At 37.8% G+C, this 72,089-nt stretch overlaps 3 protein-coding genes across 3 annotated transcripts in view; all 3 read right to left on the bottom strand.

Annotated features, from left to right (window-relative positions):
- LOC110875613 (UDP-glycosyltransferase 85A8) overlaps positions 1 to 1,203 on the bottom strand; it is a 17,843-nt gene extending 16,640 nt beyond the window's left edge. Inside the window, exon 1 of the mRNA XM_022123814.2 lies at positions 702 to 1,203. Within this exon, the coding sequence (XP_021979506.2) occupies positions 702 to 1,194 (493 nt within the window). The 5' untranslated portion in view covers positions 1,195 to 1,203. The remainder of the gene's footprint in view (positions 1 to 701) is intronic.
- Positions 1,204 to 25,193: 23,990 nt separating this feature from the next.
- On the bottom strand, positions 25,194 to 29,729 carry LOC110875614. Its single transcript, XM_022123815.2, has 6 exons — positions 29,601 to 29,729; positions 27,149 to 27,702; positions 26,898 to 27,008; positions 26,510 to 26,690; positions 25,677 to 25,955; positions 25,194 to 25,595 (listed from the first exon to the last, which is right to left on the bottom strand). Exons 2-6 carry the CDS (start codon positions 27,694 to 27,696, stop codon positions 25,194 to 25,196), a joined length of 1,521 nt encoding a protein of 506 aa, XP_021979507.2. The 5' UTR covers positions 27,697 to 27,702; positions 29,601 to 29,729.
- Positions 29,730 to 35,722: 5,993 nt separating this feature from the next.
- Positions 35,723 to 44,148, bottom strand: LOC110877521 (protein translation factor SUI1 homolog 1). Its single transcript, XM_022125676.2, has 5 exons — positions 43,991 to 44,148; positions 36,670 to 36,769; positions 36,378 to 36,583; positions 36,243 to 36,296; positions 35,723 to 35,986 (listed from the first exon to the last, which is right to left on the bottom strand). The coding sequence occupies exons 2-5, from the start codon at positions 36,704 to 36,706 to the stop codon at positions 35,942 to 35,944; spliced, it is 342 nt and encodes a 113-aa protein (XP_021981368.1). The 5' UTR covers positions 36,707 to 36,769; positions 43,991 to 44,148; the 3' UTR covers positions 35,723 to 35,941.
- Between the last annotated feature and the right edge of the window lie 27,941 nt (positions 44,149 to 72,089).

The following is a 72,089-nucleotide window of genomic DNA, read 5'->3' as shown; positions in this document are numbered from 1 at the left end:
GACATGTTTTATTTAAGTATTTACTATTGGTTCAATGTGATTGGTGGCTCAGACTCTGATGTGTACCACGCCTCGCGGGGTTTCCGCAGGTGGTATTTTGGGGGTGTTACAGAGATTATGTGAAGTTCAAATCAACCCTTTTTTACTTTTCTTCTTCTTTGTTAACACGTCACTCAACCTCTGCAAAGAGATAATACTTTTTTTTTTAAGGTTCTTTCACCTTCTTCTACACAATAAACCCTAAATGACCTGCAACTCCTATTTTTCTTCTCTCAAACTACATAACCCCACATCCCCACATCTCATCTTTTCTCTGATTCTCCTTTTTTTATTTTACAAACGGTCATCATCGAATGTGGGGATTTTTTGTCTTGACATGGCCCGTCTCCAGCGTCTTCCTCTCGACGTTGAGGACGAGGACGATCCGGGGCGGCGTGGTGTTGTGAACGGCGACGGGGCTGGACGGGTGGGGACAGTCCCCATACCCACCAGCCTAAGAATTTGCATTTACATCTAGTAAAAACTAATCAAGTCTTTAATTTGAAATGTATTTAAATTTCAGAAATATTTGTATTCAATCTTTAATGACCTGAGATAAAAACTTTCCAAAACATGGTTTTCTATTTTTCCAAAAAGATTGAAAAGAGATCTGCCAAAAGAACATGCATGCATGACACGAGAACAAAAACAGTATGTTGTACCTTTGAGAGGAATATAGCCCTTTTGAATAAGATCACGATAGTGAGCGTAAGCCAAAAGCCCACAAGCACTCGAGGTCCAAAAGAGTACATCTGGCAACCCAAACTTCTCAGCAGCTTTGAGAGTAAAACTCATTGCCCCATCGGAAACAATACATGTCACTTGTGGCACATCAGATGCATCATTAAGCCTTGTAATAAGCTCACAGAAAGGTTCCAAGCAGTGCTTTGGAATGGATACACAGAGGTCTGGGCTTGACTGGGTGGAATCGGCATCAGATGGTGGAAGACCATCAGGAATGGAGTAGAAACGGAAGTCTGGCAGGCCATCGAGGGCGGAGGGACCTCGGGATCTAAGAAATCGCTTATGGTTGTAATGGGTGTTTACAAAGGAGATGTGGAATCCCTTTAAGTGAAGGAGCTTAGCAAGTTTCATCATGGGGTTGATGTGGCCTTGTGCTGGGTAGGGGATGAATATGGCATGTGGCTTTTCCATTTCTACTAGGAAACCCCTTTGAGGAAATACTACAGTGTTTGTGCAAGTGTGTGTTTAGGTGATATCACTGCTGTGAATAAATAGATGAGTTGCTTGACAATTATATTGGAGGAAAAGTTTGGCAAAATATATAAATGGTTGCTTGATAGTTGATATCCATAGACGTGTTTGCTAACTTAACACGTGTAATATATATACACACCAATAATACTAAAATAGTACGATACGATGCGATACAATATGATATGATACGATACGATAAGATAAGATGTCATACGATATCATACAATAGGATATGAAACGATATAATATGATACAATGTCATACAATCCGATATAATATCTATAAATACCTAATAAATATGTAAGTTGTTGCATCACATGTCACAAATTTATAACAAAAAGATTTTTTTTCAGCTTCTTTTGTTTCACCTCTTTTCTTATTTCTCTTCTCTTATTGCTTTATTGAATTGGAGTACTTAGTTATACATAAATTCAACCATATCATGTCTCAAACTATTAACTATTGTTTTATTAGTTTTAGATCTTATCTATCTAACAATTTAGCATTATATATACATTGTTTTTTAGGATGAAGAATAGTAACTTTATTTTTATAATAATTTTTTGTTTTTTTTATTATTTTGTTATTTAATATATTATAATAGTATATTTTTATATTTACTTTTAATAACATATATTTTTTTTAAAAAACATATATTTCCTTTACTTTTTTCTAATAATTGTTTTTTTCTTTTTTTAACAGATATTAATTTATCGATTAATTTGATATTTTTTTAATAAGTTACGTTTATAACTTTTTTTCTAAAAACTTGAGTACGTAGTTTTGCTTCATTTCTTTCCCTAACATTTTATTATAAGTTTTGTTAAAAACGAGGTTATACTCAAAATAATGTATTTATTTGATATCATAAAACGGTACGATTATAAACTAAATCCTTCTAATGGTTTAACTTTCTAAACATCTTTATTTTCAAATCACGTTTATTTTACATTATTATTTGCTCGGTTTTAACGCAACACACGATATAAAAAACTAGTATACATTAAAATTGAAATTGAAAGTTATTAAGATAATAAGGATAAGAGTTAATTGCCATTTTCGCCCCTGAGGTTTGGGCACATTTGCTATTTTTGTCCAAAATGATAGTTTGGTATTATTTAGCCCCCCACGTTTGTCACTTTTTGGCATTTTCATCCAAATGCCTAACCTAGTTACTCAAATACCTAACCAGGTTACTTTTTACCCAATTTAGGGTATTTTTGAAATTTGAAAATGATAAGGGGCTAAATTGTAAAGTGGCCAATGCATACATACCCTTATATACACTCGTTCACAGATCATTCACCTCCCCCACCACCACCCCCACCCCCACTGCACCACTACCGCCACCACATCACTACCGCCACCATCCCCACCACCGCACCTCCACCGCACCTCCACTGCCCCCACTACACCGCCACCACCCCCACGCCCACTAATTATAAATCCTCTCTCTCTCTCTAAACCTCTTCACACTCTCTCTGTGTGAGAGTTCAGCGCCACCGGCCACACCCCTTTCTTCTCCGGCGAAGGACAATGGACGCACACCCAAACTACACCCGCTTTCTTCACCGGTGGAGGGTTTTGCGGCATCGATTTCAAGCAAGACCGGGTTGATTTCAGGCAAGATCTGAAACGATCGCAGAAGAGAGAGAGAAGAGAGAGAGATGGGCCGGAGTTGCAGGTTGTGCTGTCGTTGTTCAGATCTAGAGTGAGAGATGGGGCCACCGCATACAGATTTGAAGCCATTTCCGTCGTTGTCGGAGTTGCAGGTTGTGCAGGTTGTGCCGTCGTTGCCGGAGATGGTGCAGAGGAGGAGGTTGTCGGATTTGCAGATGATGAAGATGGTCCAGATTATGAAGGGATTTTCTGGTGTTTCGGAATTTGTTCTTGATTTGGGATTTTCTGGGTTTTAGATGTTCTTGAAGATGATGTTCTTGATTTTCTAGGTTTTGATGATGATGTTTGAAGATGAACGATCTCTGGGTTTTAATGATGATGTTCTTGAAGATGATCTTGATTTCTGGGTTTTGATGAACATCATAGCAAATAATCTATAATACTTCTTACAAATGAAAATATTTATATTTCATTTGTTACAGATTATTTGAAAATATTTATATTTCATTTGTTACATAACCTTTACAGATCATTTGTTACGGTATAATCTGTAATACTTCTTGAAGATGATCTTGATTTATGGGTTTTGATGATCATATTTAAATTTCATTTGTTACATATTATTTACAAGTTACCTCCTTACCATTAACAAATTTCAAAAAATACCCCATCTGACGGTATAAATTGACTAGGTTAGGCATTTGGATGAAAATGACAAAAAGTGACAAACGTGAGGGGCTAAATAATACCAAACTGTCATTTTGGACGAAAATGGCAAATGTGCTCAAACCTCAGAGGCGAAAATGGCAATTAACTCTAAGGATAATGTAAAATAACGTTTTGTTCGTTTGCATTACACGTCACCGGTCACTCTTATCCATGTTTATCTTCTTATTATACAAAAGAGGTTTAGAAAATGCAAAAATAAAAATAAATATTCATCTGAACGTGGGGGCTCCTAGCTGGGCATGCATCTTATCTTTGAACATTGCAAAGTCGGTAGTTTGTCTTCTAGATTTCTTTAAAACCTGTGTAATATGCTATATAATATAATATAATATAATAATACCAAATATTTCTAGAACATGCAAAATAAAATAAATCATTCACCTAGACATTTAAACATTCTATACGGACAAACTAAGTGGATTTCCTACCGGATTTTTCTTCTTGCCACCTATTTTTATAATATTGTAATTTTAGCTCCTTTAATCTTTTAAGTTTCATAAAATGACAAATTTAATCCTGAACCTTCTACTTTGAATTTTTAAAACCATAACCTCATCTTTCAAACTTTGCCAGCATCAACCCTCTACTTTGGTTTTCCACCAACACCCTCTTAGCTCATACATAGTTACGTACCAACTATCTTCTTTTACCTTTCCACCAACACCCCCTCATTTTTTACACATTTCCGCCACCACCCCTATACTTTTACACTTTGTCTTTTTTAGATTTTGCCTCTTTACCCCTTGTACTATTACTCCATTTTTACACCCGCCCAACTTTTAAAAAAATTACAATTGTAACCCCTAGACTACAACTCCTACTTTTGCAAATGCCAATGCATTGTGTTTTACTATATGTCTTAGGCATAGTGTTTTACACTTTGTGTCTACCTTTGTGTTTTACACTTTTTTGTAATTGTCTTTTACGCACTGCGTTTTACGAATCGTGTTTTGTCTTACTGTATGTTTCCACCCGTCAAAAGACAAAGTCGGTGGAAACCTACCAGCTTTGCCTCCTCATCCCCCATACTTTCACGATGTTGTAATTTTAGCCCCTTGACTTTGGTACCTTCAAAGTTTCATAAAATGGCAAATTTAGTCCCTAAACTACTACTCTATTTTACAAATAGTTTCCTTTTCAGCTCCAACTTTGTTATAGTTTCCTTCTTACCCCCAAACTTTATCAAATTTTATCTTTACCTTTTCTTAGCCCTTAAGTTTAGAAAATGCAATTTTTAACCACTTCACTTTTTATGAACTTTGTAAATGCCACTTTGACCCCTCGAGAGTTTTTGGCTTGATACGTTATGATTGTACGATATAAATTCGATTTACGTTACGCTTTAATCCAATTGCAATGCAACTATAGGATACATTGACTTCAATCGGATACGTCAAAACATACGTTTTCATATGGTTAACACATCACATAACGCTTGGACTAATCTGTTCGATATTTGCAAAGTACCCGCGCCGCAACGCGGGCGGGTCTTATTACTGGTTATAAATAAACAATAAGTTTTAGCTTAGTTGGTTGTACTCTTAGCTTTGGGTTATTTTAAAAAAAATTGAATTATGTGGTTTTAAATGTTTATAAATTAGAAAATAAAGTGCATTATTAAATAAATTAAATATATATAATCTATTATTTCTCTAATATTTGTTAGATCTAGATATGTAATTAATAATAAATAAAATGTAAAACAAAGAATTATAAAATTCAACATATAACTTTATGTTTTAGAAAATATTTATGTAATTATAATTAAATAAAATATGTCTACTTAATTGTAATTACCCAATAAATATTGCCAATGGGTGGAGTGGTTGGAGAAAGAATTAGTGTTCTTTTTTACTCAGGCTCGATTCTCACTCTCCTCATTATTTTCTACGGCACCCAAATGAAGAGCAAATACGAGTGGCGCCGGTTCGACTTGGATGGGAGGCGAGATTTTACCGATTATTCCACTGTCGTGCCTTCGGGCGGGTGGAGGTCGGGTTTCCGCGCATCTGGGGAGAGCCAAGGGGCTGGTGGCATTCAAGTAGTCCACTTTGGCCACAACGCCCGGTGTCACGGAAGAAATACAAGATGAGAGGAGCATGACATTGTCACGTGCAGCTGTGAGCTGTGTGTGTCCGCCACTCTGCTTGCCTCCGCATCATTGTCTGATCTTGATAATGGGATCAAGACAGGACGCTGGTCGTTCTACAATGGGAGCTCACACTATGACACGGCCCAGTACAACGAAGACTTGATCAAATTCAGAAAAATGGCTTTGGGCACACAATTGGTGGTATATTGGGTTTATTTTGTTGTATTCACATTGGTTCTCGCGGTTCTCGCATGAACCCTACCCTATATATAGGGGAGAGTTTTGAGAACACTAAATCACGAGAACTGTGAGAACGAATGAAGAAACCACGAGAACTTGGTAAAAAATAATTCAAATTCAAAATTTCTTTTTACACTTATCATTATTGTTCGAATACAATGTTAAATTTACACGTTTAAATTTACGTGAATTTGTAAATAAAGAGAATTTACACATGTGTAAGTTTGTCATTTACACATCTGTAAATTTGTTATATTTACACACGCGTAAAAAATCTAGTTGTCACACCCCAACCGATGGCGGAATCATCGGGGCATGGCATTGAGCGAAACAGATTGTTCAAAGAAATTCCATAACAACTATTATTACCGAATAGTTTAAATATCACGTCCCATACCATGACCCATAAGATAAATTTAGTTATTACAGACATAGATATCCTCCAAACAAAACATGTTTTGACAACTCAGATTTAAATACATAAATATAAATTGTCTTGGTTTCTAGACTCTTTCCTAGCCTCGATTTCACAGCAGGAGGAGCAAGTAAGCATTCTAAACACCTGTCACATACGTTAAAATAAAGTCAATACATATAATGTAAAGGTGAGCATACAAGTTTGATAATAGCATATAGAGTTTGAATAGTTTACGCATAACCAGCACGTACACAGAGGAAAACGAAGCATGTTAATTATCGACATGGACCTATCGATACCAATGACTGCGGGTTGACCGTCCGAGACGGTTCGCAATACATGATTACCACCGTAATCCATGCAAGTAATTGTCCTTAACAACCCCCGTGTAAACGGGTGCTGAGTCCAAACTATAGTACTACGTCGTTAAGGCAGACAGACAGCATTCCACGTGTAAACACAATCAACAGGCATTCATTAAGTCACGTAATACATGCATATTGGTTAGCGTTCAAATAGTTTGAGTAGTGTGGTCGATTGTATTTTGATATAAGCAACGTATGTAACACCCAAAAGTGCTAAAAGCAAAAAGGGGTCGAGTATACTCACAGTGATTGATTATGGATTGAAGGGAGCGCTGAGAGTAGGGTTAGCCTGAATAGTTCGATAGCACAACAATAAGTAACGTGGAAATGTAGACAAAAGTGGATGGATCGAATAGACTGGTCGATCGAACGGCAGGTTCGATCGGACGGGCTGTTCGATCGGCTAGTAGGTCCGTTTGGACAGTCCTGTTCGATCGGCCGGTAGGCTCGATCGGCTGGGCCATTCGAGTGGATTGTTTCTTCCTCTGGTGTGTTTGTGTTTGAGGATTTGAACTTTTGAAGTTTTCGTTGTAGTATATGAGAACACTAAAATGTCCTTACCTTTCAGGTCGATCGATCGAACGGTCCGTTCGATCGGCCGGTTTAACCGATCGGCTTGAAACTTTAGAAGTGGTTCTCAACAGGATGTCACTCGATCGAACAGACTGTTCGATCGGCTGGCATTCCCTACTACGAACGAGTTGTAAAATCAATTGAGTATTGAAGCATAGTATCTCATGATCCGAAGAGTAATGTTTACCAATCGAGTAGCATACCCGATCGAACATCACTTCGTCAATAGCATACTTCGTAAAGTTTGAAAAGTGTGAGACCATGTGCCAGCCGATCGGCTGGCCCGGTCGATCGGTTGGCATGTCCGATCGGCTGGGCTGTTTGAACAGCCTAGCCGTTCGGCCAGCATTTCTGACCTGGTCGGCCTTTCGTCTAACACTTGGCTGTTTGATTATTTGTCGTCATATCGAGGTAGGTTGATAACGATTTGAACTATGATATCCTTCGTTCCTACTCGCTTCTTCGGCTTGGACAGGAATCACCCAAGTCCGGCCGGTGAACGGTTCGGAACGTCGGTTTAGAGTTTAACCCATCGTCGGTGAACCTTGTATATAGAATCCGAATCTTGAACCTCTTAACTGTTAGAATGATTAGTTAGCCGGTTCAAGCTCCGTTTCTATCGGTTTTAAGGTTTCGAGTGTAAATGATTGAAGAAAGTTAGAAATTATTCATAAAAATGTTAAGATTCCTACAAATCTTAGTTTGTTTATGTGGAAACCGATCAGATCTAAGCTATTCATGGTTGAATGAGGCCAAAGTTTGGTGTTCTTCAAGAACACCATGATGACATCACCCAAGAACACTTAGATCTTGGTGATTTCATGGTTAGAAATCAAGTTTTGAAAGATAAAAAGGTGTAGAATCATGCAATGATAAAAAACGTACAAGAATTAGAGTGAAAACTTACCGGAGTTGAGAGAAATCTGAGAAAAGGTGAAGAAGAAGGCTGGTTCGGTCAGAGCTTTCCAAAAATAGAAAGTGTGACAATGACAGCCCTATTTATAGGCTCCAAAAGAGGAAAGTGGCAGCCGATCGGCCAGGAGCTCCGATCGAATGGGCTGCCCGATCGGCTAGGAAGATGCTAGCCGATTGGCTGGCCTGTTCGACCAGGATGCCTCATGTTCGATCCGCGACCCACTTTGAGCATTTCGCGACGATTTTCGATGTTTCGATTTCGATGGGCGACGATATGAATACGATAGAGTTCCTAGTCAAATTACTTTCAGTCCCAATCACTATATCTACATACAAGCATCTACATTTCACGTTTCGATGTCGGTTTCGATTGAGTATTATTGCTTTTCGAGTTTCGATTTGATTTTCGATTGATTCACTTGAATACCACACCAAACATATAAGTAAACACGCACAAGTAACACATAAGGCACACACACACGTATAACAATACCGGAGTTCACATAATTCGAGTCTCGAGCTTGATTGATGAATCGATTAGCTTGATTATTGATTGATTAACTTTATCACATTGTTACTTCCTATTATTCACAGTCGCAAATCGGTCGCATTGATTAAACATTCGATCATTTCATTTAGACAACACTTACTCCACATAATACAAAAAGTAAAAAGAAACATTAACAGTCAAAGAAGTCAAAGTTGACTTGGACTTTGACTTTGACTTTGACATTCGAAATCACGGGGTGTTACACTAGTAGGTGTGATTTTGAGAGGATAAATGAATTATTTGATATTATAACTTCTTTTTTGATGTTGTATTTTAATTAAAATGAGGTTTTTATTAAAACAATTCGGTTTTGATTGGTTTTTTCATTCGTTCTCACGGTTCTCGCAATATTTAGCGTTCTCAAGATAACCCTCCCCTATATATATATATAGCGTTAGGTTAACGTCCAATGGCTCTTATCGTACAATATGTACGCGATCATCTCAACCGTACGATCTGGTGCGAATTCACTCTTGAACATGCAATTTGTGCTAAAAAACCAACATGCGAAATTGCTTTATATACCAACATGTGATTTTATCAAAAATACCAACATGCGATTTTCAATATGCTTTTTTATAACATACGATTTCACAATATCGTACGAGCGTATGATAACCCTAATTGTAAGTTACACTTTATATATATATATATATATATATATATATATATATATATATGGAGCCGCTAGAATGAAAACCACCTCGAGTTGTAAGAACCGCGAGAACTACACCCCACGGAGCGCCGTTCGCCATGATTTTTTTTTACAAGTAGATGTGTATATATATATAGGGAGAAGATTATGCGAGAACCACCTCTTATTGTGAGAACCGCGAGAACCAAGTGTGAACGCAACAATACTCAAACTACAAGGACTGAAATATAAAAATAAGGTATTTTCAATAAATCAGTTATCATATCCATTCACAATTTGTGCTATTCACTCATGTCTGACGCCGATTATCACCTCCGTCTCCGCCACCACGATTCCGACCACCGATCGAATATTCCGACAATGTATCTTTAATTCCGGTCACATTCTCAACACCTCAACGAATTATCAACGAATCAGTTCATGTATTACGACAATTCATACAATTTCTGCAAACCCTAACATTCTTAGAGCATATTTGTCATTTCTCCTCCACCACGATTCCGACCACCGATCGAAGCTTCCTTATAGTGTATCTTTAATTTCGGTCACAATCGCAATTATGACAATTCATCAAATTCCTGCAAACCCTAACGTTCTTACATCATATTCGTACTTTCTCATCTTACAAGGTAATGTATATGACTTTTTGTTCAATAATATCTGTATACATATTAACGAATTAAATGTTTTTAGTTTATGTTAATACATACATTACATTTACACTTGTGTCATAAACATTAAACTGATTTGTTAACATTTAACTAGTACTTTCTTTTATCTACTACATATGCACATATGCATATACATCACTTTTTTGCATATATGTTACTTCTAATACGATCACATATGTTTACACACATTATAAATGTTACACTGTTTGTCATTTTACCTATTGTTACATCATACACAACATTTGATCAATATAATAACAACAAATGTTACTCATATTAATTTCAGAAATCATGGCATCATCTGATTCGTCTTCAGTAAACGCCCCAATCAATATTATTAGAAATGATCAACATTGTCCAACAACAATGCAATCTGAAAAAGGGTTAATTCCTATAACTGATTCATCTTGTGCTGTTGCATCTATCGACCCCATCTATGACATTGTGACAGCTGATAATTTTGAAATCTCGTATAACACACAGTCATATTCTGATTCTGGATCGTCTTCTTATGTGTCAACTTCATCAACTATACCACAACAACTACAATTTCTACATAAAGAACAGAAAGGTATTACATTACTACATCATCATTTGTTTAAAAACAATTTACATATTGACTATTCATGCATTAGGTTACAACATAATTCTATCATTCTTTTATAATATTCATTATAAACCTTATATTCATTTACTCATTCAACAGGTATATTTATAAGTTCAGTTTATTCGTCCCCCGATGGTACCAAATTTTGGACTCCCGACGTTGACATTCAATACATGCCATCCATTGGAAGTGTATTCCAACACTAGGATGATGCTATCATGATGTATAAACAATACGCTTCAAAGGCTGGATTTTCTGTCCGTATTAGCACTTTGAAATCAAAGCCAGACCCATCCAATCCTAGCATAAGAATTCCTACACATCGGTACCTTTTATGTTCAAAAAATGGCAAGCCAAAACATAACACTTTCGATTCATCAATACCACCTACAAACAACAGACGACGTAGCCGATACACCGTCTCTAATTGTGGTGCATGTGCCCGTTTTCGATATTTGGAAACAACACAACAATTTCAATTATATAGTATTGTTGAGCAACATAACCATTGCATGATCAGTAATGAAAATGCTGATCTTCTCAGACAAAATAGACAAGTAACTTTCGAAGATCAACAACTTATACATCGGGTCAGGCTAAACAAAATTGGGCCGAGCATTGCCCATAATATTCAAGTTTCCTTAAAAGGTGGACCACAAAATGTGCAGGGTACTACAGTGGATTTTAAAAATGTAAGTAGAGACTTTCGATTATTCATTGGTGCCCGTGATGCAAACTTTTTTGTTGACACCTTACAATCAAGAAGCCAAAATCGTCAAGATTTCATCTTTGAATATGTTGTTACAAACAATGAGCTTCGTTCCGCTTTTTGGGCTGACTTTGTATCCTTACGTAATTACGAAGCTTTCCGAGATGTGTGTGGATTTGATGCTACATATGATACAAACAAGTATGTCAAATTTCATTATTACTAAATAACAACATATTTTATAATCATATGTTTAGGTGTAACTCATGCACATATGCATATGTGCATATTCATTTTCTGTATATTAATATGTATACATATATACATAACATACTTATTTCAAATTTATTATAATTTGCATGTTAGGCACTCATGCATACACCATATATTTATTTATTATTTGCCTCATATCAACTTATGCATAATTGCATATAATCATATTATGCTATTTAAAATATACATATATAATATTAACCACATGCATATATGCATACAATATCATCTGCATACATTTTTTTGTATTCATATCATTACTCATACATTACATCATATACATATGTGCATATGTTAATATAACACTATATTCTATTTTATAATCATACACATAAATTCTGATTATTCACGCCTACATACCACAACATACATTTTTTTACATATATGTCGTAACTTTATTTTATGAGTTGTATTATTAATACATATTACAATACATATGCTATAGATACAAGATGATTTTTGTTCCATTTACTGGTGTTGATCACCACAAACGTTGTGAAATTTTCGGTGCTGGATTACTATACGATGAAACAATTGAATCATACACTTGGCTGCTCCAAATGTTCCTTAAAGCCCACAAAAAACAACCTTCACTTATACTTACTGACCAGGATGCTTCTATGAAACAAGCTGTGTTAAATGTATTCACCGAATCCACCCATCGTTTATGTATGTGGCACATAACGGATAAACTGCCCGCTAAGGTAACGATATTATTAACTTTATCTTATTCAATATTCCAATGTACGTATATATCATCATTCTTTTACCAATATTATAATTTAACATTCTTTATTTATGAATTATCAACCGATTACAGATATCTGGTGATATACTTGCAAATGGGACTCTGAGGAAATCAATACACAAACTTGTTTGGAACTTGTTCATAACAGTTGAAACATTTGAATCACAATGGCAACTTTTAATGAAGGAATATAAACTTGAAAATCACAAATGGTTGACCGATATGTATAACATTCGCACACGTTGGGCACCATGCTATTTCAGAGATATTCCATTATGTTGTTTGATGAAAACGACATCCAGGTGCGAAAGTTCTAATGCACGTTTCAAAACTAACTCTAGAGAAACAAATTCCCTTGTCCAATTCTTAATGTGCTATGATACTGCTGTTGATTCCAATCGTAATAAACAACGTAAGAATGAGTTTGATAGTGACACACGCACACCAAAATTTTTAACAACCCTTCCCATTGAAATTCAAGCATCTGAGATATACACATGGAATATATTTTTGGATGTTCAAAAAGAGATTCATCAAGGAATGTTGCACTGTATCATTTCTGAACGTCCTACCACGTCTGTCGACTCTATTTATAGTGTCAGACATCTTAACAAACACAGAGTTATTGTCAACACGTTCGAGGTACATATCTTGTTAACTATTAATTATTATTTTTTTTCATTTTTTTATTAATTTAAATGTATGTATATATGCATATGTACATAACATATGTGATGCAACTTTATCATAAATTACAATTTTTATTCATATATGCATACATCATCTGATTACTCATTAATTACTTCATCCAAACTTATGCATACTTGCATACTCATATTTTATTATGCATACATGTAACTAACAATACAATATGCATATATGCATATAATACCATATGCATACTGTGACACTCGAGGTTTTTCTGAACGAACACGTTGTAATTTTTGCGTATATATGTTTGTTATTAAATGGAAACGTGACTTTTACATGATATGTGTGCTGAATGTACGTATTATATATATAAATATATGTGAGTCGAGACCATGACTCGCAACCGGGCGGTTGCGAGTGGGCCTTTGGGCCGTAACCGGCTTGGGCCGAAACCCCAAGCCCAACCCGAAAACCCCCTTGTATATATATCCCACCTTTCCCCCACTTCTTCCATTTTACACCCACAAACACTCCTCAAACTCTCTCACTAGAAACCCTCAACAACACACCCCAATCCCTTCCTATTTTCGGTTCAAGCAAAGATCCCGGACAAGAACTCGGTCAAGACCATCACTCGGACATTCCATCTTCTCGGTTCTCTTTTCTTTGTTTTCGGCTCCTCCTTTCATAACCGGTTAGTGCCATCTTTTGTGTCATCTTTTGTGTATGAGATTTATGTGGGTTAAATGAACTAAGAAATGTTTGGTTAGTAGTTTATGCATGATTATTAGGTTGTTTTGTAAAGTTTGTGAATATGTGTTAACATGACTAAAATGACTTGATATTGGTAGTTTACAAGTGTTCATAGCCAACAAACTATACTTCTTTGTTTCTTGCAAAATGATGATTGTTAAACATAAGTTTCGGCTATATATTGTATGTTCGTTGCCATGATAATCTTGTTGAAAATATGTAATTTTTAGGTTCATAAATGTGTGATTTGTTATGGTGAAAACCCTAGAAAAATATGAATATAGGATGAACTTGTTGAATGTGGGTTTGAAGATTCAAAATAAGGCAAAGTTTGATCTATTTTTACTACTAGTCAAATGAGGAAAAGTGTTAGTGAAATATTATTGGTTGTTTCCTAATATGGGCCTGAATTCTTGGTACAATTTGGACTGTCATATCTGCATCATCACGTGTGTATGAAAGTGACAGATTACGACTCGCAACGACGGCATTACGACTCGAAACCACATAGTTGCGACTCGCAACCATAGCAGGACAAGTCGAAACCTCGAGATTGCGACTCGAGACCATGCCGTTGCGACTCGCAACCAAAACGTAACAACTCGAGACTACGGTTGCGACTCGCAACCATAGCGTGACAAGCCGCAACCGCCTGGTTGCGACTCGAGACCAGCTGGTTGCGAGTGGGCTGTCCATTTTAGTTATTGGGCCATTCTGTGTTAACTTGGGCTATCTGTTAAATGGACTATGTGTTGCTGTGTTCTGTTTGACTGTGTTACTGTTAGGGCCGGCCCAATAACCCCATAACTATTTACTTGTATGAATGTTACGTGCCTGTATATGTTCTTACGTGATTACTTGTACACCGAACCTGACCTATACCGGTAACCATGTTAGGACGTGGTGACCAACGTGATTGACAAGTAACCTAAACCTACCGAGCAACCCAAGGTGAGTTCACAACTTAAAAGCATGCGTCCCGGTGGTTTGGGACACGAGACTAACAACCCTATCCCCTGGTAAAAGGGGATACCATTTACATACCTTCCCTAGTTATTGGGAACACAACTTACTTTTACTTCCCGGGTATTGGGAAACCTTTTGGTTAATTACTGTTTATACGGATTGCAACTAACGGCACTAAACGAAACTCTATCACTCAAGTCCCTACTACAAATACCGATTAGTCGCCGGGTTAGGCGAACGGGTTATTAGTTGATAGCGCTATTTAGGTGTTTACCAGCCTCACACCGTGCCCTGGTTTGGGACGGTCGTGAACTAATGTACTCAGATATTCGTCAATGATGATAGAACATTGACATCGGGGCATCCTGCGGATACGCAACGGTTACCTAGTGTTCGGTATTGGAAAACAGTTTAGTCGCTAACTTTTGGGGTAGCTCCCCAGGGCATGTATAAACGGATAAATTAACCGGTGAAACAAAGTTTTTGGTAATTAAAACTGGACATCTAGTGGACTCACTCAGCATTATTGTTGACCCCTTACTGCATGCTTTGCAGGTAACCAGTGACGAAGGAGCTTGCAGCTTGGGGACGTGTAGTGTCTGTTCACCCTTGTGTTGGGTGTTACCTTATTTTGAATCATGAACTTTGTTTTAAACTACCGTACTTATGCTTCCGCTACTTGTTGCTATTTTGGAACTTAAAACTTTAAACTCTGAACTTAATATTTACTAAGCTTATGAATAGTAAGTATTACTTTTGTTATTAACTTAAGTATTCGGTATAATTGGTGGCTGGATCCTGGTCGGTCACGCCCTCGAAGCGGGTGTTATCCGCAGGTGGATTTTGGGGGTGTGACAGATTGGTATCAGAGCCATTGGTTATAGTGAACTTGGTTTTAAAAAAAAAAAAAAGGGGAAAAATCTTTTTGGAGAAAACCAGACTATAACCCGTGACTCGTAACGACACTACACTCCAAGTGCAAGGCTCGACACATTTGACCTCATAGCTCGGACCAGTGTTTACTTGTTTGCTTTATGTTTCCTGACTTGCTATACGTATTAGTATGCCTAATTAGATAGATACACCTCTCTCTTCTATCTCATTCTCGCTACACTACGACATCGCACTCATACTGTGTTTTCTGGTTATGAAGACAATGAGTGGACGCGGAAGAGGAAACATCAACATGACGCAGGCTCAGTTCACTAACCTGCTCAACACAGTGGCTGCGGCTTTTGCAGCTCACCCTATAGGTAAGCTCGTTGCTTTAGGATGTTTAGATCCTACCGCCACATCGACTTTTCGCCTCTAAACCTATACGCTTCGCTTCTCACGAACAGGTCAGCATGCACCTGCGCAACCACCAGTGTGTACTTTCAAAACTTTCATGGATTGCAAGCCTCTCCCTTTCAACGGCACTGAGGGTGCCATAGGTCTTCTGCACTGGATTGAGAAAATTGAAGCTGTCTTTGCTGTTTGCGAGTGTCCTCCTGCAAATTGGGTGAAATTTGCTACTGCTACGCTTGAAGGGAGCGCGCTTTCTTGGTGGAAGGCGCAGATTCAGATGTTTGGATTGGAAACTGCAAATGCTACGGCATGGGAGGATTTCAAGGATATGATTAAGGATGAATACTGTCATCGGGATGACATCCACAAGCTTGAGAATGAGTACTACGAGCTCAAGATGGTTGGGTCGGAAATTGAGACTTACACCAAGCTGTCTAACGACTATGCTGCTCTTTGCCCGAACATGTCACGACCAATGTACCGAAGGATTGAACTGTACATCAAGGGTTTGGCTCCAGAAATTCGAAGCCACGTCACTTCAGCCAACCACACTACCATTCAGCCGATCGTTCGACTTGCTCACAAACTTACTGATCAGGCCGTAGAGGAGGGCAGGTTGCCCAAAAGGATCAGTGCTACTGTCGGAACTTCTAGTGACAGCAAGCGTAAGTGGGAAGGAAGTCAAAGCAAGGATGCTAACCCCACTCAGGCCCCAGCACAACAAAGGAAAACTGAAAACAACAAAGGCACTCAGCAACAGGGTGGCTACCGGGGAAGCTACCCTAAGTGCAACAAGTGTAACAAGCACCACAATGGGGCATGTAACAAGGGCCAGTGTCAGCGATGCCACAAGATGGGGCACGAAGCCAAGGATTGTAGAAGCCAGTTCCCAGCAAGACAGAATCAGCAACAACCCCAACAACAACAGCAGCAAGGAAACAACCGGGCATGTTTTAAGTGTGGAGCTGAGGGGCACTTTAAGAAGGATTGCCCTGAACTGAATCAGAATCGCAACAATAATCAGGGAGCTGGGAACAACAATCAAAACAACAATGCTGGGAATGGTGCTAGAGGAAGAGCTTTTGTGATTGGAGCTGGTGAAGCAAGGAATGACCCCAATGTCGTGGCGGGTAAGTTCCTACTCGATGATCGTTATGTTTCTGTGTTATTTGATTCCGGTGCCGATGCTAGTTATGTATCCCTACGTATTAGTAAGAAGCTTAAGCGTCCGCTTTCGTTACTAAGTTCTCCTCATATCGTCGAGTTAGCTAATGGTAGAAACATCGAGGCCTCACATGTTGTCAAAGGCTGCAAACTAGAGTTGTCTGGTCAGACATTTAGTATCGACCTTTTCCCTGTTACTCTTGGAAGCTTCGACGTCGTTATCGGTATGGATTGGTTATCCAAGCATCACGCTGAGATCCTCTGTCAAGAGAAAGCAGTTCGTATTCCTCGCCGTTCTGGCAAACCCCTCATTGTACAGGGTGGCAAAAGTGGAGAAATCTCCGGCGTTATCTCGTTCTTGAAGGCCCAGAAGTGTTTACGAAAAGGGCACACCGCTATCTTAGCACTTGTTACCAACACACAGGAAAAGGAGAAGAGGATTGAAGATTTTCCAGTAGTGCGTGACTACCCCGAGGTATTTCCTGAGGAACTACCTGGACTCCCTCCCCATCGACAGGTCGAATTCCAAATCGAGCTAGCTCCTGGAGCAGCGCCTATAGCTCGTGCGCCTTATCGACTAGCCCCCGCAGAATTGAAGGAACTCTCGACGCAACTACAAGAACTTTTGGATAAAGGATTTATCCGTCCTAGTTCATCACCCTGGGGAGCACCGGTACTCTTTGTTAAGAAGAAGGATGGCACGTTCCGAATGTGTATAGACTATCGTGAGTTGAACAAGGTTACCATCAAGAATCGTTACCCCCTCCCGCGAATCGACGATTTGTTTGATCAACTGCAAGGATCGAGCTACTATTCCAAGATTGACCTGCGATCAGGCTACCATCAGTTAAGGGTCCGTAATGAAGACGTTTCCAAGACTGCATTCAGAACTCGTTATGGTCATTATGAATTCCTCGTTATGCCCTTTGGAATGACCAACGCCCCTGCAGTGTTCATGGATCTTATGAACCGTGTGTGCAAGCCCTACCTCGACAAGTTCGTGATCGTGTTTATAGATGACATTTTGATCTACTCGAAAAGTCAAGAGGAACATGAACAGCACCTACGCCTTATTCTCGAACTCCTTCGCAGTGAGCAACTGTACGCCAAGTTCTCGAAATGCGACTTCTGGCTTCGAGAAGTCCATTTCCTTGGGCACGTGGTTAACAAGGATGGAATCCACGTCGACCCGGCTAAGATCGACTCTATAAAGAATTGGCCTACCCCTAAGACTCCCACTGAAGTTCGCCAATTCTTGGGATTAGCAGGTTACTACCGCAGATTTATTCAGGGATTCTCGAAGATTGCACAACCCCTCACTACGCTCACTCAGAAAGGCGTCACCTACAAGTGGAATGAAGCACAGGAATCTGCTTTTCAGAGGCTTAAGGATAACCTCTGCAGTGCTCCTATTCTCTCGTTACCTGAAGGCACTGACGACTTTGTGGTCTACTGCGATGCGTCTATTCATGGGCTCGGTTGCGTGTTGATGCAACGCGAGAAAGTTATTGCTTACGCCTCTCGACAACTTAAGACACATGAAAGGAACTACACAACACACGACTTGGAACTGGGAGCGGTGATATTTGCGCTTAAGATATGGAGACATTACCTGTACGGTACCAAATGCACCATCTACACCGATCACAGGAGTCTCGAGCATATTTTCAAGCAGAAGGAGTTAAACATGCGACAACGTCGATGGGTTGAACTTCTGAATGATTATGAATGCGCCATCAAGTATCATCCGGGCAAGGCCAATGTTGTGGCAGACGCCCTCAGCCGGAAAGACACTATACCCAAGCGCGTGCGAGCATTACAACTTACCATCCAGTCTAGTCTTCCTACCCAGATCCGAAATGCTCAGATTGAAGCTCTGAAACCGGAAAACATCAGGGCTGAGTCCCTGCGAGGATCGAGGCAGCAACTAGAACAGAAAGAAGACGGTGCCTACTATGTGGCAGGGCGCATTTGGGTCCCACTTTACGGAGATCTACGAGAGCTTGTGATGGACGAAGCCCATAAGTCCCGTTATTCAGTACATCCTGGTGCAGATAAGATGTACCACGACTTGAAAACCACTTACTGGTGGCCTGGCATGAAAGCCCACATAGCAGCCTACGTTGGCAAATGTTTGACCTGCGCAAGAGTCAAGATCGAGTATCAGAAACCAGCAGGCCTACTACAGCAACCCGAAATCCCAAAATGGAAATGGGAGCAAATTTCCATGGATTTTGTTACAGGGTTACCTAGATCTCAACGCGGGAATGATACTATTTGGGTGATAGTAGATCGATTGACTAAGTCTGCACACTTTCTGGCCATTAAGGAAACTGACAAGTTTTCTACCTTGGCAGAAATCTATTTAAAGGAAGTAGTCTCCAGGCACGGGGTGCCAACTTCTATTATCTCCGACCGAGACGCTCGTTTTACTTCCGAGTTGTGGCAAGCTATGCACAAATGCTTTGGCTCACGTTTGGACATGAGCACCGCTTATCACCCGCAAACGGATGGGCAGTCTGAACGCACCATCCAAACCCTGGAAGACATGCTTAGAGCATGTGTGATCGACTTTGGCAAAAACTGGGAGAAGCATCTACCGCTGGTGGAATTCTCCTACAACAACAGCTATCACACTAGCATTCAGGCGGCACCTTTTGAGGCATTGTACGGTCGTAAATGCCGATCACCTCTCTGCTGGGCGGAAGTCGGTGATAGTCAACTCACAGGCCCAGAACTAGTGGTAGACACAACGGAAAAGATTTCCCAGATCAGGCAACGCATGGCGGCAGCTCGTGACCGTCAGAAAAGCTACGCTGACAAGCGTAAGAGACCGTTAGAATTCCAGGTCGGGGACCGGGTTCTACTTAAAGTCTCACTCTGGAAGGGTGTGGTTCGTTTCGGTAAACGAGGCAAACTGAATCCAAGATATGTTGGACCATTCGAAATTACCGAGAAAATCGGTAAGGTTGCTTATAGATTAAACCTGCCTGTAGAGCTGAGTGCAGTGCACAACGTTTTTCACGTATCTAACCTGAAGAAGTGTTTGTCGGATGAAACACTTGTGATTCCTTTTAAGGAACTGACGATTGATGAACAGCTACACTTTACTGAGGAACCGATTGAGATCATGGATCGAGAGATCAAAACCCTCAAACGTAGCCAGATACCCCTTGTGCGAGTTCGTTGGAACTCACGGCGCGGCCCAGAGTTTACCTGGGAGCGGGAGGACCAGATGAAGTCCAAGTATCCCCAGTTATTCCCAAACGAAAACCCCAGCACTGAAGCTACAACCGAATTTCGGGACGAAATTCCAAACTAACGGGGGGATGATGTGACACCCCGTTAAAACACACTAGCTTGGCAGTGGCTGCTTCAACTTTCGGGACGAAAGTTCTTAAAACTTGGGGATAATGTGACACTCGAGGTTTTTCTGAACGAACACGTTGTAATTTTTGCGTATATATGTTTGTTATTAAATGGAAACGTGACTTTTACATGATATGTGTGCTGAATGTACGTATTATATATATAAATATATGTGAGTCGAGACCATGACTCGCAACCGGGCGGTTGCGAGTGGGCCTTTGGGCCGTAACCGGCTTGGGCCGAAACCCCAAGCCCAACCCGAAAACCCCCTTGTATATATATCCCACCTTTCCCCCACTTCTTCCATTTTACACCCACAAACACTCCTCAAACTCTCTCACTAGAAACCCTCAACAACACACCCCAATCCCTTCCTATTTTCGGTTCAAGCAAAGATCCCGGACAAGAACTCGGTCAAGACCATCACTCGGACATTCCATCTTCTCGGTTCTCTTTTCTTTGTTTTCGGCTCCTCCTTTCATAACCGGTTAGTGCCATCTTTTGTGTCATCTTTTGTGTATGAGATTTATGTGGGTTAAATGAACTAAGAAATGTTTGGTTAGTAGTTTATGCATGATTATTAGGTTGTTTTGTAAAGTTTGTGAATATGTGTTAACATGACTAAAATGACTTGATATTGGTAGTTTACAAGTGTTCATAGCCAACAAACTATACTTCTTTGTTTCTTGCAAAATGATGATTGTTAAACATAAGTTTCGGCTATATATTGTATGTTCGTTGCCATGATAATCTTGTTGAAAATATGTAATTTTTAGGTTCATAAATGTGTGATTTGTTATGGTGAAAACCCTAGAAAAATATGAATATAGGATGAACTTGTTGAATGTGGGTTTGAAGATTCAAAATAAGGCAAAGTTTGATCTATTTTTACTACTAGTCAAATGAGGAAAAGTGTTAGTGAAATATTATTGGTTGTTTCCTAATATGGGCCTGAATTCTTGGTACAATTTGGACTGTCATATCTGCATCATCACGTGTGTATGAAAGTGACAGATTACGACTCGCAACGACGGCATTACGACTCGAAACCACATAGTTGCGACTCGCAACCATAGCAGGACAAGTCGAAACCTCGAGATTGCGACTCGAGACCATGCCGTTGCGACTCGCAACCAAAACGTAACAACTCGAGACTACGGTTGCGACTCGCAACCATAGCGTGACAAGCCGCAACCGCCTGGTTGCGACTCGAGACCAGCTGGTTGCGAGTGGGCTGTCCATTTTAGTTATTGGGCCATTCTGTGTTAACTTGGGCTATCTGTTAAATGGACTATGTGTTGCTGTGTTCTGTTTGACTGTGTTACTGTTAGGGCCGGCCCAATAACCCCATAACTATTTACTTGTATGAATGTTACGTGCCTGTATATGTTCTTACGTGATTACTTGTACACCGAACCTGACCTATACCGGTAACCATGTTAGGACGTGGTGACCAACGTGATTGACAAGTAACCTAAACCTACCGAGCAACCCAAGGTGAGTTCACAACTTAAAAGCATGCGTCCCGGTGGTTTGGGACACGAGACTAACAACCCTATCCCCTGGTAAAAGGGGATACCATTTACATACCTTCCCTAGTTATTGGGAACACAACTTACTTTTACTTCCCGGGTATTGGGAAACCTTTTGGTTAATTACTGTTTATACGGATTGCAACTAACGGCACTAAACGAAACTCTATCACTCAAGTCCCTACTACAAATACCGATTAGTCGCCGGGTTAGGCGAACGGGTTATTAGTTGATAGCGCTATTTAGGTGTTTACCAGCCTCACACCGTGCCCTGGTTTGGGACGGTCGTGAACTAATGTACTCAGATATTCGTCAATGATGATAGAACATTGACATCGGGGCATCCTGCGGATACGCAACGGTTACCTAGTGTTCGGTATTGGAAAACAGTTTAGTCGCTAACTTTTGGGGTAGCTCCCCAGGGCATGTATAAACGGATAAATTAACCGGTGAAACAAAGTTTTTGGTAATTAAAACTGGACATCTAGTGGACTCACTCAGCATTATTGTTGACCCCTTACTGCATGCTTTGCAGGTAACCAGTGACGAAGGAGCTTGCAGCTTGGGGACGTGTAGTGTCTGTTCACCCTTGTGTTGGGTGTTACCTTATTTTGAATCATGAACTTTGTTTTAAACTACCGTACTTATGCTTCCGCTACTTGTTGCTATTTTGGAACTTAAAACTTTAAACTCTGAACTTAATATTTACTAAGCTTATGAATAGTAAGTATTACTTTTGTTATTAACTTAAGTATTCGGTATAATTGGTGGCTGGATCCTGGTCGGTCACGCCCTCGAAGCGGGTGTTATCCGCAGGTGGATTTTGGGGGTGTGACACATACATATTTATATGCATAACAATCCACAACATGTACAACGTATGTACATATTCCAATTTTAAAATATCGCTTATGACGTCTATATTATACTAATATACAACACACATTTATTACATATAATTATAACTATACATCAACAAACCTGAACATACATCGTACTCCATACGTAATCATACATTCTCCCATAAATTTTTTACATACGTTAATTATATCATATTATATGCATATATGCATATATACCAATTTATTATGTTATTCCATACAAACAATACATCATTCATATTTATAAACATACACTTCACTTATATATTTACTTACCTTACACCATTCATATTCATGCAGGTTTACGCTGATATCCCATCAAACACTTATACTTGTTCCTGCATGGGATTTACACGTATCGGTTATTTGTGTCGTCATATATTTTGCGTATTTTGGTTCAAATCAATTGACCGTATTCCCATCCAATACATAAGTGGGCGATGGAAACGTGATGCGGTACACTAAAAACTGAAATACTTGATTTGCTTACCCAATGCATGAATCGAATTGGAAAAAACCCTGATCGACTTCGTTCATTATCCACACAAATACGATCCATCAGAAATGAAATATATAAAGATTTACCTGATGAACCAGAACATAACCCAAAGGCTGCTAACATCAATGATATACTCAACCTTCCAATTCATTCAGCTTCAACCATCCAGCCGCCTATGGGCATACGAAACAAAGGTTCGGGAACTAAGAAAAGACGGGTTGGTCCGGGTGAAAAAATTGTTAAACGTCGTAAACGTCCTGCGCGTCTATGCAACCATTGTAACAAATATGTTTTTGATCATGATAGTCGCAATTGTATTAAAGTCAAAGAGGCAAAACGGGCTGCTTACAAGGCCAAATGCGATGCTGCGGCTGCTGCCAACCTTCCTCCTCCCCGATATGATGTATCGGACAATGAATTTGATGTTGAACCTACATATGCATCTACCGATTCTGATGAAGAGTTCTACAACGACAACTCTATTGATATAGTGTATGATACGGTTGCAACAACAACTAAACAAATTGACCCGGCACCTTCAAAAACATCTAACCAACCCATTAGACATTCGTCCAGAACCCGTCATTACCCCAGCTATGTTTCCAATACTGAATCAGAAGACGATGTTTGATATGTTTTTTCCCCTGTTTGAACTTTGCATTTTTTTTATTAGTAACATTTTATAATCTTTTTATTTGTATCACCTATATCACACATATCGTTTATCATGTGTTACATTATGTTGTGATTATTTTTTTCAGTACCATACACATTTTAACATGCATATCATTACAATATATGTTTACCTGTTTAACTACTCATATATGAATAACTTAAATATATATATATATATATATATATATATATATACATGTATTATGCATATATGCATATTAACATCATTTTTATCACATGCTTCCTTCTTTCATATTTATATAACTATTGCAAAATCACATCCACCATTACAACCTTACAATTAATCATTCCAAATCTATCTATGCATATATGCATAAACCCGTATGTACATATTAATATACATATGTACATATAAATTATTACATAATTCTATATTGTTATCAAAATATACATCCATTTTACATTATATCATTACTATTTACATAACTAAAACCATTTATACTACAACATACTACATTATTACACATCATATGCATATATGCATATACAACCGTATCTTGTTACGTCATATTTATATAAAATTATATATATGTGCATTCATTCCGTATGTATCAACATGATTTTTTATATACATACATTTATATTCTTCTAATTACCATATTCATATATGCATACATATATATGTCATTACGTATATAACAAACTAAATTTTATATTCATATATGCATACATGTACATAATACTACTTTCCATCTCTATTATTCGCATTTACCCTGATCATTTTACAATCTATATACCACATTATATATACAATAACATTCACCAACATCATTTAATATCAATCAATAAAAAAATAAAACAAATAAAAAAAATAATTAACAATCCAAATTACAAATTGCATATATCAACAATCCAACAACAGTCATTATAACATACCATTTTCCAATTATATCCAATCATTTAACAAACCATACCATCAACCTATTTACCATTTTCTAACACCGTTCAATAGACCATATAACTTCTAACCAACCTACTGTTTCGCTAATCCTCTCCAACACTCCTCCTGCAGTTTTGCTACTGTTTTCAATTTACGCTCTATCTTAACATTCTTCACATTATCAGCCGCTACCTTCGCCATATCTAACATCCTTTTCCTATAAATGTTTGACGGTGATAACATCAATGTTGTTGCTATCCGCATTCGCATGTTATTCAACTGATGTTGCTTCACATCCTTCAAATCACTGAATCCACAATCAAACTCCTCTGTACTCCCTTTGTAACATTCCATATGGCGCATTGCAAATACCCCACAATCTTTCACATTATCCTTTGTTCCCCACGTAATCTTCAACCTCTTTATTACACCTTTTCTAAGCTTTTCTGTATCCGGGTGGTTTACTGACTTCATGTATGTCCACATGTAATTTTTCTGCATAATAAACGCCAAAACAAAAATAAAAAAATAACATCAATTGACAATATACATAAATATTACATTAACTTTACATACCACTTTGCATGGTGTCCCCATGTATCTAAACTCTGATGATGTCCTTACATGCACGGCGTCTCTGTTTGAATCCATGTTATCTATCACCTGCACATCTCCCGTATCCAAATCCATACAAATAAGATAAAAATGTGCCTTTTCGATCATTGGTACCACTATTATATTAAAAGCTCTCAAATCCAACAGCGTGTCGTCCCTTTCAAATACTTCTCTCAAATACTTTTTCACATATTTCAAAGCCATCTCCTCATCTTGCTTCTTCTTTAGCATATATTCCGGCTGCAATTTGTTTTTTTTTACAAACATATATTAATATGTGTATATATATATTATTTTTATTCCTATTTTTTTATAAACATATATTTTTTATATATATTATTAATTTTATGCATACATGCATATAGAATAACACATAATATAACCCATATGCATATCTGCATATTATAATATAACCCATATGCATATATGCATATCATACTTTCATTAATATGCATACACGCATATCATATTTCAATCCATATGCAATATTGCAACTCTCTTGTTTATATAAATATATAAAAAAATATGTATATTAAACTTTATTCTATATACATTTACACATATCCAATCACTTTATTATTAACAATCCTATATGCATATTATAATTAAATCCACATGCATATCATATTTTCTTTATATGCATATATGCATACTATCTGTTAACTCGACATACTACATTATTATATATATGCATATATGCATATTCACATATTATCTTATTATCCAAAACATGTTCACCTTTACATATTATATATGTGTATTTATATTAATGTATAATCATACTATCCACTTACAAAGTTTGATGTATAATAGAACAACCGTCTTTTCCCGCTAGCCACCATCTTTTTCTCCTTATCATTTAACATTGCTGCCCAACAATCTATCAGATTTGATGATATCTCCTTCCCAAAATCTAGCGTGTTCATTGTATGCCCTAATGCATGCAATCCATGTTGTGTTTCAAACATCTTCAACCTGCATGCACGTATATTTTTTCAATTATCCAACAATAATTAAATTGTTTTAAATCTATTTTTTTACAACTCTATATACTTTATATGCATTACGCTAATTCGTAATAAACATACATGCATATAAATAACATACAAAAGTATATATATATATATATATATATATATATATATATATATATATATATATATATATATATATACAACTTACATAAAGCTTAATCCGGATTTGTCATTTTTCTTTTCTGTGTCAACTTCGCCTTTCCCATCTTCATCATATACGTCCCTCCCATATTCGTCATCCTTCTTATTTCCCTCCATCCTATAATATATTTTTTTGTTTTTTCACAACTCAATACAAAATAAAATCTACAACATACTACCTAAATATATACATATATGAATTCATATACATATTTATATAATAACTATACACACATACGCACATCAAACAATAATTACCTCTTTTTTTCCATCCCAATGATCATCACAAAATTCCATAACAATTTTTCTTTCTCGTCCAACGGTTTATTCATCGGCACTACCTCCTCGCACTCATCATCATCTGATTCTTGCGAACTTGGGGTCAATAATACAAATGATGGCATTGACTTATCAACTACCTCCTTCTCCTTCCTACGATACTTATATGCCACCTTTTTTTGTGCTACCGATTTATCACCTGTCTGTACGTCATCAGTACCCTTACTTTCATCAATTCCTAATTTTCCACCTTTTTTCACATCTGTCTTCCCACATCCATCCCTTTCCTTTGTATCATCCGTCCTTACGTTTTTCTGTAGCATACTAATAACACCATCAACAATATCATCAACGTTCGGTTTAACCTTTTCCATCTTTACAGTTTCCTTGAAAGTCTCATTAAACATCCCAATCACTTTCAACAATTGTTCATCGTCTGGATTAAGCAAAAACTGTCTTTCCAACTCTTCCTTTATGTCATTCATCTGATGCTTCAATACGATTACCGTATCTTCTATATCATCCATATGTGTCTGCATTTATTATTTTCCATACCTTTTTAGTATTAAAATAAAAAATTTATTATATATATTATACAATAATATTACAATTATTATAATTTTCACATCTTCCTATGAATTACACGTCATTATTCAATTTATACATCATTATATGCATATATGCATATAATATAAATTTGTTTATGCATATATGCATATACAATATATACCCTCATATGCATATGCGCATATGCATATGTGATTTTACACACAACTTATCGTATTTAAAAAAAAATAATAATAATAATAACAACAATTTTTTTTACGCATTTGTATATTAATTAACTACATATACATTCCCATCACATTGAAATATTTTATTGATTTAATCTTACCATTAATTTATGCATATACATTTCATATACTCATATGCATATATGCATATTAATTATATACATACTATACTCGTATGTTTATACTATTACCAACTAATATCCATACGTTAATATGCATAATTAAAATAATATACACATTTGTTTATACCATCATGTGCATATGCATTTATGCATAGATAACATTTCAAATATTATATGCATACATACCTTTTTTATACCCGACATCTCTGTTTCAATTTCACCTTTCTTTTTAACATCTCCTTTCTTATCAGCATATTTCTACATTACATCAAACAATACATCACATAACAATTTTATCCTATTATATATGGAAAATATACATTTTTTCATCACACAATATTCATATACCTCAGACGTGCTTCCTTCATTCCATATAACTTCATTCGCATCCTTCTTTGTATCTCCCATTTCAACATCCATTTCGTCATTTTTGTATTCATCTTGCTTAAAGTTGTCCCTCACTATTGCCCTTCCAAAACCGCCATTCACAATCTCGTATTTTTCCCTCTTACTCAGCATATCTTTTGTCCAAAACTGTAATGGACCATTCGTTCTTTCTTTGTTCAATTCTCCACATACCGGCATATCCGCATATAACATCTGCAATCACACATTAAACAACATAATAATCATCCAAAAAACAACCGATTTCATTCATAAACATACACACACATACAATCATTTATTATAAAAACAAACTTACAGTCAATATTGGAATTGGGCCGTTGTACGAACTGTTGTTTCTTCCCTTTTTCCAACCGTCTTTACAACACCTTATCTTATTGCATATGTATGCACACCAGTTTACGTCCTCCACTTCGGTACTCTCATCAAATTTGTTGAAATAATCTGTTATGCACCGTCCATCCATATTCACCCCAACAAGAGTATTCATAAATACTGTCAAAAAATCGTATTTGAATTTCCAGCTGACATCATCCATATTCGCTTCGATCCGTTTTACAATGTTTGCTGGTGTTATCAATTTCCCTTTGTACAATGCTTCCCATTCCTTTTTTTTCAATAATTCAGCATCTTTCTTTTTTTCCTTATCATCCAGTACTATACCGACATTCTTTAATCCTAAAAGATTGCTCACCTCAGCCTCATTGACTTTAATGCTTCCATTTTGCATTTTAATCTCCATTGATGATTCATCAAAACTATCCATTATGAAATACGCAAGTTTTGATGGTATTGAATCTGTATTAATTGTCAGCATCCTTCCAAAACCCATGTTCACCACTGTTTCCCTTTGTGCCTTTGACAACATTTTTACCACATAGCTCAACTGGTGTGGTGATATCCTACACTGCAATGACATTAAAATGTTCTCTTTTTTTGATTTAGCATTTGCTTTCTTCTTCGCCACCCTCTTTATCCGCTTGTTCAACCTAACACCTTCATCGTTTTCTGCATTCAAACCAATGAGATATTCATTATACGTTTATGTTACATGGGATCCCTATGTTACATACACACTTAATATTGTTATATCAAACAAGTATGTCGTACCTTTGCTTGGTTGTTCAACTATTGTTGTGTTTTTTGCATTCTCCACATCTTTATTGTTAACGTTACTTTTCCTTTTTCTAATTTGTGATTTCCTAATCATCGACACAATTGGTTCATTATCTTCTTTATCATCATTGTGTTTCCTTTTTCTAATATGTGTTGGATTTGCATCAGTTTTCTTAACATCGGCACTAAATGTCACTTTCCTTTTTTCCCTTTCATCACCTGTTGTATAAACATGCATTTAAACAATGTTAATATATTAAAACTGATAACACATACGTTTACATATTTTACCGTTATTTTATATGCATAAATGCATACCATTAATCTGTATGCAATTGTACGTGTACATATATTATATATGCATCAACATGTATGCATTAATGCATACCATTAATCTATATGCAATGTACATATAAACATACTTTATATTCAACAACTTGTATGCATAAATGCATACCATTAATCTATATCCAATGTACATGTAAACATACTTTATATTCAACAACTTGTATGCATAGATCCATACCATTAATATATATGCATATGTATATGTAAAACATATTGCATATGCAACTGTACATGTATACATATTACTTTACATACTTTACACGTACATATCATGTTGTATGCATATATGCATACTTTGTCAAAACTAACATAATCATACATTTGTGTACTAAATTACATGTGTATTCATACAACATACAAAATTAATCTATGTTCTATTCAACAAACTGTATGCATAAATGCATACCATTAATATATATGCATAAATTCATACCATTAATATATATGCATATATGCATACCATTAATCTATATGCATATTATTAATATATATGCATATATGCATACCATTAATATATATGCATATGTATATGTAAAACATTTTGTACATGCAACTGTACATGTATACATATTATTTTACATACTTTATATGTACATATCACGTTATATGCATATATGCATACTTTGTAAAAACTAAGATAATCATACATTTGTGTACTAAATTACATGTGTATTCGTACAACATACAAAAATTAATCTCTGTATCCATAATTTTACACAAAAATTGTAATTATTTAACTATCATCACAAAATATACAAGCTACGTCTATTAACATACTAAATACTGTATTTAACACAAAAAACGCTATTAAAATACCATATTATTTTTCAGAATTGACCTAAAAATGTGTTATTCGGGTGAAATATGCCCTAATTTGTTGTAATTGTACAAATATGTGTTTCAATTTTAAGTTGCTATACATATTACATGTGTAAACTAAAAAAATACAATAAATCTATGTATAATTTGTTACATGTAGTCTTCTTCATCAAAATTTATGTATAATTTGGTACCTGTAATCTTCTTCCTCAGAATGCCCTTCGATCTACCCTGTTTGGTTTCACGTTTGTCATCCGATTCACCGATTTCATTTATAGTCATTATACTCCTCAACAACTTAGAACAACCGTAATCGCCGCCGTAATCGATCGTAATCGCCTCCGCAACAACTTAGAACATCCGTATCGTCGCCGGTTATCGAACGTATTCTCCTGAAATTGTTACAAATCGCCGCCGGATGAGTCGTTTGTGTGTTCGAAACAACTAGTAACAGCCGTAATCGAACCGTAATCGCTGCCGGATCGCCTGAAATTGTTATAAATCGCCGCCGGAATGAATCGTTTGTGTGTGTATTCGAGTATCTTACAGAAAACCCTAACTACATTACACAATTACCCGTTATTACATGTATAGCCATCCGCCTTTTTTTATTTTTTACAACTTTAATTAAATTTCATATTTGGTCCTTGTAAATGGTTCTCGCGGTTCTCACAATAAGGGTGGTTCTCGCATGAGCCCCTCCATATATATATATATATATATATATATATATATATATATATATATATATATATATATATATATATATATATAGGGTAGGGATATGGTAAAAAGTGTTTAAAATGTGAGAAGGGTAAGAAGTGTTTTAAACCACTGGATATTTGATCTAATGGTTGAGATCAATAGGGTATAAAAATGTAAATTGTGTTTTAATTAGAGGGACCTTATGTAAAATTGAAGGGCAATAGTGTCTTTTTCAATGTTTGAAATATGGTAACCGTAACCTACACAACCAAAAACACCTACATTCACTCCTTTTTCCTTAAATATCGGAATTAATGATTCACCTTAATTGTAGGGAGGTCTTTGGTTGCATATTCTTCATACGTTATCATAAAGAGATCTATAATCAGATTCATGGCGTGGTGTTCTAAAACAACAGGATAAATTGACTATGATTCAAGTCATGGTGTTTTATCTGGAGACATTGTTCATGGCGTGGTGTTTTAAACATCTATGATTCAAGTCATGGTGTTTTATCTGGAGACATTGTTCATGGCGTGGTGTTTTATCAATACAAAACATTCCCAGATTTTAAAACACCATGACTATGATTCAAGTCATGGTGTTTTATCTGGAGACATTGTTCATGGTGTGGTGTTTTTAACATCTATGATTCAAGTCATGGTGTTTTATATGGAGACATTGTATAATCAGATTCATGGCGTGGTGTTTTAAAACAACTGGATAAATTGACTATGATTCAAGTCATGGTGTTTTATCTAGAGACATTGTTCATGGCGTGGTGTTTTAAAAATCTGGAGACATTGACTATGATTCAAGTCATGGTGTTTTATCTGGAATCCAGAAAACATTGTATTGTGATTACATCCATGGTGTTTTAACATCTGGACAATCAATACGAAACATTCCCAGATTTTAAAACACCATGACTATGATTCAAGTCATGGTGTATTATCTGGAATCCAAAAAACATTAAAACACCAATTCAAGATCGAAGCTGTATGTATATAACCCTTTAAAACACCAGAATCGAAGAAGGGCGCAGAAGTTAAACAACTGTATTGTCTCTAGCGATTTCATACGACTTCTTGTATTTATAATTGATGAAGAATGATACGTAGATAACAATCGTATTGGATCTTGCAAAAAAAATACAAAATTCGAATCAATCCCTAAACATTCTCATTGCCAGTTATTTTTATTTTTTCAGTTATATTGGAAATCAATTAATTGACCAGAATGTACAATTACTAATATACCCTTTTGAATTAATTAAGATGAGGGACACTTCTCATTCCCAAATTATTTCTTACACTTCTTACAAAAGATGGACTTTGTACAGAATCCTCTACCTATATATATATATATATATATATATATATAGGAAAAGGGAGAGGTTCATTTGAGAAGAATCTTCTTAAAAGAAGAAAAGATGAATTAATCTAGACCCTATATTTTTTTGATCAATGGTTGTGAATTAAGATATCATTTTTGTCCATTTTTAATTAATGCTTTAATTACTAAGGGTAGTATAGACATTTTGATGTAGAATATTAATAAATATTTTAAAGAGTTACTCAAGTTTTATTAATGCAACCATAAATTCCTCCTTCACCATCATTAATGTATTGGCTCCTACACAGATTTTATTACAAGTGACAAAATTATTTGAAAATTTTGTGTCTTGCACATATTTTATTATGAGTCGCAAATTATTTAAAAGTGTTTGAGTCCTACACATTCTGTATCCTACACCAAAATATTGTTTTAGTGTTGTAGGAAACGTTGAAAATGTAAGATCATGTGCAAGATTATTTTTATTGTGTAAGGTGCACAACTATTTTGTAACATAGACTCATTAAATGATTAGAGTTCATTAATTTGAATAGCAAAAATAAATAATAAACTCATTAAATGATTTGTTCAAATTACCTTTGTATTCTTTATTCTTTTTATTCTTAATTTTTAATTCTTCTCATTTGAACTCTCCACTATAGGAAAAATGTAAAATACAATACGGCTTAACGTACGTCACGTACGACAACGTGCGTGATTAATGTTTTCATCATGTGTGATTAATGTTTTCCAACATGCGTGATTTGGGTTTTTTAGTTTATAACGTGCGTGATTTTCAAATGAACGTGCATAATTATCTGTCGTACGTGATGTACGTTAAGCCGGATTGTACGTTAACTGGCCTATATATATATATATATAAAGTGTATCGTACAATATGCCTTAACATACGTTGCGTACGCGATGGCAAAATCGCACGTTATGTTACAAATAAATGAAAATCGCATGTTACAAAAAAAATGAAAATCACATGTACAAAAAAGGGAAATCGCATGTTCAAAAAAACTACAAATCGCATGTTTATAAAAAAAGTACAAATCACATTTATATAAAAATGAATATCGCATGTTATAAACCAAATTTCGCATGTTGATACTGAATCGCGTACGCAACGTACGTTAAGGCATTTTGTGCAATAACCGGCCTATATATATGGGTTGAGTTATAATATAAAGGGGTTTAAAAATAAGAAGTGTAAGAAGCCACTATAGAGTGATAATGTCCAAAAAAAATTCAAGTGAGAAAGGTAATTTTGTCAAATGGAATAAAAGGATTATGCACATGCAAGTCACATGCTATTTTCCCCTCATTTTTTAAAGGTCCGTAACTTTTTTATACATCATTTGTTTTTTTTTAAATATACCATAACATCGAGCGTTTTTAATCTTTAGTATGAGTACCTTATTGTTATACTTTAAAAAAATCGAAAACCCAATTGCGTATTACACAAAGGACATAACATAAATCACAATGAGAAAACCTAGTTACGTATTACACAATGGACATAACATAAAACACAATGAATATCAAACTAAAAATACAATTGAAAGTAGACCAAAAACATAATTGATGACAATAGATTAAAAATATTAAGGACAACAAATTAAACACAATTAATGACAACAGATAAAAGACACAATGGACAGCAGATTAAAACATAATGGACAACTGACTAAAACACAATGAAGAACGGATAAAGGACAACAAATTAAAACACAATAAATAACAGACTAAAACACAATGAACAACGGATTAAAACACAATGCGCAACAAAACAAAAACACAATGGACAACATATTAAAACACAATCGATAGCATAACAAACACAATGACTAGAACCTATAACACAATGTATAGAAAACTCAAATATAACACTATCTTCATTGTGTCATACATTGTGTTATAGCTTCTGATGAAAACGCAATGGACATAACCCAAATTAACATTGTGTTATAAGTTTTGATAATAACACAACGTATAGAAACCTTAGTAAAAAAAATGTAAGGACCAAAACCCAATTAGAAGACACAATGACCAGAACCTTTAACACAATACAAAGAAAACGCAGTAAAATGAATTTTTTATTTTATATTTATATAACAATATCATACTCACATTAAAGATAAAAAACCGCTCGTTATTATGTTGAAATTTTTATTAAAAACATATGTTGTATGAAAAAGTTTTGGACGTTTTAAATTGATGTGGGGAATTACCATGTTCCTTACATGTGAAGAGAGAAAATCAATAAATGTGAGATTCCCTTTATGGCCTTCCATTATTTTATTTTCCCTAAAACTAATCTTAGCCCTTCAAATCTAAGATCAATGGACTACAATTCTTCTTACTCTTCTTATTTATGTTGTCATTTATACTTGATCCTAATCCATATTTATATTATGTTATATGTAAAATTTATAATTAAATTATATACGAAAAATTAATTATAAATTAATTAAATAATCTGAGCCCAAGCCGAATTTAAACTTGAAAAAACTAATCACATGCCAAGTTGCAGCTTAGAAATAGAGCTCAAAACGAATCGAGCCCGAGCTCATAAGTTAAACGAACTTGGACAGTTGGACTCGACCTGATTCAACTCTCTTACATCTCTAATCATCGTAAAGAATAAATCCACTGTTGACAGCTTCCCATGAATTGTTGTTTATAGCTGATCAGTTTTTAGTTACTCGAAGAAGTTCATAGAACCACAACTTAGTCCAGAAACTAAATTATGAGTTTACTTTAATGAGATTTCAAATCCAGATCATGTCTTCAAATATTGTAATTCTAAAACATATCATTATCATTTTAAATAAATCAAATATAAACATATGTTCTATCGATTTTACGATATAGAAAATACATAATTGTGTGAAAACAATCAGTTAAAATAAAACTTAAATTATTATTAAAATAAAAAAGTTGCAAAGTTGCAAGAGAAAAGAGAGTTCGAGGGAGTGCTACACATAAAGATATTTTTTTTACCGATAAGAAAACACATTTTCATAATCCTGCCATTGGTACTAGAACTAATAAAGGTATCAAACAGAAGTTATCACAAACAAACGTATAACCACTAAACTTGCACACATTGTGTGCTTAGATTAGAAACCATGAATCTTGATATGATCCTTCTTCGCTATGCCAGCCTGCACAAAAGCAAACAAAAATGATTCAATTACAATTGGATATTGATCTTGAGAAAAAGATGTTTCGGGTCTACCGAACGCCATCCATTTCGACAAGTAAACAAAAGGACTAAGTTTTGACTCAAATCCGTTACGACCAGTTACCCAAGGTGCCATTTTGAAACCTCTAATCATGGCATTATTTAAAAACTAGACAATTAATTTGTGTATGTGGACCGAATTCAAATATGCTAAAACAAAGGATTAAAAAGGTAACCTGGGTAAGAAAGGTAGAGACGTTCTTTCTCTGATCACCTTGAAGCTGGATGACCTTTAAAACAACATTATAAACGTGTTACTTACGTATCAGAAGTAACAATCACGCAATTCATGTAAGATTCACGATAAAAACCTGGCCTAGTTCAGGGTCCTGAACAACAGTGCCATTGCAGCAGAACTCCTTCTTGAGGTCCTTCAAAATCTTATTGTAACTATATTCTTTCTTCAAACCCTGCACAGTTGTCAAGCTTTTCCTACCATTTCGTTGCTGAATGCGAATATGAACGTAGTCTTTTGACCCGGCACCAGAGTCCTCAGCATTACTTTCAGCAAATGGGTCTATAAAAACAAAAACAGAATATAACTAATAATAACAATAAAATTATAATAAATAAAGTATAGCAGTCACAGTAGAAGATGCTTACCATAAGCAGAAGGAATCTGGAGGTCAAGTTCAGACATGTAAATAAGCTGGTAAAGTGAAACGGTGACCAGAGATTTTCTTGAAAAATATGTTGCTCAGATCTGATTAAAAGAAAAGAATGGTATTTTAAGACAGTAAAAATAAACCCACACACACCCAAATATCTTCTATTTGTCATCAGCAAGTTCATAAAAATTGAATATAAACTGTGCTTTGTAGCATTAAGTGCTAAGTATATGTTAACCACTTTTGTATTTGTCTACAAAATTTATGATACTACATCACTAAATCTCTACCATGACCCAATATATTAATACATTAAAAGAAAAACAAAATTCTCTAAGTAGCAGATAAAAAGATAGCATGCTCCACAAAACCTGTTTGCTTTAACAATTAGTCTGTGCTACTATATACACGTGTAATATGGTGAAAGAAACCAAAATGACTACTATGGAAAATTTACTTCAAAATCTCCATAAACTTTGTACTAAACAGGTGTGACACCAGTTTTTTTATAAAGTGTGACATATATTTTGCTTGCTATAAAAAGGTTACTAACATACAGTGAAAAAAAAAAACAGAAAGCATGCTGCGCATAATGAAAGAAAAATAAAACATTTTTTTTTGACACGACGACAAAAAAGTGGAAGCAAGTTACTTTCCGGTGCAAACATAGAAACCAGGCACATATAACTCAAGAACAACAGAAACCAACAGACCAAATAACACATGGACATACGCATAAAACACTGGTACTTAGTACAGAAACATTATTAGATCAGTACAAGACAGAAGTACGCTGGATCGTATATATGATGCATATAGAGATAGGGGCACATTATTTTCAGAACCAAATTTTGCGAGAACCACATAAACCACTCTGATAGAAACTCGAAATTCAGCAGGCAATTTGATTGAATTGAAAGAGAAACGGCCCGATTCGAGATGGGCAAATCTCTGATACAAAGTACAACGTACTTGAGAATTAACAAAAACAAGAACAAAAACAAAGTCTAACATAAGCCTGCTAAAATGCTAAAATACTGGAAAAATAAAACTAGTAACTGCTCAATAACTGCTCCTGGAATTCAACTTGTAAACTGCTCCCCACTCCTTCATTTTCCAGCTCATTTGTGGCCCAGACCCGAGAGGGTCCAGTATCAGCCCAAATACCGAATTGATCTGCCCCGCCATATCTGCTACGACCCGCTTCTTTCCTCTTCGTGAATATGTTTTTAGCGGGATCGTATCATTACTACCCTCCCGGTAAAACGCCTTGTCCTCAAGGCGGAAAGAAGGAAATTGCTCAGCTAGCAAATCATAAGACTCCCAGGTGGCTTCCTCGACAGGGCGACTCAGCCAAGAAACCAGTAATTCCAAGACTGGTGTACCAGCTTCGAAAATCCAGCGATGGGCAAGAATAGAACCTGGTTGTACGTCCAATACCCAATCCTTAGTGATAGGTAATGAGGTAGCGTGATCAATAGAAAAAGAGCCTCGGGCAGGTTTGAGCATGGACACATGGAATACCGGGTGAACTCTAGCTTCAGGTGGGAGCTCCAATTCATAAGCGACTGGCCCGATCGCTCGTTTGATACGGTAGGGGCCAAAGAACCGGGGCGATAATTTTTCATATTCGTGCTTGGCCAGGCTCCTTTGACAATATGGCTGAATCTTTAGAAACACAGTCTCCCGGCTGAAAAGTCAGTTCCCATCTCTTCAAATTTGCTTGGTTCCGCATCCGATCTTGAGCCTTCTAAAGATTGCTGCGCAAAAGCCTTAACATTGCATCCCGATCAACCAGTTGCTCTTCTAAGTCTGCATTTTTAGTCTCCCCGACAACATAGGGAAGTAACGAGGGAGGATCACGACCATAAACAACCGAGAAGGGTGTTGTACCCGTAGAAGTGTGGAAACCTGTATTGTAAGAGTATTCTTCCCATGATAAGAAGGAACTCCACTTTTTAGGTTGTTCATTTGCGAAACAACGGAGGTAGGCTTCAAGACATCGGTTAAGCACTTCGGTTTGTCCGTCCGTCTGAGGATGGTAACTTGTACTTAGCTGCAATTTAGTGTTACTCAACCGAAACAATTCCTGCCAAAAGTGACTAAGAAACACCACATCTCTATCCGACACAATAGAGCGGGGAAAACCATGTAAACGAACCACTTCTTTACAGAAAATAGCGGCCACTCCCTTAGCAGTAAAAGGGTGTGATAGGCATAGAAAATGGGCATACTTGCTCAAACGATCGACCACAACCAGAATAGTATCCGCAGAACCAGAACGGGGTAAGCCCACAATGAAATCCATAGATATATCTTCCCAAATTTGTTGAGGGATGGGTAACGGTTGTAAGAGACCTGCAGGGGACAACGTCTGATATTTATTTTGCTGACACACCACACAATTCTGCACAAAAAGCCGTATCTCCTGTTTCATTTTTGGCCAATAATACTTGTCAGAGAGACGCTTAAAAGTTTTAAGAAATCCCCCATGACCACCTGTGGGAGTGTCGTGGGCTTCCTGTAACAGCTTTAATTTAAGAGAAGGCATATCTGGAACAACAATTCGCCTTTTAAAAAACAGAAATTGATCCGACAATGAGTAATCAGCAACAGATGAGGGGTCATTCTGTAATTTCTGAATAATTGCACTGGTCGCTGGATCAGTTTGAAGTCCGGCTTTTAGATCAGCAATTTCAACACAATACGGAACGACAATTGTCACAACTCACCAGTCTGAGGTCTGCGAGACAACGCGTCTGCACCTCTGTTCTCTTTTCCAGCTTTATGTATGATAGAAAAATTGTATGGCATCAGCTTTAGTAAAAGCCGCTGCTGTTCTGGCGTGGTAACCCGTTGTTCCAGCAAATACTTCAGTGTATAATGGTCTGTGCGGATCAAGAAGTGCTGCCCTAGAAGATAATGACTCCATTTTGGACGGCTAATACTAAAGCAAGCAGCTCCCTGTCATATGCGGATTTAAACCGGTTGGAAGGTGAAAATCCTTTGCTAAAATAGGCCACGGGATGATTTTCTTGAGAGAGAATAGCCCCTACTCCATCTGAAGATGCATCACACTCGATTACAAACGGTTTTGAGAAGCCGGGTAATCTCAATACCGGTGTGGAAAGTAGAGCCTGCTTCAAACGGTTGAAAGCTGACAGGGCTTCATCAGACCAAATAAACCCATCTTTCTTGGTTAGAGCAGTGAGGGGTCGTGCAATTATACCATAATTTCGAACAAACCGCCTGTAATACCCAGTAAGCCCGAGAAAACCCCGAACTTCCTTGACATTCGATGGGATTGGCCAAGATTGCACAGCTGAAATCTTCTCCTCTTCCACTTTGACCCCTTCCGAATTTACCACATGGCCCAAAAACACCACCTTCGTTTGACCAAAGCAACATTTAGTTAATTTGGCAAAGAACAGATTGTCATACAGTAGCTTTAAAGCATGTTCCAATTGCAATTTGTGCTGCTCCATACTTTGGCTGTAAACCAAAATGTCATCGAAAAAAACAAGTATAAAACGGCGTAAGTAAGGGCGAAATAGGTCATTCATGATAGCTTGAAAGGTGGATGGTGCATTGGTTAGCCCAAACGGCAAAACCTTGAACTCATAATGGCCCGAATGAGTTCGAAAAGCTGTTTTGGGTATGTCTTGTGTAGCTACCCGAATCTGATAATACCCCGAACGAAGGTCTAACTTGGAAAACACCGTGGCGCCGTATAACTCATCTAATAATTCATCAACATTGGGTATAGGGTATTTGTCGGCTATGGTAAGCTTGTTTAGGGCCCGGTAATCTACACACGTCCGCCACGAGTTGTCTTTCTTTTTGACCAATTAAACCGGGCTCGAAAAAGGGCTGTTACTAGGCTGGATAAACCCAGCAGCTAATAGTTGGTCAACTTGTTTTTCTATCTCATTTTTTGTGAGTGAGGGTATCTGTAGGGGCGAATATTAGGTGGAACGGAATTTGGGAGTAAGGGTATGGAGTGGATTTGGGTTCGGTTGGGTGGCAAGTGTTTGGGTTCATCAAAAACAGTTTGGTATTTGGTTAATTAAAGGCTGTAATGGTGGAGGAATTGGGATTTCGGTATCAGGTTCTCGATGGCAAGATGTTGGAAAGATGATGATTTTTGTGGGCCTGATGAAATTCCTTGGAGTTTATAGCGTTTCCCATCTATTGTGAACACCATAAATAATTCCTTCCAATTTGCTTGTACCGTGTTGAGGGTAGCAAGCCATTGAATCCGCAGAACTAATTCGGCGCCTCCAATAGAAAAAGGGTAAAAATCTTGAACAATCTGGAGGTCATTCACCTGCACAGAAAGATTTTTGCATATTTGGCCGCACCGTATCACATCCCCATTCCCTATTTGGACACCGAAAGGCGCCACCGGCTGTGTAGCCATTTTGAGCTCATTTACAAGCACATCAGAAATAAAATTGTGTGTTGATCCCCCATCAACCAATATTAAGACTTCAGTTGAATTTAGCTTACCATGGACCTTTATAGTGGTCGGATGCGATCTGCCAAAAATAGCATGAAGACTGATCTCAGCTGCATCCCCTTGATTCTCCTCTGAGTTCATGTCTTCATCGCCTTGATCATCGGGATCCTCCTCGGCCTCTAATAACTTCAGCGTGCCTGCTTTACAGCGGTGGCCCGGCCCGTACTTGTCGCCACATCTGAAGCACTCGCCCTTAAGAAACCTGGTTTGTTTTTCTGTTTCTGAAATTCGAATAGGCGGTTTTGATTGAGTGGTTGCTGGAACAGTAGTGGTAATTGTGGGTTTGGATTCAGATTTCACCTGAGATGACCAGGTTGATCTCCTGTCGGTTTTAGAGTGGTTGAGTTTGGATTCATATTCGAGGGCTAGGCTAACGGCTTTGTAAACGGATCGCGGTTTGAGAATACGTACATCTGATTTTAACTCGCCTTTTAACCCGTTGAGGAAGACTCCAAGTAAACAATGGTCAGGCCACTGGGATACACGAGATGATCTACGGGCAAATTCCTGTCGATATTCTTTCACGGAACCGGTCTGTTTGATACTACATAAATATTCATCCGGGTTTTGAAACTCCGGAGGGCCAAAGTGTTTCTGCAAAGTACTAACCAGTTCCTCCCAATATGTGATTTCTTGCTCAGCCGACACCCACGAGTAGAGATCTAAGGCGTCTCCTTCGAGATGCATGGCCGCTACATCAACTTTGTCATCATCAGAAGTATCATAGAACCGGAAGTATTTTTCTGCCTTCACCACCCAGCCTCTTGGGTCTCCACCGCTAAAAGTAGGGAAGTCAATTTTATGGTAGGGTCGCCGGTTAGAATTCGAGTAACCAGGTTCCCCATCATCAAATCTCATTCCACCACCATGATTTTTTTCCCGCCTGGCCGCCTGGAGTTTCAGGGTTTCGATGTCCTCCTTCCAGGATCCCATCGACTCGAGTTTGGCAACAATTGCAGCCAGTTGTGTTGAAATTTGGTCGGGTGGGTTACCGGGACCATCATTAGTACTGCCTCGGGTCTGAACCATTTCGCTTTCCCGGCAATGGAACCAAAATGATAGAAACTCGAAATTCAGCAGGCAATTTGATTGAATTGAAAGAGAAACGGCCCGATTCGAGATGGGCAAATCTCCGATACAAAGTACAACGTACTTGAGAATTAACAAAAACAAGAACAAAAACAAAGTCTAACATAAGCCTGCTAAAATACTGGAAAAATAAAACTAGTAACTGCTCAATAACTGCTCCTGGAATTCAACTTGTAAACTGCTCCCCACTCCTTCATTTTCCAGCTCATTTGTGGCCCAGACCCGAGAGGGTCCAGTATCAGCCCAAATACCGAATTGATCTGCCCCGCCATATCTGCCACGGCCCGCTTCTTTCCTCTTCGTGAATATGTTTTTAGCGGGATCGTATCACACTCGTACGTAGTACACTAGTACAGTGATCATTTAATTAGATAGTGGGGTAGGCGGTCACATATCCGCCACCTAATGGAAACGGTGCAAGTACATTATATGATTCTCGTAAATCTTGGCTCTGAAATAAACGCATCCATATAAGGATAATTGCCCTTTTCTCGTCTATGTATCCTTATTCCATAATATGTTTAAGAAATTATCTATATGTTCTAATTGCAAATATTAAACAAAATTTGATGGAATTAAGAGTTGAAAGCTTTAATTTGTATGAAATTATCCATCTTGAGTCAGCTCCTGTGATGGTTGTAAAAATCCCGACTAGTCTCCGATTTGTCACTAAAAGGAGGTTCACCGATTAATCGCCAGGCGCTCAATGGCGGTCCTATTCTGGCCAAAATTTGGCTAGATTCTGGCCGAATTTGGGAAATTGGCCTGTAATAATCCCACCTAGACCTTATTGGCCATTAATAATCCCACCTCAGAATATGCCCCCCACCAGTCCCACCTTTCACCTATTTTTCCTACAATGGTCCCCCGTTAAAAAAAAACTTAACGGAGTTGAGCTTTTTCCAAATTACAAACAGATTTTTTAGGGCTTTTGATTAGAACGGCGATACGAGTCCATTGATGTAAGACTTTCCTCGAAACGATGCTCCAAACGATGAAAATGGCGCTTCAATTCGAGTATTTAAATTTCCAATTAACCAAAATCAAGTCACTTGGAGCACCATTTCGAAGTAATTTTTACATCAATGGACTCGTATCATCGTTCTGATCAAAAGCCCTAAAAATCTGTTTGTAAGTTGGAAAAAAGCTTAACTCCGTTAAGTTTTTTTAACGGGGGACCATTGCAGGAAAAATAGGTGAAAGATGGGACTGGTGGGGGGATATTCTGAGGTGGGATTATTAATGGCCAACAAGGTCTAGGTGGGATTATTACAGGCCAATTCCCCGCCAAATTTTGACCAAACCTTATAAATTCTCGTCATTTACTTTAAAAATGGGTAAATGAGTGGTTAAAACATGTCTAGTTTAAAACTAGATACAAAAATGTGTGTGTATATATAACTAAAAATTACATATAAAAATCCTGATCCAATTAATTGCTAGTCGGTACCCATCGACCGACTAGCGCCCTCGCGATTGTTACAACACTTCCTGTCCAACAATGAAACCAAGAATTCCTAACCCTAATAATATCATTGTTCTACTTAGAAGTCTTTTGCTATTGAAAATTTAACAATTCGCCATGAATCAATATCATACTGATCACAAAAGGCAAAAACATGACAGAAACAACCTAATTATAGGGTTTTGAACGAAGATCATGTGCCAGACAAAAGAAAATCAGTAAAAAGAAGTTGAATTATGATACCTGACCGACGATTAGGGTTTTGAACGAAGAAGGCACGAGCAGGATGAACGAAACCCTAAAACAACGGTCTACAAGCAGACGATGGTGAAGAACGAACAAAAAGGGAAGAGTTTGTGTTTATACAATGCTAATTTACAATAATAGCCCTTGGAATATTTTTATAGTTGTTCGAGTTTGAACACCTGATTTTAGTATTTACCACTAGTACAAATATAAGATGCTTTTGTCCGGCAATAGTTGCCGCCATTCAATTGGACAAAAAGGGCGGTAGCCATAATAGTGTCCGGTACTCCCCTATTGGCCCAAGAAATTTACGCTTTTATCCCTTTTAAAATTACGATTTTGCCATCAGTTAAAAATTATGTTTTTGCTCCCGCTTAAAAATAAATTTACGCTTATGCTCCCAGCTAAATATTTCAATTTTGCCCTCGGTAAAAAATTACGAATTTGACCCGTTTCAGTTTACACTTTTGTCATTAGTTTTTTTCCCTTAAATATACGATTTTGCCATCCGTTCAAATTTATGTTTTTGCCCACGCTTAAAAATAAATTTACGCTTTTACACCCGGCTAAAAATTCTAATTTTCCCATCGGCTAAAAATTACGATTTTGCCCCGTATAAATTGATACTTTCGCCATTAGTTTTTTTTTTCTCACAGCCAGGTTACGATTTTGCCCTCAACTTAAATTAACATTTTGCCTTCCTGGTGACATTACAAGTTTGCCCCCAGTGCAAAATCACAGTCGCGCCGGCAACTTCCTGGCACTCGCTCGTTGGTCCATTTAGTTTACGATTTATCCCTGAATTAAAATTATGATTTGGCCCTCAGTTAAAAATTGCGTTCTTCCCATCCTTTTAGTTTTTTTTTTTACCAAAACTATAAAGGTTTTTTGTTTTAATTGGTTTACTCGATTTTATTTTTTTTGGTGTCAAGGTGTTGCCTAACACTGGCTCATTAGTTCTGAAAAATTACAGTTTTCCCCTGAGCTCAAAATTACGGTCTTATCATCGTTTTTTTTATAATAAAAACGATAATATCATTCCACACGAAAAGGGCAATTACAAAGCAATGGCAGGTAGTCGGGCAGCAAGTTGCGCCGCCACCCCCTTTTGAATAAAAAAACCAATTCTACTAAATACAAAGTTTGAAACCTTTAGCGACGAAAAATTACTATTAACAACTTTTTGGACCCGATTCAAAAGTCGCACAGCGTCAGGAGCGAGACCACCAAAGGTATCAAACGCAAACGGGACAAACACATGTCGATTCTCCAGGCAGGCTTTCTCATGTTTTGCCACTTTGCTCGCCTCTGCCTTGAGCACCGCTTGCCCTACGACAAAGCCCTTGTCCTTGAGCCCGACAAGGGGGGAGACTCCAGTTAGATCTACACAAGCGTGTTTCCCCCCTTCCCATCCAAACACAAGGATGTCCGCCGGGCGTAAAGTGGACCTCCCCTCTAAGGGGTCAGTCAGGAAATTTACGGGAGCCTCCTTTTTGGCAGAGATCCCGGCCCGCTTAAGAACATCACATAACACATCTCTCACCCAATCATGCCGATATTTAAACCCTGGTAGCTCTTTACAGTGGACCGCTTGCTCATCGTTTTTGTTTTTTTTCCCTAGCAAAATTATAGTGGTCTTTTTTAATTGGTTGAAAATTATTCGGCCATCGCCCCGCAACGCGGACGGGGCATCTACTAGTTTTCATACATTTAGGATTTAGCATTTTTTTTTTAAAGTAGGATTTAGCATTAAAACTGAGATCCATAAATCTAAGAGGACATGAAAGTAGATGAAGGAAATTTTATATTTGTAAGCCATAAAGAGTGAATCTCAATATTCAATTAATCATTGAAATTGTATTTTCAATTAAGTTTAGAACCATTGGCGCAGCTTTGAAGGGCCCGGGGGAACCCCCGAACTTTTCGCTCAGTAGGGTTATATATGTAGTTTTTGTATAGAAACTTTTGGATATATACGTTTTCGACCCCTCGGTTCTATAGAAATTTTTGAGTATATACGTTTTCGACCCCCCTCCCCCGGTCGAAAACGTCAAGCTTCGCCACCGTTCAACCCTAGATTCTTTCAATCAAATTCTTTCGTTTCAGTGTTTGCTCGTCGCCTGTTCGACCTTTTGTCTCGGAGGATAGAGATGCGGATCATGTTACTTGGTTTTGTATCACATAGTCTACAAAGGTTAAACACACCTGATTGCCCACTTATTTTTATTAATTTTATATTTATTTTTCTAAGCATGCTAACTATGTTCATTGATTAGAGTCTAATTTATGTACATGTGAGGGTCTAATAATATGCAGTACAGTACCATACCATATCTGGATTAGCCACTTTCATAAACTAGGATCCTTGATATTCAAGTTTCAAGAATTGGATCGTTTAAAAGCAGGATGGGTGCTTAACATTACATTTCAACCATTCAGGTTTCAAGAACATCTATTTTAGGGTGTTTATTTTAGGGTGTTTATTAAGCACAATATGTCAATGGAAATATTGTAGATGTGTGCTTATTTCATGAATTATCTATGTTCTCCAGTTTTTTTCAAAGCTTAAGAATTATCTGTCTTTTTAATTTATTATAAGCACCGACTAATCGTTCTTTTTAACTTTGAGGAAGAATTAAGCTGGAATTAGGTTTTTTTTCTCAATGGTGAAAATTATGATGATACAAGGAATTAGAATTTGAATTTTTTAATCTCCATTCACTGATTTTGTCTCTCTTTGATTTTTTTTTTTTCAATTATAGATTTTATTATATTAAATGTTTATTGTTAACGTTTTTGAATCCAAAGAATTGGGTTTTGCCCAACCTGGTGAATATGTTTGAATGTGTGGGTGTGCCCACGAAAGATGTTAATTCCAGTTGATTCCAAGGCATCTTAAGGATTTGGTTTATATACAGGTAATCTCATGTATCCATAAAGACCATGGGTAAAAGATGGACACCTATTTTATATTTATCATTTAGATGTTAAATGTGTTTAGCTGCTGTCATTGCATCTTAACAGCCTTGGATGTCCATCTAAATATTATGCTGGTTGGTTCCTTTTCATGTGTGAAACAACCAATCATTACTTCGTGCCTCAAACACATGTTCCGACTTATTCCTCACCCGACTTGCAAGATATTCAGGGGTGTTTGGGATTCCTTTTCAACTTCTTTTCTCAAAAGTTCTTCTCAAAAGCAATAAGTAAGAAATCCTGACTTCTTCTTTTCTCTTTTTTGAAGACATAATTAGCTCCAAAAGTCCTTCTTTCATGGTGTTTGGGATTCCTTTTGACTTTAAAAGTATTTTTCTCATATGGTGTTTGGGATTCCTTTCCTTCTCAATATGAGAGAATGGAATGGACAACGGAATGAAATGGATCATTCCATTCCATTGTGATGTTTGGTTACTCATATTTGAATAGAATGAATCATTACTTTGTACAATTTAATAAACAAAAAAAGATGAAGTAAAGAAACACAACTGTATTACAAACGACAAAAATATAATTGTCTCAATAATAATAATAATAATAACAATAATAATAATAATAATAATAATAATAATAATAATAATAATAATGATAAAAAAATTAATAATAGACTTTTGATATATATTAATATTAGTATGAATATTAATAAATATAAATACAAATAAAAGTATAATAATAATAATAATAATAATAATAATAATATATTTTTTTCCATTACTTGAAGGAATGGAAAAAAAAAACACCTACATACCAAGGAATGAAAATTATTATATTTGAAAGGAGTTACATTCTTTTGAAATGCTCCATTCCATTACCACATGATAACCAAACATATTTCTTTTCATTCCATCAGAATGATCCATTCCATTCCACCTTCTATTCCTTTATACCAAACGCTACCTTAGCTCCAAAAGTCCTTTTCAAAAGGAATCCCAAACACCCACTCAAATTAGTTCATTAATTAATTGTTAAGAATTATTGCTTATTCATTTTGATATTGTTACACACCAAATGAAATCGAAAATATGTTATGATGTATGTTATACATTTTTGTTTGAAATGCTACTTTTGCATAGCAGATAATAGTGAAATTTATTCAGACTGATATAAATTTTATGGGTTTGGATATAATAGGAAGTTTATTTGGCTAAGAAGGCTAGAAGTAATCTTGATCATCCATTTAGTTAATCAGAGGCTAAGATTAAATGATAGAAATTGAAAGGAAGAAAAGAGGTGCGTGTGTTTGTTTAGAGCATTCTAGTCAATCCAAGCCAACAGTTTCTCTCTCCTCCAATTCCCCCTCATTTTTAAACGTTAATAACTCTTTCATACGACATTATTTTTTTTTACAAAAATTGCACCAAAAAACGAGCGTTTTTTTATCTTTAAAACGAGTATACTATTGCTATATTTTCGAAAAAAAAATTAAAACCAGTTGCGTAAAACGCAATGGAAAAAAACCCAGTTGCGTAAAACGCAATGGAAAAAAACCCAGTTGCGTAAAACGCAATGAAAAAAAACCTAAAAATGACATCTAAAACGCAATGCACCAAAAATACAAAGAAATGTATTATTTGTAAAACGCAATGGCAAAAAAACACAAAGAAATGTCTTATTTCTAAAACGCAATAGCCTAAAAACACAAAAGAAAGTGTACTTTCTAAAACGCAATGGACTGAAAACACATAAAAATGTATTTTACCTAAAACGCAATGCACCAAAAACACAAAGAAATGTCTTATTTCTAAAACGCAATGGCCAGAAAATAGTTAAAATGTCTGTTTTCTAAAACGCAATGGACTGAAATGTGACAACCCTCACAATTCCAGGTATCCGTACAATTAATTAATAATTAATTTATGCTTAATGACTGTGCTTGATTACAATTATGCTTAATTACTGTGCTTGATTACAATTATGACTATGAGGGTGGGGCCCCGATCGATGCTGACATTATTCTTCCCATTGCTGAGGCCCCTATAGAGGAGCTTCCTGTTGGTTCACCTGTCCCAGATTCATTTGAGTCTGTGGCATCTGCGTCTTTGCACGACCAGGGAGTGCAGCATCACTCTCCTGACACCGACCCCGACTTGGCGATGTCAGCTGCACCTGGTCCCTCGCACGAGTTCGAGTTTGACCACGAGGTCGATGATGATTTGGATCCGGTCTTTCCCCCTGATTTCGATCCTGACCAGGAGATCGAGTTTATTCACTTGGACCAGCCCTTAGAGGCGCCCGTAGCTCCTATTGATCCTTTGTTTGACATTCCTGCTGATTTTGATATGGATCTTGTTGACCCCGAGCCCGTCATGGCCCCTGAGCCTATTGTTGCTCCTGATCTTGCACCAGAGCACGACCCTATTCATGATGATGCACCAGCTTTTGTACCACCCATTGCTGACCTACCAGTTGTTGCTCCACCAGTGGTGGATGATCCTGTTGTTGATGTACCGTTACCTGATCCCGTACCAGCTTTGATTGACTGAGCCCCATTCGCCACTCATATAGATCCTCGATACGCTGACACCCACAACGAGTGGATCGATGACGATTACCCACCGTTTGTGCTGCCTGTCACTCCCCCAGTAGCACCTGCTTCTATACCCACTGATATTCCGTTGTTTCCCCCACACACCACAGACGCTCATCGCACTGATCTTCCCATTACGATCCTCCAGGACATACCGCCACCTCGTCCTGGAGAGGGGTCATCGAGGCAGCCGCCTGTTTCTGTTCCACCCGTGCTGTCATCATCTTTACCATTCACATCTCAGTTTCCTCATGTTGCACCACCTACTGCACCACCTTTCATGCCATCGAGCGAGCCATTTTTATGGACTACGCCCCCTATCATGCCATTGTCTGATCCGTACCACCCATACCATGTTGGGTACTCTACGGAGGACATACTTACATCCTTAATGATACAACAGGATGCATTGACACGTCGTATTCAGGAGTTGGAGAGAGCTCCACGACCACCTTGCCATTGTCAGACCCCCTTTGCAGCACCGCACACTCCTCGTCCACTTTCCCCTGATTCAGACGTTCGTTTCTTGACATCTGAGCAGCAGATTGCATATTTGCTGCGCGTCTGTCGTGCTTTAGAGGAGGACTGGTTACACATGCGTCGCTTGCTTTTCTCTCGTTTTCCTCCCCCTCCTCCTCCGCCATTAGCATAGGCATTTTGGTTCGATGCAGGTAGGCTTTTGGTGAGAAGACCACGATTGTGCCGACTATACAGCATCTTGAAGACCGCATTTTGATGTCATGACTTTTGATATTTAGTTTTTGGTTGTTGTAGATGACTAGATAGTTCAGACAAGGGCGATGTGGCCCTTAGTCACTTTTGATGTACGATACAGTTATAAAACTTGTAAACATTGTATTGTGGTCTTGATTTTATGATAGCACAATCGCAGTATTCTCATTATATGCGTTGTTGGATTAATTGTTTTAATTTTATAACATGTGATGTTATGTGATTGGTGAATGTTATTACGTACGCATACTATTTACTTACTACAACCTGACCAATGTGAAACATCTTTAGAAGATAACTCCAAGACGTGACCCGCGCATGCCCACTACTGAGGCGGAACTCCAAGGGATCATTGTCGCAGCTATCGCACAATACGCTGCCTCTCATGCAGAGACGAGTGGAAATGTCTCAAACAACAACGACAATAACAATCCACCCAATGGTAATGTTAAGTCATTTGAGATACACTATGATACATTTGGATATTTATAGCACGTCCGCTAATACCATTTGTAAATTCTAACGTTTGTGCAGGGTGCACTTACAAGCAATTTCTTGATTGCAAGCCCGTGAATTTCGACGGCACAGGAGATGCTGTTGCGTTTGTTAGGTGGGCTGAGAAGACTGAATCTGTCCTTAGAATGAGCAAGTGTGCTCCCGAGCAACAAGTGACCTACATCTCAGGGTTGTTTCTGGATGGAGCCCTATCTTGGTGGAATCTGCAAGTGCAAACTTTAGGAGAAGCTGCTGCTTATGCGTTATCATGGAATGAGCTGAAGGAGCTCATGAGAAGGAAGTCATGTTCACGTGCTGAAATTCAGAAGCTAGAGACTGAGTTCTGGCACCTAAAAATGGAAGGTCTCAAGATTGCAGAGTATGTTCAGAGATTTCATGATTTGTCCCATGTAGTGTCGTACATGGTCACACCCGAGTTCAAACGTGTTGAGCGCTTTATCTGGGGATTGGCACCTCAGATCATGAGTATGGTTACTACGTCCAAGCCTGCAACCATCACAGAAGCCATAGATCTCAGCGTGGCTCTTACTGAGGAAGCTATTCGTTTGAACAAGTTTTCAGTTACTGAGCAGAAGAAGAAATAGACTCATGTGGAGTCGTCTGGTGAAAACAAAAGGAAATTTTCCAACTGCAAGCAAGGTACCAGTAATGTGAGCAAGAAGGGTGAATCAAGCACACCGGCTAGAGCTGCAACTGGTGTTGAGAACAAAGGAAAAGGTTATATGGGTCCTCTGCCCAAGTGTGACACGTGCCAGCGCCATCATTCTGGTCAGTGCAGATTGAGGAAGTGTAAATCATATGGAAGGAACGGCCACACGAAGGATACGTGTTGGGCCGGAACGGGTGCTGGGCGTGGTGGTAATCGAGGTCATGGGAATGGTAATGGAAACCGCCAACAAGGAGGAAATGGCGGAAATGGAAACCGTGGAAATGTTGCGAATCAAGCTGGGAATGGAAATCGCAACCAAAACAACACTCAAGCTGGAAATGGAAATGGTAATGGTCGAGGACTGGGATGTTTTAATTGTGGAGAAGTTGGGCACTTCAAGAGGGAATGCCCAAAACTGAATCAAGCCCGTGGAAGAGTGTTCAACATAGGAGCAAGGGAAGCGCGCCGGGATCCCAACGTTGTCACTGGTACGTTCCCTAATAAATCAACGCTTTGTATCTGTTCTGTTTGATACTGGTGCCGACTATAGTTTTGTATCGTTAGAATTTAAGAATATGCTTGGGTTAACTGCTAGTAAGTTAGATGTACCGTACTCAAATGAACTGGCTAAAGGAAAGCTAGTCGAAGTGTAACAATTCTCATTAAAATCCATAATTAGAATAATAATTAGTCAATAAGGAAACCCTAATTGAGACACCCAAGTAATTCTGCACTAACCCTAAAATTTTCAGAACAATCAGAATCAGGATCACGGCCCCTAAAACTCAGGGGGGGGGGGGTAAACCCTAGTTGATAATTATCTATTTAAAACGTTGTCACAATTGAAATTAAGAAAAGAGTTGAGTCATGCAAGCTAGTCCCGAACCCAGCTAGCCTATGTAATTAGACTGTACCCTTTACGGACCGTAAAGGGAAATGCCATACGGTCCGTAAGCCTGTCCAAAAATCACTATAAATAGCAGACATTGGCACTTGCTTTCTGTTGTTAATTCGACGAAGAAATTCGTTGTGTAGAGTACGTTATAAGCAGAACAGTCCCAAAACACACACTAATATCGAAACGCTGCCGCAAAACAGGGTAATCACTCGATCGCTATTACGATTCATTTTCCGACTGATCAATATATCCAATGAATGTTTAAGTGTCGCCCACATCAGGGTGATACTTTGTCGTTCGTCGTTAAATCGATGGATGTTTAAGTATCGCACTTTGTCGTTCGTTGTGAGAATTTGATCTCGTGAGTTATCGTAACTGCTGTATTGATCACTAACCTGGTTTTGTGTGCATTATTATTAAATTAGGTTAACAAGGATAATCCATATGTTAAATCTGCAATGTGAGTCATTCTCTTTTATCAACTGTTTTACAATACTCCAAATTATTTTCCAGAATTATAAATTACAGTGATTAAGTTTATGTAATCACCAAATTACAGCCAGTATGTAGGGTATTGTGCACATTACTACTGTTTTAATCACATTAGGTGGGCGAACCTAAAATTAAGTGATATACGTCATTCATTGGGGCAGCCAATGGTGATATGACCACAATCACAGATCCGGTCGAGTGACAAATACTGTGGGTAGTTGGTAGATATCTGAAACATATGTAAAAACTCTTAATACTGTAAATTATAATCAATGTGTCGTTTTCAGTAAACTGAATGATTCACTCAGTATTTCCCCACTGACAAAACCTTTTTCAAACATGTTTCAGGTGATCTATTGTAATTCAGGAAAGGTGCTGGGAAGCAGTGCAGGCTTAAAGTAGTGGCTCATTATAAAATAAAGAAATATGTTTTGTAAAAATAAAGATTTCTCAGTAAAACCTTATTATTGTAAATTATCGGGGTTTTATCCCGAATTGTGAAATAAAATAATCGGGAAAAGTTTTTAGCTTTAAAATGATCCTGATGATAAAATTCCGCTGCTAAAATCACATAATTAAATATCACGGGATTTCTGTCCCGCGGCTCCTGAAACGGGTCAAACCGGTTCGGGGGCCGTGACACGAAGCAAATGAAGTCGTCAGAGGTTGCGTAATTGAACTGGGAGAACACAAGTTCACTTTGGATCTACTACCCGTCGAGTTGGGAAGTTTCGACGTGGTAGTAGGAATGGATTGGTTGTCAAGCAACAAAGCCGAGATTGTTTGTCACGAAAAGACCATTCGTATCCCAATAGAAGATGGAGAAATGATCGTGGTTCACGGAGAGAAGCGCGGTACGCCTCTGAGAATCATTAGCTGTCTGAAAGCTAGAAAGTGTTTGCAGAAGGGATGTGTCGCCTTCTTGGCACACATCGTGGATAAAGAAGCTGCTGAGCCGAAGATCGAAGACATCCCAGTGGTAAAGGAATATCCTGAAGTCTTTCTAGAAGACCTGCCAGGATTACCGCCGCAGAGACAAGTCGAGTTCCACATTGACTTAGTTCCAGGCGCCGTGCCTGTGGCTAAGGCACCCTACTGACTTGCGCCTTCGGGGATGCAGGAGTTGTCAATGCAGCTCCAGGAGCTGCTAGATAAAGGGTTTATCAGACCAAGCTTCTCACCTTGGGGAGCTCCAGTTTTGTTTGTCAAGAAGAAAGATGATAGTTTCCGCATGTGTGTCGACTACCGGGAACTGAACAAGTTGACAATCAAGAATAGGTATCCTCTGCCGAGAATTGATTACCTATTTGATCAGCTGCAAGGTTCAAGCTTCTATTCAAAGATCTATTTGCAATCAGGTTATCATCAGTTGAGAATTCAAGAGGAAAGTATTCCCAAAACTGCTTTTAGAACTCGATATGGACATTACGAGTTCTTGGTGATGCCGTTTGGGTTGACAAATGCGCCAGCCGTTTTCATGGATTTAATGAACAGAGTTTGTAAGTCGTACCTCGAAAAGTTTGTGATTGTATTCATCGATGATATTTTGATCTACTCGAAGACGAAGGACGAGCACGAACAGCATTTAAGAGCTATTTTAGAGCGACTTAAAAAGGAGAAGTTGTATGCCAAGTTCTCGAAGTGCGAGTTCTGGTTACGCGAAGTCCAATTTCTTGGACATGTGGTTAATGGAGATGGAATCCATGTGGATCCAACAAAGATCGAAGCGATAAAGAACTGGGAAACTCCAAAAACGCCAACCGAGATTCGACAATTCTTAGGTTTGGCTGGTTATTATCGAAGGTTCATTGAGGATTTCTCAAAGATCGCTCAACCATTGACTTCCCTTACCCAGAAGGACAAGAAGTTTGATTGGGGAGACAAACAAGAAGAAGCGTTTCAATTGTTGAAGGACAAGCTTTGTAATGCACCGATCTTATCGCTACCCGAAGGAACAGATGATTTCGTGGTATATTGTGACGCCTCGCGTCAAGGTTTGGGTTGCGTATTGATGCAACAACAAAAAGTTATAGCGTGCGCGTCACGCCAGTTGAAGGATCATGAGAAGAATTATACCACGCACGACTTGGAGTTAGGCGCCGTGGTATTTGCGTTGAAGATTTAGCGACATTATTTGTATGGTACGCGATGTACAATCTTCACGGATCATAAGAGTCTGCAGCACATATTCGACCAAAAGGAGCTCAACATGAGACAAAGACGCTGGGTAGAGCTGTTGAATGACTACGACTGTGAAATCAAGTATCATCCAGGGAAGGCGAATGTGGTCGCCGATGCCCTAAGTCGAAAAGAAAGGATCAAACCCATAAGGGTTAGGGCTCTAGAGATGATTGTCCAGACAGATCTCTCATTGTGCATTCGTGCCGCGCAAAGAGAAGCTCTTAAAGAAAGGAATGTTGAGGATGAATATCTCCGTGGGATGGAGAAGCAGTTGGTACCAAACGAGGAAGGAACTTTATGTTTCATGAAACGGATTTGGGTTCCTCTGTTTGGTGGATTGAGAAAGGTTATTTTCGACGAAGCTCATAAGTCACGATATTCGATTCATCCTGGAGCAGACAAAATGTACCAAGATCTTAAGGATTTCTACTGGTGGCCTAGGATGAAAGGCGATGTTGCAGTTTATGTTGGTAAATGTTAACGTGCGCCAAGGTAAAAGCCGAATACCAGAAGCCTTCAGGTCTACTGCAGCAACCTGAAATACCCAAATGGAAATGGGAACAGATTTCAATGGATTTGTTGGTGCAGTCATCTGTCGACTTCGTCTTAGTGTCAAGTCTCGGTCACAGTGCGGATCTGATCGGGGATGACATCACGAGTGACATCACCCAAGTGACATCACAAGTGATGTCATGAATCAACAATTTGTTAAATGGCCGTTTATAAATATCATTACAAAAGTCTTACAAGTTTCTCAAATAACAAATTCAAGCCTTGTTGTGATTGGACCACTAGGAGGTCCAATGAGGACTCACCATTCCATGGACCAATGATATGCATCTCACAAGAAGACAAAAGGGCTATAGTCAATATTAAAGGATCACTTATTTGGCAGACTTTATGAATCGCTCATTTGTCAACATATGGTGTGGATCGCTTATAAGGAACTTGTCGGATCGCTTTTACGGCAACTTGTGTGAATCGCTTTTATGTACTTGTCATTATGAGCGATCCTAGTGTACTATATATAGGCTTGATTGTCATTTCAATTGTAACTTTCTGGATTCCATACCGAAGTGCTGCCGGTGTGAGAATTGCATGTAAAAAGCGTCAAATTAATGAGAAAAGAGAATTAAAGTGATATCTAGCTGTTTCTACATCAGGTACTTGTTTTCCGCACCTGTATCAAATCAAACTCCTCTGATTGACTCGTTCGGGTCAGATTCCGATCCTACAAGTGGTATCAGAGCACCGCCCATTTAAGAAGATTACACCGCCCCACTAAGTCTCTTGACCCAATCACAAGAAGCCCAATCTTTGCACTGTCCATGTAGCTAGTGCCGTCCTTAATCAACCAATTACATTAGAGAGGCCCACGTGATTAGTTTTTAAGTGTGTTGTTGACTGATTGATGTGCCACCCATGAGAATTTTATAAACCATTAATTTGTTGGTCAAATGTTTGTGTAGTAATGTAGGACTGTTATTTGTTTGCTTGTTGATTGTTACTTGTTTGCTTGTTTGCACGGTTTGCTTCAACATCATTATCAGGTGCTAGCTCGTACAAATTAAAATTTGTTCCAGGTCGTGTGATTTTGCCGGGTCATAGCTTTTTCATACGGCTTGAAAATTTGAATCTCAGTCCGCATCAAGTTCAGTTCGCCTAATGTGTCAATTTTCAGTCTGCTCAGTCTGTCAACCTTCAATTCCGCACAGAATATTCACCGGTCCGAGTATCAGTTAGTTTCTGTTAATCGATAATTGTTAAACTAATCGTGTTTTGTTTGTTTTTCTACATCAGGAATTTCAAGATCGTCAGGTATTTCCCGAAATATCATCTGATTCTTGAAGCATGGGTTCAGAATTTTTCAACGCATTTGCTACACCGAGTACTCCAGCCGCGATTGCTCAAGCCATGAATCTTGAAAATGAGACGGGAACCACCCAGAAACCCCCGAAACTTATGAGTATTGAAGAATACTACGGGTGGAAAGATCGTTTTGAAAACTGGGTTCAGGCAAATCATCTCAGATCGTGGGAATGCATTTTGAAGAAGTATTCGTTACCGAGAACAGAGATGAATGTTGTAAAAGAAATATCCGAATTCTCAGATCAAGAACGTGCAATGTACAGAGCAGAGAAAATGATGATCAGTTTATTATAGCAAGCAATCAAAGAAGATATTTTCATCTTGCTACAACACGACAAAACAGCTAAATCGATTTGGGATGCTCTTCAGGTCAAGTTCGAGGGTAGTGCGAGCATGGTTAAAAGCAAAAAGGCATTACTCAAGAAAGAGTTCGATCTTTTTAGCAGTTTACCAGGAGAGGATACTAGGCGCTAATTGAACGATATTGTCACTTAGTGAGATCATTAACAATGATTGGTGTCGATAAAGGTCGTGAAGAATATGTTGATAAGTTGGCTGATGCGTTACCTCAAAAAGAGTGGGGAACGTATTTAATGATCTTGAAAAACACGGGCGTTTATGATGGACTGACAATTGGGCAGTTTATTGAAAAATTAGAAGCCCAGAATCTTGAACAGCAAAAGATCGCTAGGATGAACAATCCTAGTGGTCAACAGGATGTTAAAATGTACTATAAAGGAAGTGTTCCAGTTACTGAATCTGAAAGAAGTCCGAAAATACAAACTGCATTCAGTGCTGGAGATTCATCAGAAAAAGCTGATCAGGGTTCAAACAAGAGCAGCAGTGGATTTTCATCATTTCCGAGTGTGAATCCGAAAGATACTAACACAAGTTTTCAGTCTCAAAGTACAAAAACCGGAAATGGATACATAATTCAGTGCAACATAGCTCTCAATCTTCCAGAAGGTCAAAGCTTTTCTGAAGACACTGCTAAAGATCACATGGCACTTCTGGGTTCTGTTTTGTTATCCTATGAAGGTCTTGTAGCCGGTCGAATCGGAAATCCTATGCTCACCAAAGAGGATTACGATCAGATAGACGCCGAAGAGATGGAACTTGTGGATATCAAATGGTGTCTTGCAAGTGTTCTTCGACGAGCTGAGAAATTCAAAACCATTACCGGAAGAAATGACTTTCTTGATGCGCATGTGTCAACTTTAGGTTTTGATAAATCTAAAGTTACGTGTTTTCGTTGCAGGGAGAAAGGCCATTTCAAGCGGGAATGCAAAGGAAGAGAGGCTAGCGGAGCACAAAATCCATTTGGGAAAGATGACTACTACCGCAAATCTATCTATCAGCAAGTCGGTCGATCCCAAGAACCTCAAACAGCTCACGGAGGAAAGATAGAAGATCCGAAAAGAGCATGTTTGGTAGATTTCAGCTGGAGTGATTTCATATCATCTGAAGCCACAGCCGCACGCATTGTTGATCAAGATGATGAGAAACTACCAGAAGGTTTTAGTTGGGATATGTTTGTTGATGAGAATGGAGATTATAAAGCTTTCATTGCAAAGATCGTCCGAGAGCCAAATTTGTTTGCTACTTGGATGAGATTTATTGGAGAGAATGTATCAAGTGGAGATGAAAAATCTGTGTCATCTGATGAAAGTTCAGATGGTGTTGATGATAAAATTTCTGAAAGATCTGGAGAAATTTCAACAGATTCAGATGAAAATGTTGAATATGCAATTAGTTCTGATGAGAGTGTTCAGAATGAGATTGGTTCAGAAAAGGCTGTTGTTTTTGATAAATCACCAACTGTTTCTGATTTATCTGATAATGAGTCTGAAAAATCTGTTCACTTTGATCAATCACCAGTTCACAACAGCAGTGATGATGAGGGAGAAAAACTTATAAATGTTGCTAAAACTCATCTTTCTCCTAAAAGTTTTCATGTTTATTTTGCAGATTGCATGGAGAAACTGAAGGGAAAACGAGCTGCTAAAGAACAACAAACTGAATCTGAAGGCGATGAAACTGAATCTGAAGGCGATGTTCAAAATGCTGAGAATGTTGCTGAGAAGATTACTGAGGTTGTTATTGAAGTAGAGAAGGTGGTTGAAGTGGAAAAGGTGATTGAAGTTGTTAAAACAATCGAAGTTGAGAAGATTATTGAAGTCATCAAGCCGTGCGAGAAGTGCTTGGAAGATTGCAAGAACTGTGCAGCTAAAGACGACATCATATCTGAGTATGAAAAGAAGAAGGAGCAGTTATTGTTCAACCTCAATTATGTGAAGGAATCGTACGACGTGTTGAACAGAACAGTAACTGGTCTTCAAACAACAAACTCAGAAAGAGAACAAGCGCTTACCATGATGAATGCTACTTTGATGTCGAAACAAAAGGCAATAAATTTTTACATTGAAGAGAGTGCCAAATGGAAGCAGGAGTTGGAAATCGAAAAGATAGAGAATGAGAGAATTAGGAGGTTGTTGTTAAGCTACACTACTTCTGATTATCTTATTGATCGTGTTTATCCAACTGTTGCAGGTTTAGAAGCTTTTCAAGATGAGAAGCAAAAGAAGAAGAATGACTGTGGTAAGAAAACGACTGTTAGCTATAACAAGTGTCCACCTCCAATTTGGGATGGGTATTCTCCTAGGAAACCAAATGAGGAGCAATTGGAGAAAGCAGTCAATATTCAGTTAAAAACCGACACAACTGATGTTTTACCAGACAATATTGATGTCACGTTTACCTCGTCTGATACTGATCATGAGTCTGAGTTAATTAAAAAGGTGGTCGATCAGGTGTTGGATACTGATGAGGAGTCCGAGTCGAAATCTGAGTCTGAAGGGTCAAAGTCGTCAGTCAAAAGTTCAAATTCGTCGGTTAAACGGTCTTATAGTTTAGAATTTTTGCTTTCACAGTCAAATTTGAATGATGAATCATTCGAAGTTGTTTATACTTTGAAAGGTTCGGACAAATTATATTACAATAAAGAGATCCCTATAATGAGTATTAAAACGGAACTAATAAACAAAACTTTCAAACTAACAGAAATCAATATTTCAGAATTAAAAGGTTTGAAAAGTTTTGAAAAACCTAAAAAATATACTTCTAGAGTTCAGCAACGTTTAAATAAGAAAAAGGGCAACAATTCTGGTTCTGGTTTTCAAAAGAAACCTAACCAAAATCGTAGCTACAAAAAGAAAGGTCTTGGTTTTATTCCACCAGAAAACCATAAAAATGATAAAAATTCTAAAACAAAAACTGAATTTGTGTCAGGTGGAAGTTCGGATGAAGAACAGAAGAAACCGTTCTGGAAACAGTTAAACAAAGAGTTTCTTGCTGAGAAAAAGAAAAATGGAGATGAGATTTGTTATCAAAGAGAGACTCGTACCTGTTACAGATGCAATGAAATCGGTCACATTGCATGGAACTGTACACGGAATGCTAAAGCAAAACAGGGAGTGTCTCAGAAGTTGAAAGAGAAAGTTGTTGATGTTGAACCACCGACTGAAAAACTTAGAATGTTTGAGAATTCAAAATTCGAGGTTGGTGAATGTTCACAAAAGAACAAGTATGAGAAGAAAGGAAAAGACAACCAGGTGTGGGTTGCGAAGAAAGATGATGTGATCATTGGCGATGAATCTGGTTCCACAAAGCCAGAAGAGCCACAGGTTGAGAAAAAGATTTTAGTGAATGATGAGGAGTTTCCATCATTGAAGTTTGAGGAAGTAAAGAAGAAAGTGGGAAAAACTGAGATTTCGAATCAGTTCTACAAAGAAAAGAATGATTTTGATGTCGCAAAAACATTCAATGGGAATGTTAAAAAGATATTTGGAAAAATGTTGAGTGGAAAAGCAAAGGGGGTCAAAGATTTTTACGCTACGAAAAAGGCTACATACAACCCGACTGCTCAGGAGTTGAAATCCATCAAGTCTGAGAAGACTTGGATGGATGTTTGTTTTCCATGATAGTCTAAAGGACTACGCCGGAGATCCCAAGTTTATATCGTGGATCATGAATCGGCATCTTTCTAGTATTTGAGAAGTTTGAATATTTGTGGTTAATGCTTGAATGTTTTGTTTACAGGATGAAGGACTATGCCGGAGCTTCCAGGTGGGTAATTGCGAAGCAGGAATCGGCATTTTGATTGAAAAATGGTAATGTAGAGGTCACATTCCTACAAGTGGTAACTATTGTATCTACAAGTGGTAATCTTGATCCCACAAGTGGTAATTGTGGTTAAATTTTGAGATGCTTGGATACTTTGAAGTGTTTACATTTACAAGTGGTACAGAAGGTTCTTAGAGGCAAATGGTAAATCAGGGACATTAATTTGTACTTGATTTACTATTCATGACAAAAGATAGACAAGATGATGAACCACATCCCCGTTTTTAAGATTGATAAACCTACAAGTGGTTGTTATCAACACATATTCATTTTCCGGAAAAATCATTTTGATTAAAACAAACTTAAGTGTTTTGAAATCTAAATGAGAAAATGATTTGTGATAGGGGGCGTTCAGATTGTTTATGCCTAGTGAATGGCGATTTGATGTGATTCAGTGTCGGTTGTCAAGTTTCTGTATAGTTTGTTTTACTTTTTATGTTTCTAGTAGGTAAAAATCTAGAAGTTTTTCAAATTTTCTTTAAAATGTGTTTGCATTTTAGGGGGAGTAGGGAAATTTCAGAAAATCCAAAAACATTTGAAAATTTGAAAAAGCCAAAAACATGATAAAATTCAAAAATGAGTTTTGTTGCAAAAAAGAGGAAATGATAGTACATCAGTGGACTATCACGGCACGCTAAAGAAATGAAAAGTTAAAAAGTGTTAAACAATCTTACTGCGGATGTGTCAGTAGATTTTCGCACATTTAGTAAATTGAAACGAGATATAAACCTAAATCAAACTTGCTTAATTCGTGGGTAACTATTCTTGAATATATGGGTAACCCCCGAAATCTTGTTTGAAAGGTCCCGTATTCTGAGATACTAGGTCTTTATACTCAGTGATATCTGGGGTATTATCCCGGGACTTCTGCTGTATGGAAGTACTGACCTAGTCCCCGGATAATACTTTCTGCTAAAGCTTTGAAACATAAGCTTCGCCCTCAGCATGCTGATGAAACAATAAAATTGATAGTCGCTGCTGTTGAAATGCAAAAAGATCCTCTAAAGGGGACCCACCAAAAGTCGAGCCGTCATCTCTCTGCTGAACGGAAGTTCTGACCTGAGCTCTCACGGTTTCGCATTTAACCCCTTTACAGATATCATCTGTGGTATACTCACCTGTAAGACTGAATATTTGGGATCTGGATACGGGAGTATATTCAAGTGGAGTGATACACAATTAAGTTTAAGTCTCTAAAACATTAATATCGTATCTCGAATCGATTGAAATTTGTGTTGAGAATTTAAGAGGACAAACATACTGACAATCTAAGTAAATTGTTTAAAGCTTAAAATGAAATCTAGCTTAACGGTGTTGTTGATTTGTCTCATAAACTGATATGATCCTCTTGCACGAGCTCACAAAAAATATTGTTTGTAAAAAGTTTATTTCTGCATGTGATGTCAACAAATGTCTCTCAGAAAATCCAAAAGGATTTTGTGTGTGTTTTAGCATAATTTTGAAAAAGTCAAAAAGATTTTCGACAACTGATATTGGAAAACTGATTTTCAAAATTCCGAGTGCTAAACATGATGAGCAATACTTGAGGGGGAGTGTTTTTGTGAAATTAATTGTTTTCATAATCTAACCTTTTCAAGTGGTTCATCACAATCTGTGTTTGTTGTGAATGAGAATCTAGATTGGTGTAAGTTCATATGTTTGAAATATATGTGAAAGAAATTTACTCTGAGGTAGAGTTTATGCAGGAAAGCCAGACGTCGATCCTGAAGATGTTACTGAAGAACAAAGGAATGCCAGTAAATCGAGAGGGGGAGTCTGAAGATAGAGAGAGAGAAGCCCAAAGTCTGATAAAGACTGAAGTCGTTGAAGACTCGACACTTAAGACTCGTCAACATCTGAGGGGGAGTCTGTTGGTGCAGTCATCTGTCGACTTCGTCTTAGTGTCAAGTCTCGGTCACAGTGCGGATCTGATCGGGGATGACATCACGAGTGACATCACCCAAGTGACATCACAAGTGATGTCATGAATCAACAATTTGTTAAATGGCCGTTTATAAATATCATTACAAAAGTCTTACAAGTTTCTCAAATAACAAATTCAAGCCTTGTTGTGATTGGACCACTAGGAGTTCCAATGAGGACTCACCATTCCATGGACCAATGATATGCATCTCACAAGAAGACAAAAGGGCTATAGTCAATATTAAAGGATCACTTATTTGGCAGACTTTATGAATCGCTCATTTGTCAACATATGGTGTGGATCGCTTATAAGGAACTTGTCGGATCGCTTTTACGGCAACTTGTGTGAATCGCTTTTATGTACTTGTCATTATGAGCGATCCTAGTGTACTATATATAGGCTTGATTGTCATTTCAATTGTAACTTTCTGGATTCCATACCGAAGTGCTGCCGGTGTGAGAATTGCATGTAAAAAGCGTCAAATTAATGAGAAAAGAGAATTAAAGTGATATCTAGCTGTTTCTACATCAGGTACTTGTTTTCCGCACCTGTATCTGATCAAACTCCTCTGATTGACTCGTTCGGGTCAGATTCCGATCCTACAGGATTTCATAACAAAACTGCCAAGAACGCCCAAAGGTCACGATACTATTTGGGTAATAGTAGACCGTCTAACGAAATCTGCGCATTTCTTGCCAATCAGAGAGAAAGACAACACGAGCAAACTAGCTGAGATTTACATGAGAGAGATCGTTGCACGTCATGGAGTGCCTCTCTCAATCATCTCTGACAGAGACGGAATATTCGTGTCAAGGATTTGGCAATCCTTTCAAGAAGCATTCGGTTCTCAGCTGAATCTCAGTACAGCTTTTCACCCGCAAACGGATGGACAGAGTGAACGAACGATTCAGACTTTAGAAGATATGCTGCGAGCTTGCGTAATGGATTTAGGTGGAAGTTGGGATACTCACCTACCACTGGTTGAGTTTTCATACAATAACAGTTATCACGCAAGTATTCAAGTCGCACCGTTCGAAGCTCTTTATGGACGTAAATGTCGATCACCGATTTGCTGGGCTCACGCAGGTGATAGACAGCTAGTTGGCCCGGAAGTGGTCCAGGAAACCACTGACAAGATTGCACAGATCCGAGAACGCATCAAGGTGGCTCGCGATTGTCAAAAGTGTTATGCGGACCAAAGAAGGAAACCTCTGGAATTCGAGGTGGGAGATATGGTTTTGCTGAAGGTTTCACCCTGGAAGGGTGTGGCACGCTTTGGAAAGCGTGGAAAGTTGAATCCGCGTTACATTGGTCCATTCAGAATTCTGCAAAGGATTGGGCTTGTAGCATACAAGTTGGACATACCTGCTGAACTTAATGGCGTTCATGATACATTCCATGTATCAAACCTGAAGAAGAGTCCAACTCAAGAGATAGTTGTCATTCCCGCTGACGAAGTTCATATCGACGACACGCTCCATTTCATTGAAGAACCAGTAGAGGTTACTGATTAGAAGATAAACAAGACACGCAGGAGTAGTGTCAAACTCGTCAAAGTACGATGGAATGCAAGACATGGTCCAGAATTCACATGGGAACGTGAGGATCGTATGAAGGAGAAATACCCCCATTTATTTCCCAAGACCCCAGCAACTAGAAGCAGAGCCTAAAATTTCGGGACAAAATTTTCTTAACGGGGGGAGAATGTGACAACCCTCACAATTCCAGGTATCCGTACAATTAATTAATAATTAATTTATGCTTAATGACTGTGCTTGATTACAATTATGATTAAACTGCTTTCTGTTTCTGATACATACATACATATGCATCACATTTATTGCTGTCACTCCATTTATTTCACACAAACAATAGTGACAAACTTGATGCACAAAGCACAGTTAGCACAGTGGGGGGATAACCCAGAAACATGCTGACAATGCCAGCACCTAGATAGACAATATTTTTGAGGCCAGTATGAGCCAGAGATAGAGTACTACACTAGTAGGGAGTGTAGGGAGGTGAGGACCATAAAACTGCGTCACTAGGTGATAGTTATAGTGCCCGGAAGTGCCTAAAACATACTTTAAGTGCAGGATTCTGCACTAAATAACCAAAATTCAGCATTTAACAATGCTAGTAAAGTGCAAAAACTTGACAAAATAGTCCTAGATATTTTCCAAAGTGTTGGGAATTTAATGTGTCTCTAAAAATAATATAAAAGACACTTTAAAGACTAATTAGCACTTTAACGGATCAACACCCAACCGAACAACCGGACTTTACCCGAAACATAAAAATATTGCCAAATACATTGTTTTTACTTTTCTGAGCTAGTTAGGGTCCCCGAACACCCTAACACACCTTATATTACATAACACACAATAATACACTATCTATATTATTTAAACGCTAACTAAATTCTAACTAAACTAGTAACCAAGAATTGAAACCCAACCCCATACCCCCCCCCCTTCGACGGTCATGGATGTGGGGATATCCCCCCACTTCTTTTGATTATTTTATTTGCCAATGTTGTTGGTTAAAGAAGCATAATACATGGTGGTTACACATGAATTGGTTTATAAGTAAGCACATAAGGTCTTAAGCTTTCATTCACAAAACTCAACAAAGAAACAACTTCTCTCCTTCCTCCTTCCTTGCTTTTGGCCGCCACCATCACACCACCATACCACCACCTTCGAGTCTTGTTCAAGCCATCCGTTCATACACAAAGGTGCAAGAGGCCCTACAAGTAAGCTTGGTGCACTCGGAAGCTCAAGGACCGCTCTTGTTTTCTTTTATCCATCACTTTTACGCTTTGAAACTCCCCTAGCCTTGTGCTAGTAGTAAGTGTCTTAAATCTTCATCTTGTTCTTATTTTTGGTGGTTAATAGTTGAAAGAATGATAAAAATTAAGAAACTCTAAAGAACTTAAACAAGTCTTGAAACATAAAGGATGAAGAATGGATAAAGAAATGAAGTAGTGTTAAAGTGATGTTGAAATCATGTTGTTCTTGTGTTGTTATGATTATTGAATGTTATTTGTTAGTAAAAATGAGATGATTCATCACATAGATTTGCTAGATCATGTTTAAAGGCATGAACTAGCAAGATGTGAAGGTTAAAGATGTTGTGGATGATGGAATCATCCACACATGAACTTTGAACTTGAACAAATAAGTCATTTCTTGGGAAAATAAAGTTATAAACTTGTAGATCTAAAGATCTATGAGTGGTTTTTCGAAAGAACCAAGTGAAAGGAATAAGTTTTGTTAAAACTCGGATCTTATATGAAATAAACACATTTTTAGTAAGTAAACAAGTGTATAAACACTTGTGTAACAAGAAAATTTCACAAAGAAATATTTTTGTAAATCATGACTAGAAGTTGTAAATGTTTAAATCCTTTAAAAATAAAGCTCTTAATAAACTAATCACATTTTTAAAGGTAACAAGACTTACTAATTATGCTAGTAAGTTACCACTTTTTTTATAAACTTTCAAGTTCATATGTTTATGATTTATGCTTATTTTTGGTTAAGTTTGGTGATTAGAGATTATATATTGTTGGTTGATGATTGTTGAATGATTTTACAAAAGAAAATGATATGCTAAAAAGCATGGACACCTCCATTTACAAAGGAAACTCTGGCGAAATTTTTCTAGAATTTCAGCACTTAGAAATATTTTTCTAACAAGCGTTTACAAATATATTTTTAACTTGGTTAACAAAATAAACTTCGCCATGATTTTTATTTCAAAAATTACCAAGTACCGGAGATGGATTTTCGTAAATAAAATTTGATAAATATATATATTGAATATATATTTTATAATAAAACGCTTGTGTGATTGTTTGTTATTCTGTGCACTAGATATATTATTTTTAGGGTAAAAATAATGTAACTATTATATACCATGAAATTTCGACTCCAAAATAATGCCAACGCTCTCACAAAATAAATATTTAAGTTACACAAGTATTGTTATTACAACGCGAACTTTAAAACGTAACTTATGTAGTATTTCTGAAAAATACTCTCATACGTATATTTTGATAAAGTATTATTTTAGAAAATGTATGAGGTAAAATATAATATTTTTGGGAAAAATATATATATTTTGGAATTAAAATGTTTTAGACAAGTGATTAAAATATATTTTCTAAGTGGGACTTAAATATGTTTTTCGGAATTATAAAACGTACATGTATAGAAACCCCCATCCTTGGGAAGGAAATATACTTATAAAATAATTTAGAAGTGTGAATACGAAATAGTTGCCTAACTATTTTCTCTCCAAGAACGTTAAACCCTAAGCCAAGGCACGACCATCCGTCTAATAGGCATTAGTACGTGTAGGTCGTCACGCAGCAGATTGAGTTGGACATTGACGTTTCAGGATACACACTTCTGTGAGTTCATGTCCCCCTTTTCTCTTTTCTGTTTTCAGTTTTATACTTAGGGGGTGAAATACATGCAACAATTATTACAAACATTTATTACATGGTATGGTTAGCGTAGGGAGGGTTTATACTACTAGATCATGTGAGGGGTGGGTACAACACTTGAGGCCATTAATCCTCGTTGTTAGGACCGAGGGACACAAGAGTGATAGATCTATTTGGGTGTAGCGAGCCCACACCCGTGAGGCCGGGGCGGCCCATAGAGGTGACTGTGTCTTCCAGCCGAAGCCCGGTAACAAATTTGCTAGGTTTGAGTTTCCCTGCACTTTCTCACACATACCAGTGGCTTTGCAACCCATTGGTGATCTCTTTTTTTTTCCTTATTGCTACATACCAGGGACTTTTATACATACTTTAAAGGTTTATAATTACTTACTTTTACATGAACTCACTCAACTTTTTGTTGATTTTTCAAATTACATGTATTTCAGGAAATTAGTGGATCTGGCAAGGTATGCAATCTCGTCAAGCTGCGTAGGAATAATGATGTCATCCGAGTTTAGGAAGTGTGACCCTTGCCTGGACGGGTTACAAGTCTTAAACTGTGTCTTTATTTCAAATCTTTGTCGTGTCGTATGAACAAGTTTTTAATTATGTCATGGTTGTAATTTGTTTCATGTGTCGACTTTTGAACAATGTTGTCGTGGTAACTTTTTAAACTTGATAAATGGATGAACATCATATGTTTTATTTTCATATAGCATTGTTATGATAATTGCTATGGTATTAAGAAGTCACACCAAATAAACCCACGCTTCCGCAAAAGCCAGGGTGTGACAACTTGGTATCAGAGCATTGATCATAGCGAACTAGGATTCTTTCTCAAGTCTAGACTATGATCACTAGGGCTCTCACGAAAACATTTTTACATTGCATACACTAAAACGTCCAGATCCAGAGTACAAACCATTTTTACAAATAAAAGGGCACAAAAATATTTTCTTTTTCAAAATTTATGTTTCAGTCTTAGAGACTGAGGGAGTTCAGCCTTAGAGGCTGGGGAGGTTCAGCCTTAGCGACTGAGGGGCCAATCTTAGAGATTGGGGAGGTTTAGTCTTAGAGACTGGGAGGTTGGTCTTAGAGGCCAGGGAGTTAGTCTGAGAGGCTAGGAAGTTTAGTCTGAGAGACTGGGAGGGTAGTCTAGAGAGACTAGGAGAACTACTTGTTTGCATTATTGTGACTTACATGTTTATTTGATTTCATGTTGATATTTGTGCATATGTGTGGTTGTGTTACCGACATCATGCCATCATCTTCAGACACAGGAGTATCGAACACCTTGGATCCTATGGCGATTGTGTCAGATGACGAGATTCCGTCAGAGCGAGAGGTCTACACATCAAACACACCAGCACTGATGACGATGATTTCCAGCCGTTCGCGCTGCCAGACGTCGGAGTTGAGCCTGCTGATGGCCTTCCTGCTGGGGATCTACCTCTTGCGGTGATCCCTGCTCATGTACCGCTTGCTGCTTTTCCCATGATGGATGCGCCACTCGATGTCGTATTTGATGAAGACATTGATCTATTCGAGGAGGGTCCGCCTGAGGATGACTATGAGGGCGGGGCCCCGATCGATGCTGACGTTATTCTTCCCATTGCTGAGGCCCCTGTGGAGGAGATTCCTGTTGGTTCACCTGTCCCAGATTCATTTGAGTCTGTGGCATCTGCGTCTTTGCACGACCAGGGAGTGCAGCATCACTCTCCTGACACCGACCCCGACTTGGCGATGTCAGCTGCACCTGGTCCCTCGCACGAGTTCGAGTTTGACCACGAGGTCGATGATGATTTGGATCCGGTCTTTCCCCTGATTTCGATCCTGACCAGGAGATCGAGTTTATTCACTTGGACCAGCCCTTAGAGGCGCCCGTAGCTCCTATTGATCCTTTATTTGACATTCCTGCTGATTTTTGTAACACCTCAAATTTTTGTGTCCAATAATGTGTTAACACGTGTCATGAGTTTACACGTGGCATTAAATACTAAATAAAGGACTAAAGTTGACAAACCTTGAAAGTATGTAAATTCGAGGGTTGAAAATGTCAACGAGGGGTAAAAAATACTGTATAGTAACCCTAAAATGATACTCATACCTTCAAACGAATGAATCATGGATCGTGCGGAGCGAAATGCAGAAGAAAGTGAGAGATTACAAACTACAGGGGTTAATTGTGCCAACTTGTTTAATTTATACCTCTGAGTGACCCTTTGACGAACCCGAGGCTTTGTAACAGTAAAATACGCTCACTAGAATATACGATATAAATTTCGCGAAGTTTCGTTTTAAAACGAGAAAGTTATGATCAATTTCGTATGCGAGGGGTTAAAAGCGTCAACAATAAAAGTTAAGGCTTTTCGGATAGTAATTTAACTAACCGAGGACTTAACAATGCGGGTAATATTCACGAGGCCCTTATTCGTAAATAATCGAGGCCCAAATCGCAAAGTTACCCCTTCGAAACCGAAAGGTCAGGTCAATGATTACAAAAGATTTGAAAATCTTGGAAATCAAGCCCCAGGCGGGCCGCGTTAAGGAAACAAGCAAGCTAATGCGGGCCGCGAGCCATATAAAGATCCGTTTACTGACATGAGGATTCAGGGGGCCCGCGTACAAGTAGCCTGATCTCTAATGCGGGCCGCGTAAGACCTCCAGATGCAGTAAACATGGGCAGATTCACTGTTTGAGCTTTTAAACGATCTTGGATGCATTAATTGAAGCATGGGCGCCCCCTACATGTCCCCTAGCACTCAGGGACACCTGCTGATCATCCATGAGCAATTATAGGATGAGTTGTAATGATCTTGTGCATGAAATTTCACTATAAAAGGCAATGCATTGCACACAATTGAAACACACCTCAAACCTGCTCTCTTGATCATCTCTGGAGCTCTAAAGCATTCTTCTAACACCTCTAGTCATGCACCAAGTTTCTGTAAGTATGCCTAACCCTTTGTGGCTTAGTTTTTGCATAGTTTAGCTTAAAAGTCAATCCGTCGTAATTAACGATTGACTTTGCGATAAATCACAAATGGTCCAGTGGTTTGTCGAATCAAAGGTAGTTATATGTTGGTAATCATGTGGGCTTTAAACCCCTAAAAGGGCATGTCACACCCCGATCTCCACGTGTCACCGGTGGGCCCGGTGTGGGGTACAGTGACGTGGTTGGCATCGTCATAGACAAACAACACAATATAATAATGCACAGCGGAAGCAGAATAGATACATTTCAACTTTAATTAAATGTAATAATAACATCATAAGTAGTTGAAACGGATCCACAGGCGGATCAAATAAAAATAAGATAAAATTGTTCAACAGTTTATTTTGTCGTCCGAGCTTGCGAGACTATAGTGGACGCTCTTAGGAAACAGCCAGCCTAGTTCGTATAGTACCTGCACTTAACCTTTTGGGAAAAATACGTCAGTTTACACTGGTAAATACAAATCAACTGACTCATTTTGAAAATGATTGAAAATTGATTTAAATGCACAAGGCATAAATATTTTTATTAACTTGGGATAATTATGCAATATAAACTTGTGAACGAATTACATGTTACTCGTACATTTGGTGGCCCGGGATCTGCTGTCCGGGCTAAAGATTAAATGACACACCACATTAAAGAGTTATACACGCCGGGTGTACGCCTACACCCCGTGCTCTGGTCGTGGCCATCTCGTAAGATAATGCCAAGGATATCCGGGACACGGTCAATAACCCCCCAAAGCCTAAAGTAAGAACAAGACTGTTTAAACGAGTCGCACAAACTATTCAAGACTGTACACCCATAGGGTGCAGGATTTGTGCGCTCGATCAAGCGGTATTTTAAATACCGTACCCCAAGCCCGTATAGGGAAAATAAGTCAAAATGTATTTACCTGAGCAAGTATGAATCACAATTGGTAAGTGTAGATAGCTTTTACTGGGCCTCCTAATCTGGAACAAAGGTTTATAATAACCTATTAGATTCCTAACGGGTCTTTTATTTAAGCCTAAGCTTTGACCGGTTAGTTTTAAGGACGATACGGTACAAGCGCACGATTAAGCGAAAGACCGGATAGAATGTGATTTAGACCCGACAAGTTTGAATACTTGTATAATATGGGTATACTAAATACATTCTGGATTTTGAGATAAAAATGATAACGTTTGACCCGTTTCGGTCAATTTACGCAAACTAGTTACGTAAACCGAACCGAACGCTAAAAGGGCGTTACGGGTAGCCAAAAGAGTCAAATGCAAGTTCCCTGAGATAATATGCTTTAAATATGATATAACATCAGTAAGTTATGTTCTATATTGCCCGGAATAATTTTAAACTCAATTTATGCCTTAGAAGGGCATTTTGGTCATTTAAAAGATTATAAAAGAGTAAAATTAGAAATCTGAGTTTCGGGTCTGGTTTATACAGTAAATATACTTTATTTAACATATTATAACAGTAGGGTATGACCCATATACCAAACTTAACATTTAAAATCAAACTATGCACCGTAGGGGTATTTTAGTAATTTCACAAGGGCTAAAACTGCCAAAACTGGAAATCTGAGTTCAAACATTTATACTTACTGTTATTATATGAAAATATACTAAATACATCAGTAGGTATGAGTCTTATATGTTTAAAATGAGTATAACGATTACTTATGCGTTAAAAATGC

The sequence above is a fragment of the Helianthus annuus genome, chromosome 11 (genome assembly GCF_002127325.2).
Source record: "Helianthus annuus cultivar XRQ/B chromosome 11, HanXRQr2.0-SUNRISE, whole genome shotgun sequence".
NCBI lineage: Eukaryota > Viridiplantae > Streptophyta > Magnoliopsida > Asterales > Asteraceae > Helianthus > Helianthus annuus.
This window is presented reverse-complemented; position numbering and strand designations above follow the sequence as displayed.

Excerpts from the sequence above, each read along its gene's own strand:
- LOC110875614 (XM_022123815.2), bottom strand. The coding sequence starts at position 27,696 with ATGGATGATATAGAAGATACGGTAATCGTATTGAAGCATCAGATGAAT. Across the intron at positions 27,009-27,148 it reads ATTGGGATGGAAAAAAAGAG|GATGGAGGGAAATAAGAAGG; the intron begins GTAATTATTGTT and ends AATATATTATAG. Across the intron at positions 25,596-25,676 it reads TGGGGACACCATGCAAAGTG|AAAAATTACATGTGGACATA; the intron begins GTATGTAAAGTT and ends TTTATTATGCAG.
- LOC110877521 (XM_022125676.2), bottom strand. The coding sequence starts at position 36,706 with ATGTCTGAACTTGACCTCCAGATTCCTTCTGCTTATG. Across the intron at positions 36,584-36,669 it reads CCAGATTCCTTCTGCTTATG|ACCCATTTGCTGAAAGTAAT; the intron begins GTAAGCATCTTC and ends TTGTTTTTATAG. Across the intron at positions 36,297-36,377 it reads AGGACCCTGAACTAGGCCAG|GTCATCCAGCTTCAAGGTGA; the intron begins GTTTTTATCGTG and ends GTTGTTTTAAAG.